Source organism: Erinaceus europaeus, chromosome 13, assembly GCF_950295315.1.
Source record: "Erinaceus europaeus chromosome 13, mEriEur2.1, whole genome shotgun sequence".
NCBI classification, from domain to species: domain Eukaryota; kingdom Metazoa; phylum Chordata; class Mammalia; order Eulipotyphla; family Erinaceidae; genus Erinaceus; species Erinaceus europaeus.
In genome coordinates, this window is record NC_080174.1 from 35,271,278 (window position 1) to 35,343,366 (window position 72,089).

Genomic DNA, 72,089 nt, shown 5'->3' on the forward strand with positions numbered 1-72,089 from the left:
AGTATAAACCTATGGGACTACATCAAATTAAAAAGCTTCTTCACAGCAAAAGAAACCACTACCCAAACCAAGAGACCCCTCACAGAATGGGAGAAGATCTTTACATGCCATACATCAGATAAGAGTTTAATAACCAATATATATCAAGAGCTTGCCAGACTCAACAACAAGACAACAAATAACCCCATCCAAAAATGGGGGGAGGACTTGGACAGAATATTCACCACAGAAGAGATCCAAAAGGCAGAGAAACACATGAAAAAATGCTCCAAGTCTCTGATTGTCAGAGAAATGCAAATCAAGACAACAATGAGATATCACTTCACTCCTGTGAGAATGTCATATATCAGAAAAGGTAACAGCAGCAAATGCTGGAGAGGGTGTGGGGTCAAAGGAACCCTCCTGCACTGCTGGTGGGAATGTCAATTGGTCCAACCTCTGTGGAGAGCAGCCTGGAGAACTCTCAGAAGGCTAGAAATGGACCTACCATATGACCCTGCAATTCCCCTCCTGGGGATATATCCTAAGGAACCCAACACATCCATCCAAAAAGATCTGTGTACACATATGTTCTTGGCAGCACAATTTGTAATAGCCAAAACCTGGAAGCAACCCAGGTGTCCAACAACAGATGAGTGGCTGAGCAAGTTGTGGTATATATACACAATGGAATACTACTCAGCTGTAAAAAATGGTGACTTCACCGTTTTCAGCCGATCTTGGATGGACCTTGAAAAAATCATGTTGAGTGAAATAAGTCAGAAACAGAAGGATGAATATGGGATGATCTCACTCTCAGGCCGAAGTTGAAAAACAAGATTAGAAAAGAAAACACAAGTCGAACCTGAAATGGAATTGGAGTATTACACCAAAGTAAAAGACTCTGGGGTGGGTGGGTAGGTGGGTGGGGAGAATACAGATCCATGAAAAATGATGAATGAAATAGTGGGGGTTGTATTGTTAAATGGGAATCTGGGGAATGTTATGCATGTACAAACTATTGTATTTACTGTTGAATGTAAAGCATTAATTCCCCAATAAAGAAATAAATTATTTTTTTTAAAAAAAAGAAAGTGAGGGAGGGGGGAGGGGAGAGAAAGAGCCTCAGAGACTAAAGCACTATTCAGCGCTGGCATATGATTCTTCTTCTAGCGTTTGCCCTTCTTCCGTAGCCAGTCAACAGCGTCAGGTTGAGCCTGATGTAAAGTTTCGAGACGTCCTTTGAATCTGGAGAGGTGGCAGTCGTTGACTATGTGGGTCATAGTCTGTCTGGAGCCGCAGGGGCAGTTTGGGTAGTCTCTGGCTCCCCAGCGATGGAACATAGCGGCGCACCGGCCATGGCCTGTTGAATAGTGATTGAGGAGGGCCCAATCATAACGTGCTAGGTCAAAGCCGGTTGATGCTTGCAGGGGTCTGTGATGAGGTGTTTGTTCTTTACCTCAGCTGACTTCCAACTCTGTTTCCAAGAGTCTGGAACAGAGAAGTTCAGTGTAGGCGTAGGGGACCAGATTGGGTGACGTCAAGCGTTGGATGGGGTGGGCGAAGATATCCGCGTATATTGGCAGGTCTGGTCAAGCCTAGACGTGGGAAATGAACTTAGATGATGCCGCATCCCGACGAATATCTGGCTGGGCGATGTTGCTAAGAACTGGCAGCCATGGAACCGGGGTGGAACGGATGGTTCCAGAAATTATCCTCATGGAGGAATATAATTTGGAATCGACCATTGGATCGACCTTCCCGTGGTGCATCTCGTGAGTACCCATTCATTGGGGAAACTGACGATCCTTCCTAGCCGACTGAATCCACATGGATCCCAGTCACTTTCAAAGCCAGCAACAAGATGGCATATGATGATATTGGGGATTGAACTTGGTGCTTTACAGCTGTGTCTCTCCCCCCATCCTTAATGTCACTAGAAAGTCTGTAAACAGTATCTACAAATCATATGATTCTGTGATAGTTAAATCATTTAAAGTACAGAAATCTCTTAAAAGGGAGGTTTACACTAAAGAAGTACTAGCAGTCATTGTAAGAAAAAAAAAATCTTATAGGTGCTGAGCAGTGGCACACCATCTGAGTGCTCAGGTTATCATAATTAAGGACCTGGGTTTGAGTCCTGGCCTTCACCTACGTGGGAGAAGCTTTGCAAGTGATGAAGCAGAACTACAAGTGTTTCTTTTTCTCTCTCCCTCTCTTTCTCTGCTTTCTCTCTCAATTTGTCTCTTTACTATCAAATAATTAATTAATAATTGTCCCCCTCTTATCTAGTGAACTTGCTGATTATAATGAAATCAATAAAAATAATAAATAAAAATAAATGTAAATAAATAAATAATAATAAAATAAAAATCTCACAAAGAGAGGAAGAAGTATTATGTCAGGTAGGGTGGCTAGTATGTGTGTGTGCATGTGTTGATTGTATTTGAAAAAGTTATTTCTCTTTAAGACAAAATTTCAACCACAGGTGTATTAGGCAGTTTTAATTTTTTTTTCTTTTGGACAGAGAATTGAGAAGGAATAGAGAGAAATAATGGAAAGAGAGAGACACCTGCAGCACTATTTATCTGCTTGTGAAGTTTCCTCGCTACAGGTGGAGAGGACCAGGGGCTTGAACCCAGGTCCTTGAACATTGTAATGTGTGCACCTAACCAGGTGTGCCACCTCCCAGCCAGCCCCTTATGGAGCAGTTTCAAAGGCTGTTTTCCTCTAGAGATAAGGATTATTGTTTCATTGTAACCTCAATAGGTTTTATGACTTAATTAAGGCTAGGAATGATGTAAAAAATCAATAAGGTGAGGCAGTATGATATGGAGGTGCCAGTGGAACTACACTCTGACCTCGTATTTTTATGTTCTTGTTGAGACATACTTTACAATTATGGTGAGAAAAATGACCAAGGAGCACATCACAGTAGCAGCACCAAGGGGTGACTTTGGGATAAGCTTATATTTATCATACTTCTCTAATATATGTATGAGGCAGTGTGACTGTCCACGAGGTCGAAGTGGTACAGTGGATAAAGGTGAGTCTCTGGTTTGAGGTCCCAAGTTCGATCCCCAGCATCACATTTTGTCCTGTTTCATATCTTATTGCCTTTCATCCACCAAGTTCTATTATGATTCCATCCTGACCTCCCTAAGCAGATAACCTCACCAGCATGTCCTCGGGAAACATCAGTGCTGCTGTTGCTAAAACTTTACTATTATGTTGAAATGATGACAAGGCTAAATTGGTGGAGCCACAGGATATGAGTGAAGTATTAAAGTCAGGTGGCAATTTCTGTGACAGTGAGTGGGAAATGTTTGCTGAGTATCTGCTTTTAGCTCCCAGAGAGAACTATGATGGGGTTGTTATCCTGAGAGGTAAGCGGAGCCCCTAAAAGGGAAATTATTCCCTCCTTCTGCATTAATGTTATCTTTCACACAGAACATCAATGCGAAGGATTACTTCCAAATTCAGTCTCAACAATGCGTAGTATATAACGACTACTCAAACAACAGAGGATTCCAGGCAGGCCAGTGTCACTTTTCTTACCTGTATGTATGAGCGCCATCTGCTGTCAAAATAGGATCCTACAGTTAAATGTTTCTTTTTTTCCCCACCCCCTTCCCAACTATCTCAATCCTGGCACAGACAGTAGTTCTAAGACACTTAAGACTCTGCAGACGTTGGGGGAGGGGGAAGGAGGGGCATGATGGTGGAAAAGGATTTGTTAGTAATGAAAATGTTCTGTAGATGAGATGAGAAACTGTACCCATGTGTCACAACTGTACTATAACCATTAATTCCCTCCCTTCTTTTCTCTTCCCTGTCTCTATCTTCCTTTCCTACTCCTGTCTTTCTCACCTTCACTTTCACTTAGTCATGGACAATGCTACTTATTATTGCTCAGCTCTGTGGAAGGTTTACCTCACAGGAAACATTTAAAAATAAGACTGGTGGAACAAGGATAGCAAGGGAGAGCACAAAGTAAAACTCAGACTAGGTTTGGTGCATTGCAAAGGACTCTGAGGAAACGGGAAGGGAGAGGGAAGGACCGAGGATGGCTTTGGGACCGTGGTGCACAATAGTAGAAAAGGACCTCAGTTGGCGTGAGAGTATTTTGTAGGAATCTATCACAGGGAAATGAGAAATTATACCCTTCTGTCAGTAATTATACTATCCTCAATTAACAGTCCTCCCCATAAAATAAACAGACAAATAAAAGGACTGGAGCATATTGTTGCAGAAGAATGATTTGCCGGATCTCTATTTTTTTTAATTTTAATTTATTTATAAAAAGGAAACATTGACAAAACCATAGGATAAGAGGGGTACAACTCCACACAATTCCCACCACCAGAACTCCGTATCCCATCCCCTCCCCTGATAGCTTTCCTGTTCTTTAACACTCTGGGAGTATGGACCCAAGGTCATTCTGGGATGCAGAAGGTGGAAGGTCTGGCTTCTGTAATTGCTTGCCTGCTGAACATGGACTTTGACAGGTCAATCCATACTCCCAGCCTGCCTCTCTCTTTCCCTAGTGGGGCAGGGTTCTGGGGAATCCAGGACACATTGGTGGGGTTGTCTGTCCAGGGAAGTCTGGTTGGCATCTTGCTTATTTGCTGAATCTTTAAACTGAACCAAATCCCTGGACTGGGCCAAAGCAACAATATTCCAGTATGCTAGCAATGAGGATATCCAGTTTGAAGGAACAGATAAAAGTGAATTTTTACCATTTCCCTGGGTTTGACAGTGTGCTGTTATTATTTTTAAAAGTTAATTAATTAATTAATGAGAGTGCTAGGAGGAGGCAGAAAGGATGAGACATCACTCTGGTACATGTGCTACGGGGATGGAACCCAGGACCTCATTCTTGAAAGTCCAACCCTTTATCCACACCACCACCTTCCAGATCACTTGTTATTGTTTATGAACCATCATCTCTGCCTACTCTGATATGGCTCTGTAGTCCTCACCAACTTATCACACTGACAGACATAGAGGCCTTCCACACTGTCAAATAAATGATCAAAGCTATGACTACCAGCCAAAATTCCCTTTCATAGATCAGAAAAAAAAATCAGAATTTAAAATTGTCATTTTGTTTGAAAGTAAAATCACTTTCCTTATTCAAAGCAGCAGACATAACTTCAGCATTTGTGTCATGATAATTTTTATGCTACTACTAGGTGTTTGCCTAAGATCATAGCTTTGGGGAAAAAGTTTTGAAAAATCTGCCATAGGCACCTACTCAAGCGTTGTAATCAAGTAAAAACTGAGCAGACTTGGCTATGAATCTGATGCTGACCTTTAAGATCACTTTCAGTTTTGCAAAACTATTACATGAACTCAAGACTGGCTTTACTTTTAAATTTCATTAATCCAGGAAACACTCTGAATAACTAACTCATTTCTCCACAGTGGGTCATAAAATGTGACATTAACTTCCTGGAAAAAATTACTTTTAAATCTATCTATAATTGAAATAGAAAAAGGTTGATTGTTTCCTTTTTAGATAATTCTCTCTTTCAAGGAAAGGAATAGCAGTTTATATAATCATTTACCTTAAAATATCATTGGCGCTTTATCACAACTTAAGACATTAATGTTCTCAAGTTTCTGACAAGGTGACATCATAACAGACTAATAGTCTTCTGAGAGATGAATATCACTTATGAAGAAAAAGTGGTTTATTTTTGGCTCAGACTTCTAAGCAACGTAGGAAATTAATATCATTAAAACTGAAAGCCATTTCTTCTAAATGCTATTGTTCTTTCCCCCTTTCCAGGTTCAGAAATTTCCCCTCCAGTCCAGGTTTTTTCATGATGCCTTCTAAATATTTTATTTTTCATTTTAATTGGGGGAGTTAATAGTTTACAGTAAACACAATTATTGATATATATGTGAAATTTCTCAATTTTCTGCAAAACACTCTCACCCCCAGCCTAGATCCTTTTCCACCATCATGCACCAGGACCCGAAAGCCTCTTACACAGGGGTTGGCTCAATTTACATCCCCACCAGCAGTGTAGAAGAGTCTCTCCACCTCCAACATCCCCCCCCCAATACTGAATTCTGGTTTATGTTGGTGATGGGGATTGAATCTAGGACCTCTTGTGTGTCCAGCATGAAAGTCTGTTGTGTAAACCACTGTGCTCATTCCCCAACACTAGTAAATTTGCTTTTAATAGTTTATAATACTTTACAAAACAATCCTTTTTCTCATGTAGGACCATGTTCGTTCAACAGAAAATAAATGCATATGGTGGCAAAAAAATTCCAACTTGAATTTATGAATAGTAGGGAGCAGCAAAGCAAGCAAAGTAGCCTTGCTCTGGGTTACAGATGGAAGCATGTACATGTGTGTCCACGGTGAAGAAGAATGACATCTTTCCTGTCTTCTCAGTAATCCTCTCCCTCGGCAGAGGTGGCTGTGTTCTCCACAGCACCCCTAGTGACGTTTAAGAGGGAATGCAAACACTTCTGAAATGGTGCCCTGATGAGCTCCTTTGAGATAATTGTGTGGTTGGGGTGGGGGTAGGGGGAAGAACTCTTCTACGCTGCTGGTGGGAATGTCAATTGGTCCAAACCCTGTGTAAAATAGTCTGGAGGTTTCTTAGAACACTTGAAATGAATGTTCCCTATGACTCAACAATTTCCTTCCTGGAGGGTTATCCAATGGAAGTAAAAACACATATCCAAAGAGATCTATGTACATCTATTAATATACTAATATTAGCTTAATTTTTAATATTCAAAAGCTTGGAAGCAATTCAGGTGCCCAATGACAGGTGGAAGGTTAAGAAACTTGGAGTATACCTGGAACACCATGGTGGAGGAGGACTTAGGTAGGGAGTTAGATTGTTATTTGGAAAACTGAGAAATGTTACACATGTATAAACCACTAAATCTTACAGTCAACTGTAAACCATTAATCCTCCTAATAAAGAAAAAAAAGTCTAAAAAAATCTTGTAGTATATACACACAATGGAATACTTCTTAGCTGTTAAAAATGATGAAGTCCTGAAAGGAAATCATCTGGGACCGCAACAAAGCAAGACTAGAACGACTTCAGGAACCCACCAAATCACTGCTACCAAGTTGCAGATGCTACCATGATGCCATCCTGACTTCCCTGGGCAGATGACCTCACCAATATGTCCTGGAGACTCTCCTCTGCAGAATCCTAACTAACTAGGGAAATACAGAAACTGGCTGAGGGTACAAATAGATCTGTCAATGTCCATGTTCAGTGGAGAAGCAATTACAAAAACCATACCTTTCACCATCTGTACCCCATAAAGAATTTTTGTCTCTGTATATGTGTGTTCACAGCTGCACAATCTGTAATAGTCTAAACGTGGAAGCAACCAGATGTCCCAAAACATGAATGGCTAAGAAAGCTATGATATATATATACACAATGAAATACTATTTGGCTGTTAAAAGTAATGAAGTTGGAGCTGGTAGTAGCACTGCGAGTTAAAAGCACATGGCATGAAGCACAAGGACCAGTGTAAGGATCCCAGTTAGAGCCCCTGGCTCCCCACCTGCATGGGGATCGCTTCACAGGTGGTGAAGCAGGTCTGCAGGTGTCTATCTTTCTCTTCACCTCTCTATCTTCCCCTCCTCTCTCAATTTCTCTCTGTCCTATCCAACAACAAGCAATGACAACAACAATAATAATGACAACAACAAGGGCAACAAAATGGGAAAAATGGCTTCCAGGAGTAGTGGATTCATAGTGCAGGCATGGAGCCCCAGCAATAACCCTGGAGGCAAAAAATAAAATAAAATAAAATAAAACACATAAATAAATAAAAAACTTAAAAAATAATGAAAGTCACAACCTTTGTATTGTCTTGAATAGAACTTGAAGGAACCATTTTAGTGAAGCAAATAAAAAAGAGAAGGACAAATACCCAATGATCTTGCTTTCAGATAAAACTAAGAAACAAGGACAGAAAGGGAAAACACAAGGTGAAACTTGGACAGGGTGTGGTATATTGAGCCAAAGCAAAGGAGGGGAAGAGAGAGAAATGGGGGTTGGGAGGTGGGGAGGAGCCATAGTGCATGGTGGTGTAAGAGGACCTAAGCTCGTGGTCAGAATGTTTTGCAGGTGGTTGTCATAGGGAGATGAAAAACTGTACCCATGTGTCAACAACTGTACTATAAACCATTACCCTCCCAATAAATGATATGTGAAATAAACTAAAAAAAATTATGAAGTCCTCTTATTCACTTCACCTTAGATGGAGCTTGAAAGAATATTATTGGGGCTGGGTGGTAGTGCAGCAGCTTAAGCGCACGTGGCGCAAAGCACAATGGCCATAGTAAGAATCCTGGTTCGAGCCCTCAGCTCCCCACCTGTGAAGTGACTCCCCTGCAGGTGGGGAGCCGGGGCCTCAAACCGGGATTCTTACTCTGGTCCTTGAGCTTTATGCCACATGCACTTAACCTGCTGTGCTACCGCCGACTTCCACATCAATTTTTAAATGTAATGTGTTTTTATGGTTCAAAATGTCAAGGTTTAAGCTAATATACAGTGAAAACTCAAACTCATTTAACACTTGACCCCTAGTTATTCAGTTATCTCCCAGAGATAACCAAAATAACAGTTTTTGCACATATGTTTGGAAAAGAGGTGTGTTATACATATACAAACAAGTGAAGGTATAGTTATAACAATCAATTATTATTTGGGTTTCTTATATTATAATTGAGGGAGACCAGAGCACTGCTCTATCACATGCTGTGCTAGGGTTCAAACTCAGAGTCCCACGATCCAAGTCCTTTGTTTTGCCCACTGAGCAACGACTCTATCTCTAAGATCTCTTTATTGCCTTTTCTCTCTGTTTATACAAATAATGACATATTCCTACATATAGCCTAAATATCATATAAAAATGCAATAATTAGTCATTTTTTATTTTTTATTTTTATTAGTGACTTAATGATGATTAACAAGATTGTAAAGTAACAGGGGTACAATTCCACACAGTTCCCACCACCAGTGTTCTGTGTCCCATCCCCTCCATTGGAAGCGTCCCTATTCTTTATATCTCTGGGAGTATGGACCAAAATTCTTTTTTTTTTTTTTTTTGCATGGAACACACAGGAAATATTTTATTAGTTCCCAGATGGAGAAAAGGGCTGAGTGAAAATATTTCAATAGAAATCCACAGCTCTCCTCAAAGAGCCCACCCGGGCACTCACGGCCCCCCAGTCGTGGTAGCGCCTGTAGTCCCCCGGCCTCAGCAGGTACTGGCGACCCCGGTAGTTGGGCATCTCATAGAGGATCCAGGAGCCCTCGAGCACGTTGAAGGAGTGGATGTCGCTGAAGTGGAAGCGGTCCTGGAGCGAGGAGCAGTCCTCAGTGATCTCCACCATCTGGCCTCGGAAGTCCTCTCGTTCGTAGATCCCGATCCTGTGGGAGCCGGTGTGGGGGATGAGGCGGCAGGAACGAATGGAGTCACTGAGCCCCATTCACTGCTGGTAGTCAGGGTAGTCCCCGCGCCTCAGGAAGTACTGGCAGCCCGAGTAGTTGGGCTGCTCATACAGCATCCAGCAGCCGCTGTCCACACGCACAGAGTTGCAGCGGCTGAGGTAGGGCTGCAGGTTGGAGTGGTCACTGCTACACTCATAGTGGCGGCCCTGGAAGCCATGCTCCTCATAGAAGGTGATCTTCCCCATAGCTGGTGGCTGGTAGCTGGTGGCTGGAGTTGTGGAGGGGCGGGTAGTGCGCTTTTTTCTTTTCACTCCTGTCTTCCTTCCTTCCTTCCTTCCTTCCTTCCTTCTTTTTCTTTCCCTTTCTCTTCTTCTTCTGTTCTATTTTTATTTGATAGAACAGAGAGAAAATGGGAGGGAATGGGGGACAAAGAGAGGGAAAAAGATACCTGAAGACCTGCTTCACTGCTTGTGGAATGTAACTCCCTGCAGGTGGGGAGTGGAGGCTCGAACCCAGGTCCTTGTACATGGTAATGTGTGCACTCAAATGTATGCTCACCTGGGTGCCATGGCCTGGCCCCCAGGGAAAATCTTCTTTAGTCTTTATTTAAAAATATGTTTTACTTACTTATTTTGGATCGAGGCAGAGAGAAAATGAGAGAGAAGGGAGACACTTGCTATATGGAGACACTTGCACAACCTCTTCCTCTCAGGTATGTGTGGGGGCTTGAACCTGGGTCCCTGCACACCACGATGTGTATGTTGTACCCCGTATGCCACCGCCCAGTCCCTGTAGTCACTACTCTTAATGCTTCGTTACTTCATGCTGTAGTGCATTCTGACTTCTTTGTTTCTGCCCTGAAGTGTTTCTCACTTTAAATATATATATTTAAAGCTAAATAAGAGTGCCCCCTGCAGGCTTTCAAAAAGTAGGGACGCAGAGTTGGCCGTTGTGTGCTGGTGGTGGCAGCTGCTTGCAGGTGCCAGAAACCTGCTTTGCTCTCAGCTGGCTTTTCAGTTGTGTTTCAGCGTTGTGGTGGGGCTTGGGGCTGGAGATACTAGGGAGTTTTTCGGTGTTATCTCCTTTGCAGAATCGTCATCTCTCCAGTGCCTCAGTTGGATTTCTTCCCGCATATGCTTTCTCACCTAGTCGCAACTTTGCCAATAGACTGGACTGGTTTTGGTTTTCACAGCCCCTCGACACTTGACAGTTGGAGGCATTGTGGGCTGTGAGTGAAGAGGTGGTCCATCTGTGATCGCCAGCAGTTTTGATGGACTATGAAGCTTACTATGCTAACTTTGCTAACTATGAAGCTTACTGTCTCCACGTCTTACAAATGAAAAATAAAACTAACGTTTTTTTCACCGCTTTCTTCTAGACCATCATAATGAGTGTGTGGTTTCAACAGTTTTAAATAATACAAACTGGGTCGATGCTTAAACATCATTATGATTCTGAGACTTGTTTCACTGCTGCTCTGAGAAGTCAGAGAAACTAAGAACTAGATGCATGTTATCCTACTATAGTTAGCAAAGCAAACAAACTCTTTATACTGAACAAGTAAATTTCACTATGGAATGTTGGCATCTTACCTCACCTCTACTGTGCACACAAGTCTGAGGTCTAAAAAAATGCCTTAATTGTTTTCCTAATAGTCACATATCACTTTCATTAAAATGCTTAATGTTTCATTTAATGCTTAAAGTTCAGCTTCACTGGGGGGGGGAGAATGGGATGGGACACAGTCTTTTGGTGGTGGAAATGGTGTTTATGTACACTCCTATTAACTTGTAGTCATAAAAAATGTTTAATGAATTGTGAGCCCCTCCCCACTTTCATTTGCTATTTCTAATTTTATTTATTTATTTTTAGTGATCCCAAATACTCTTCTGGTTTCAATTAAACTACAATTTGTTAGATAATAGAAGCAGTGACATTCACAGAATGCTAGTGTATCTGTTTTGCTATGTTTGCTATATAAGAAATTATACTTTCCCATTTTAATTGTATTGCTGGTAGGGTTATTTTTTTTTCCTTGAAAACAATTCTATTTTCAGCACACTGAGTACTAACAATGTAATCAGTACTCAGACAAAAGGCATTCTTTTTTTTTAAACATCAGATAAATAAAATATTCACTTTTCAAGTATATGCTTGTTTAAGTGCCTTTGCTTAGTTCCAGTTTTCTAAATAAGCTTCATTTAAAGTCCTGAGAGGCAAGTGGAAAGAATTTAACCAGGGTCATCAGTTGGAAAGTTCTGGAGAGTCTGAGAAGAAACATACAATAATGCCTCTGCCCCGCCCCAAAGTCACTGTATAGAAGACAGAGGGAATCTGTGGGCCCCTTTTGTGTGGTTCTTGCCAACGCAGCAGCCCTCCCACTATATAGCCCAGCGCACTACCCGCCCCTCCACAACTCCGGACCAAAATTCTTTAAGGGGTGCAGAAGGTGGACAGTCTGGCGTCTATAATTGCTTCTCTGCTGAACATGGACATTGGCAGGTCAATCCATAACCCCAGCCTGTTTCTAACTTTCATCTCTGAAAAGGTAAGGTTCCAGGACATATTGGTGAGGTTGTCTGCCCAGGGAATTCAGGATACTACACTGTAGCATCTGCAACTTGGTGGATAAAAGGCAGTAAGATATAAAGCAGGACAAAATGTTTAATAAACAGGAACCCAAAGGTAGCAATAGAACAGATGAAATTAGGGGTTTTTGTGTGGGAAAAAACTAGGAAGTCTATTTTAAGTATGTTCCAAGGGGCCAGTGACTTTATTAGTTTTTTCCTGAGCCTGATAGCTAATATGAAGGTGGGCTAAAAGTACTGTCTAGGGAGATGGTGTCAGAGTTGAGAACTGGGCTAGAAAGCTGGATCAGGATAAAGACTAGCCCTCCAAATTTGAGGAAAAGTATATAATATATTGTAGGGGCTGGTTCTCCTCTGTGCATCTGCAGGCAACCACAGAGGAGAGGAGGAGATGGGCCACCCAGGGGTTCTGGGGACCCTGCTGAAGAGGGCTAGTGTGCTGAGAGGAATCATGCATGACCTCCTCCGGGAGAAGCTTCAGAGAGACAGCTTCAGAGAGACAACTCGTTTATTGGGGGATACAAGCAGGTAGATATACCCAAGGGTTAGAAAAAAGTTAAGGTAATCATTAAGCCACACACACAATACAGGGTTAAGTCTTGACCTATCAGGTGTTTATTCATTACTGGGAAGTTACCATATAAGGTGTGGTCATGAGCTCACCATGCATAGGTAGGCTTCTCTCTAAAGATAAATCACAAGCACCTCAGGGCAGGAAGGAAGGGGGCAGTTAAGCAAAACCAGGATTTTTGCAGTGGGTTTCAGTTGGCCATATATGGTAACTTACGGCCTTTGTTCAAAAGAAATGAGGAAGTATGTGCAAGAAAGTTCCCGGTCTGGAAAAGTCCATCCATCTTAAGGTCATGGGGTAAGTAGGGATCTGCCTCCTGTGAGGAGGGGGCTTTGGGTTGACCCTCTCAGACTCTCATGGAGATAATGGCCTGGATTTCCCAGACAGTGTGCCTTTTCCCACAATATATAATAAAGTATATATAGATACCCAATTTAAAAACCATTTATCTGACAAAGGACTCATATAAGTTCATATTTAGCATAGGAGCCTGTATAGTCTGTATAACTTCTGAGTCTCTGTTTGTCTGACCTCACAGTCCATGGTCACAGTTGGGGACATTTTGGGCTGCACCTCATTTCAGGACCAGTCTTCCCTGAGTGGCAGAGTAGTTTGTCCCAGCCTCCCTTTGGAGAGTGGGGCAGACCCTACCATTGCTGCTCTACAGTGAGGGCAAGGTCCTGGAGAGGCCCACAGGAGGGCTTATGATGAGGTTCCTAATGGAAATGACCAGTGATGGTGGAGATAGGGATCTATGAGAGGTCTAGGCCCATCCTATATTTCTGGAATTCAAAGATTCCCTGGCTGGAGCCCCAGATGATGGGGTGGCCTGATAGTGACCCAAAAGACCATCATTAAAGTGTTCCAGTCTCTTACCCTTTTCCAGCTTTTGCTAAGCTAACATTTGTCTTATTCTTGAACTTCCTTCAAGCTTTTGCCTGACTCTTGCCTGGACACACTTTATTATTATTATTATTACTTCCAGGGTTATTGCTGGGACTCAGTGCCTGTACCATGAATCCACTGTTCCTGGAGGCCATTTTCCCCCTTTTTGTTGCCCTTGTTGTTGTAGCTTTGTTGTGGTTATTACTGTTATTGTTGATGTCGTTTGTCGTTGGACAGGACAGAAATAATTGGATAGAAAAGGGGAAGACAGAGAGGGGGAGAGAAAGATAGACACCTGCAGACTTGCTTCACCGCCTGTGAAGTGACTCCCTGCAGGTGAAGAGCTGGGGGCTCTAACCCGGATCCTTATGCAGGTCCTTGAGCCCAGCGCCACGTGCGCTTAACCCGCTGCACCTGACCCCCTACACTATTTTATTATTATCCCCTATTTCATCTGACTAGGTTAGTCTTAAAGTGATTGAGGGCATTGAAGTAGGGGGTAGGAATGAAGGGTTTCCAGGCCTAAGTAGTAAATATTTTATTAGGTACTTAAAAATTATATTTATTTATTTTCCCTTTTGTTGCCCTTGTTTTTTATTGTTGTTATAGTTATTATTGTTGTTATTGATGTCATTGTTGGATAGGAGAGAGGAAGATAGAGAAGAGGAGAGAAAGAAAGACACTTGCAGATCTGCTTCACGCTTGTGAAGCGACTCCCCTGCCAGGACACGGGTCTGTGGGCTTAACCTGCTGCGCAACCACGAGACTCCCTGATTAGGTACTTTTTGCTGTCTTCTTTAGTAGACTTTTTTTAATTAAAAAAAAAGATTTCTTTATTGTAAAAGCTAAGGAAGACAGACATTAGACATACTTTTGACTATAAAAAATTAATCCCCCATTAAAGAAATAAAAAAAAGATATTAGACAAATAGCACTGCTCAATTCTGGCATAGTTGGTGCTGAGAATTGAACCTGTGACCTTTACAGTTTCAGGCTTGCAAGTTAGCATGCTAACTGGTTGAGTTATCTCTCGGCTCTCACTTTTTGGAAAGATTTATTTTTATTTCTATGAGAGAGAAGGAGATCAGAGTTCTGCTCAGTTCTGGTATATGTAGTACTGGGATTGGACCTGGGACCTCATGCAATCATGTCCTGTACTCTCTCCAGCCAACTGGTCATTTGATGTTTAATAAAATATCAAATTCAACACATTCAGGCCTAAATTTTGAACTTTTCTGTGAACAAGCTTCACCTGCAGCTTTCCCACTCCCTCCACAGCAACTCCAGACGTCAAGTGGCTCAATCTTCATTGATTCCTATCTCTATACCCTATGTATGTCTTACTTATCAGGAAAACATGTGACTACTTTGAATTTGATCTCTGCTCACCAATTCCTCTGCTATCACCTGGGTCCCAGCCACCAGCATCACCATCCACACCCCTGCTGTACATGGCCACCTAGTACTGCCACCTTTGTCTCCCATTCTGTGCTTCTTAGAGCACTCAACAGGGTTTTTTAAGTTGCAAGTCATAAAATATCATTCTGTGCTTTTCTGGCAGCATTCACAGGAACAGCTGAATAGAAAAAGAAGGGGTTATTGACTTGAAAATAAGTTGAGAGATACATCCTGACAATATATGTGGTAGATCAAACTTCGTAAAAAAGAAGTGGGGTGTCTGGTTTTTATGCCAAGTAGAGTTAGGATGATGTAACAGTCTATACAGATGCAGAAGTTTTCCAGGAAAGAAGAAACATGCATATTTCTGAGGAGCGGAGGAGGACATGTGCTATTGAGGAACATCGTGATCCTGCATCATGATGTAGAGAAAACGTCGATTAATCTTCGTCAAAGGCATATTTTTAGTAAGGTAATAAGGCACTGTGTAGCTTCCACTGATAAATACGACACAACTTGAGGTCTGAGGTCATTCTCAGCAGAAGTAAAGTGTAAGGCTTTCTCTTGGTGACAATGATTGCTTCTAGGGTAGGGTTGTCACACAGTACAAAACACAAGCTTAGGTCAGTTGTCTTTTTTTTTTTTTTTTGTATGTTTGCTTGCTTTTTTGCCTTTTCAAGTCTAGAGATTCTGTCTCAGCTGTAAAGGAGCAGGGTTTCACTATGTTTGGATTATTTGATTACAGGCTCAAAATCTTGAGATGATCCTCTATCACCAAAAGAACATAAAATCTCTGCAAGGTTCTACATTGATCTTCTTCCCATTATTTCCCTTTCCTGCCTCTTAGGGTTCTTTCCAACGCTTTATCGACTTAGTCTCGTTGACTTCACTGCTGTACCCAGCATTCAGTAGACACATTCCCACCTTTGGGCCTTTAATTCTGGCTCTCTCTGTCTGGAAGCTTCCCCCCTACAAGTGTGGACCAGGGGCTTGAACCTTGATCCTTGTGCACTGGAACATGTATGTTCAACAGAATGTATCACCACCCAGCCCCTGATTCACCTGACTTCTATAGAGTTGCTGATATATTTTTTATAAATTCATAGGAATTCTCTATATTTTATCATATTTATTTTAGAGACAGAGAGAACTTTAGCAAGAAGTAGAGATAGAGAGAGACAGAGATTGAGATAGATAGATAGAGAGACAGATGGCGAGAGAGACTTGCAGCATGGCTTCACTGCTCATGACACCATGCAGGTGAGACACGGGAACTTTGAATCTGGGCCTTTATGCTTTGTAATATGTATGCTTTGCCAGATGCACCACCACCTTGCCCTTCCTAGAAGTTTTTTTTTTTTTTAATTTCTTTATTGAAGGAATAATGGCTTATAGTTGGCAGTAAAATGCAATAGTTTGTATATGCATAACATGTCCCAGTTTTCCACATAACAATTCAACCCCTACTAGGTCCTCCTCTGCCATCATGTTCCAGGACCTGAACCCTTCCCCTCCAAAGTCTTTTACTTTGGTGCAATACACAAAATAAGTTCTTTGTATAGGAGACAAATTAACCCTTTATCTGATAAAGTGTATATAAATATTTTTCTCTGCTTTGTGATTTTTTAGATCAATATATTTTTGTTTGATAGGACAGAGAGAAATTGAGAGGAAAAGGGTAGATAGAGTCACCAGCAACTCTGCTTCATCACTCATGAAGCTTTCCCCCTGCAGATGGGAGTGGAGGACCCAGGTCTTTTTGCACTTAATAATGTGTGTGTTCAACTGGGTGTACCACAGTCTGGCCCTGTAATCTGTTTTTAACTGTATTGATAATATTTGGCCAACAGAATTAAAAGATTATAAGAATGAAATAACTTTTATTAATATCTTTCTCTTCAGGATTTAGTGTTAAATATAGAATTTCAACCTGAATTATTTATAGATTCTCAAATGTTTTTCTATACTTTTTCAGTTTTATTCTTACTTTTTAAACTTTTCATATACTTGGAATACACTTTGATGTTTTGTGAGATAGAATTAAATAATTTCTGGCCTCAGTGACTACCTTCTTGACTACATACCATTTATATATTTTCTTCAAGTTTGGGAGCTACTTTCTGCCCTAATCCAGCTTTCTAGTCCTATTCTTAACTTTGACACCATCTTCTCAGACAGTATTTTTGTCCACCCCTTCCCTTGATAATGAAGCATGCAGGGCACCTGATGAAGGTTACATGTTGCCAAGCTCAAGGACTAGGCTTCAAGTACTGTGTCCCCATCTGCAGGGGGAAAAGCTTCACAAGTGATGAAGCAGTGCTGCAGGTCTCTCTCTCTCTCTCTCTCTCTCTCTCTCTCCCTCTCTGTCTCCCCTTTCCCTTTCAAATTCTTTCTGTCTCTAGCTAAAACAAACAAACAAACAAACAAATAAATAAGAAATAGAATATCAGAAGGCTAATAATTGACTTGTGAGATTGACTACATAAGACAACCTCAGGAAGTTACTTCCACATCCATCCCTCCTTAATGGGGAGAAGTGGGGGGCTAGAGTTCTCTGGCAGGAAGAAGAAAAGCAAAGGTGAGAAATACCAAAGGAAGAGGTCAGCTGTAGAATCTGGGTCTCAGCCTTTCTCCTCCCCAGGATCTAAAAGAAACCGAGAGAAGAAGACAGGATGATTTGAGAGGCAAAGAAATCCTATAACACTACTAAATAAAGTTTCTCCCCTTCACACGAAAGGTTGCAGAATAGAGTCTGGATTTCTCAGATACACTGCGCAGAAACAAACAACAAACAGACTAGTTTAACAGAATTCTCTGTGATCATTCTTATGATATGAGGGATGGCTAGCATCTTGAGGGAAGGACAAGGAGTTATTTGGTGGTGCTGATTACCAGGCTGGGATCAGGACAGTAACATATCTCTAACTCTCCTCTTCTCAGAAAGTATCAGTTGCTCAATAAACTATAAGAAAGTTGCTGGTTGGAACAGTGGTAATAAACAAATAAAACTCTCAAAACATGGCAGACCAGTGGGTGGTTTGTGGTTAAAACTTTGGATTTACAAACATAAAGTCCCAAGTTTTATTCCCAGCACTACAGGTGCCAGAGTGCAGCTCTAATTTTTTTCTCTCCCAGTTTCTATTTTTGTCTCATGAAATAAATAAACTAAAATTTTAAAATGTTGAAAATACTAATAATTTAATTTCTTTTGGTCTCATTGACTAATGATAAGCTAGATTCCTTCTTTCAAACCAAAAATGAACTGTCTTCTTTCTTTTCATGTTACCACTATAATGATGTCAAAGGAGAGATGCTTAACTGTGATCAAGAAGTAAATATGGCTTCCTTCTGTTTCCGGATTTGAATCTGGATGACTCCAAGAACTCAAATACCACAATCCTAGATGCAACTTCCTTTGATTTCTAGATGAGACAAAATGATAGAGTACAGGCCACTTTTTTAATCCTTGTTGCAGAACTCATGAAGACATACATTTTGCTGTCAATAAACCAGGAACTAACACCTTGTAAAATAAAGTTAGGGGTAAAGGGGATGGAATTCAAGTTTCTTAGGAACCTTAGGTCTTAGAAATGCAAATAAACTTTTTTTTTTCTGACCTAGGAAAATTTGTAAAAACAACTTCTCTCTTCCCCTTTCCTGGTAGAAGGAAATACTTCTGAGTATTCTTCCCAGACTAGAGAGGTCTCTTAAAAATGAGATACCAAGTAGGACTTTTGATCATTAATTTGCATTTCCTCTAATATAGCATGTATTTTGTTCCCAAAGAAATAATTTATAAGAAATTCATGGGTGTGAGTCATTCAGGAAATATTCATATATTATCTCACCAAGAGGTTACCATATACCCTCACAGACAAGTGTCTTGCTAATTTTAATTTTTGGTATGATGTGAATTTCTTCTCTTATAGTACATATCAGTAGACCAACATGGTCTACTTAATGATCTTGATGATCCCTATCTCAGTGGGTCCGGGAAAGCAGCTGGTGCTTCTGGGCTCCTGTCCTCCCTACTCCCTTATGCCCCCATCACTCTTTAACACCAATTCTGAAATTAAAGTTTATTTTTATCCTATGCAACTATTTTATTTAAGTTGACAATATCAGTAATAACAGTGTGTAACATATATAAATAAATTAATGTAAAGCTGAGTGAGAGCCTCCTGCTTGATGATGCAGAAAGCCATGTGCTATAATACTTACTTTTGCATGAGAAGAAAAAATGCTCATCTGAGCTACTCAAGTTATGTTCAACTTTTTTTTGTCATTACCTGGGTTTTACCATTTCTGGTTGACTTTCAAAAGACAGTGAAACAGCTTTGCCCAGAGGTCAGGCTCAAACCTTGGTTGTGCATATGGCAAAACAGGTTCTCTCCCAGGTTTGCTAAAACTAAATTTGGAAAATAAAACAATAGTGAAGCCAGGAAGTGGTGTACCTGGCATTAAAGTGCATAAGAACACACATTAAAGCCCCTGGTCCCCACCTTCAGGAGAAAAATTTACAAGTAATGAAGCAGGGCTGCAAACGTCTCTTTGGCTCTTTCTCTATCTCCTCCCTCCTGTCTCAATTTCTGTCTCTATCCAATAATAAATTTTAAAAATTTAAAGAAAATAAAAGAACCGTACTCTAGACACCCCCACTCAGTTCCTGCTGGGTTGTTTATTTATTTATTTACCAGAGCAATTCTCAGCTCTGGCTTATGGTGGTGTGGGAATTGAATCTGGGACCTTTGCAGGATGCAGAGGTCTTTAAGCAAAACTACTATACTATCTCCCCAGCCACTCTCTTAGGATAATCTAAGACTTATCATAGGCCTAGTTCTAGGAGAAAACTCAGGAGTGCCTACCACAGTTTGAGAAGTGAGAAGCTTAAAGACCACAGATCCCTTCCTGCTTGCCTCTATATCCAGTTCCTGGTTTTCCAGCCCCTTCATATCTACCTGTATAAATATTCTCTCTCTTTAGAGGAAAAAAAATAAAGGCTGGCTTGAGTAATAACTTCAGCCTCCATTGAAGTATTTGAATCAAGGTTAAACAAGCGCTTTTTCTTTCCTGAAGAAAACAATGTTTGGCTTTCTGTAGCATTGGGCAGTGGGTTCTCATTCATGTACAAGTGCATATGAGCTTCATTTTATCATCTATGACAAATGGGATAACCTATCCTTTCCTACCTATTACACAGGTTGCTGAGAGACTAATGTACATGAAAAAGCACTAGATAAGCACTATTACTTCCTACCCATACACAGCCAATGAGTATGGATTGCAGCAGGAAACAGAGAATGTAGCCTGTCACACAGTTTTCAGCAAATTGCTACTTTCTCATATTAGAAAATCTTAGACTGATCAAAACAAACAAACCCATCTAAGGCTTACTAGCAGTACAAAAAAAAAGCAGTATATTTCAGAGTTGGAAAGATATTTTGTCATGTGAATAAATTTGGCCCTCACTCCACTGAGGAAGCTTCAAGGCTGGGTATCTTTCTGTTTCCCTTTCTGAAAAAAGTTCACTCTATGCAGTGAAGACCTGGTTATGACTATGTATGTCTGTAGGTATGTATAGTGTACTTTAGTTAGCAGAAAACTATTCTCTTAAATTTTTCCTTTTAATGCCATCAATATAGGTTGGTGGTTCATTTTTGAAGTGGTGGCTAGATTTTTGAAGTCTTTAATGCCTGAGGGTTCTTTCCAGTTTAATTTAGAAAGTGTGCCTTATGTTGGTTCTGAGCTGTGTAGTACTTAAGAGTTCTGCATTTTTACCCAGACTTGATCCAAGCACTCCCAGGCTTGAGTGTGAACACAAGAATATGACCTCTAAAGATATTATATTTCTTTCCACATTTGAAAAACATAAATGAAATTATTTGATATTGGGTTCCAGAATTTATTGTTTATAATACTCACTTTGAGAGGAATTGTTTCTCCCTCCCTGACAATGCCATTATAGTTCCCTGAATCATAATTTCTGTTGAGGCAGGTTAGCTAGACACATGGCGAACACAGAAGGGTTATGCTATTACACATATCAATATATGACTATCTATAAGCCAGAAGTAAAAGTCATGTGTAAGGAATCTTATCTTTTATCCTTTATCCTTCAAGTGAAACATCACACAGCAGGAGCCATCTGCTTCAAAGAAGCCTGTCAATGGTCCAGTGGTGGTGCCAGCAGGATATGGGGTGTGTGTGGTGGGTGTGGGTGTAGAGGTAAATATGAGGAGTTATCACATAAACATCTTGCTTTCCTCTAAATGCAAAATGCCCCTAATGTTGCATTTGCAAAAAATCCATGCAACTTGGAAAAACTAGGTTATTTTTCCATACCCAGTGTGGCCTGCCTGTGTGCATATTAGCAGCTGGAGAAAGAAGAGAGTTCAGGGGCTGGGTGTTGGGGCAACTGGTTGAATGTACATGTTGCAATGTGCAAGGAGCCAAGTTTAAACCCCCAGTCCCTACCCATGGGGAGAAAGTAATAGTAAAGCAGTGCTGCGAGTGCCTGTCTTTCTCCCTATCTTGCCCTTCTCTCTTGATTTCTCTCTGTCTCTATCAAACAAGTAAATAACTATTTTTTAAAAGAAGAGAGTTCAAGAGCTGGAGGCATCACACTCCCAGATATCAAATTGTATTATAGGGCCATTGTCATCAAAACTGCTTGGTACTGGAATATGAATAGACACACTGACCAGTGGAATAGAATTTAGAGCCCAGAAGTAAGCCCCCACACCTATGGACATCTAATCTTTGAAAAAGGTGCACAGACTATTAAATGGGGAAAACAGAGTCTCTTCAACAAATGGTGTTGGAAAAAATGGGTTGAAACATGCAAAAGAATGAAACTGAACCACTATATTTCACCAAATACAAAAGTAAATTCCAAGTGGATCAAGGACTTGGATGTCAGACCAGAAACTATCAGATACTTAGAGGAAAATATTGGCAGAATTCTTTTCCGCATAAATTTTAAAGACATCTTTTGAAGATGTCAATGAAATGAATCCAATTACAAAGAAGACTAAGGCAAGCATAAACCTATGGGACTACATAAAATTAAAATGCTTCTGCATAGCAAAAGAAACCAAGAGACCCCTCACAAAATGGGAGAAGATCTAATCAGACAAGATTATAACCAAAATATAAAAAGAGCTTGCCAAACTCAACCACAAGAAAACAAATAACCCCATCCAAAAATGGGGGGAGAACATGGACAAAATATTCACCACAGAAGAGATCCAAAAGGCTGAGAAACACATGAAAAAATGCTCCAAGTCTCTGATTGTCAGAGAAATGCAAATAAAGACAACAATGATACCACTTCACTCCTGTGAGAATGTCATACATCAGAGAAGGTAACAGCAGCAGATGCTGGAGAGGGTGTGGGGTCAAAGGAACCCTCCTGCACTGCTGGTGGGAATGTGAATTGGTCCAACCTCTGTGGAGAACAGTCTGGAGAACTCTCAGAAGGCTATAAATAGATGGACCTACCCTATGACCCTGCAATTCCTCTCCTGGGGATATATCCTAAGGAACCTAACACACCCATCCAAAAAGATTTGTGTACACATATGTTCTTAGCAGCACAATTTGTAATAGCCAAAATCTGGAAGCAACCCAGGTGTCCAACAACAGATGAGTGGCTGAGCAAGCTGGAATACTACTCAGTTATTAAAAAAATGGTGACTTCACTGTTTTCAGCTGATCTTGGATGGACCTTGAAAAATTCATGTTAAGTGAAGTAAGTCAGAAACAGAAGGATGAATATGGAATAATTTCACTCTCAGGCAGAAGTTGTAAAACAAGATCAGAAGAGGAAACACAAGTAGAAGCTGAACTGGAGTTGTCTTACACCAAAGTAAAAGACTCTGGGGGTGGGTAGGGGGGATAATATAGGTCCAAAAAGGATGACAGAAGACTTAGTGGGGATTGTATTGTTACATGGAAAACTGAGAAATGTTATGCATGTAGAAACTATTGTATTTACTGTTGAATGTAAAACATTAATTCCTCAATAAAAAATTTAAAAAAAAGAAGAGAGTTCAAAGAAATCAGCTTTTCTAAATTCCCCTTTAAGTCCACCTGAGATATGGGCCCAGTGCTATTCTTTACTAATGGAAGCAGATGATTCACTGTTTTTTCCACCTAATCTGTCCTGCCAATAAATGCATTCATTACATCTCATGTCTGGAAATTATTATTTCATTTCACAAGAAGAACCCATGGCTCAATAGCAACTCGACACTGGGAGTTCATTCCACAATGGGGGCAGCCTAGGAACATATCCTTTTTTTTTTCACTGTTAAAATTGTTTATGTATTTCCTTTTTTCATTTTGATATAATCAGAATATTTATGGCATGTCGATTTTTTCCTGAATTATCTGATATATAAATATCTTTTTAAAAGTTAACTTATAAAATGGAAATATTGACAAAACCATAGGATAAGAGAGGTACAATTCTCAACACCAGAATTCCATATCCCATCTCTTCCCCTGAAAGCTTTCCTATTCTTTATTTCTCTGGGAGCAGGGACCCAGGATCATTATGGGATGCAGAAGGTGGAAGGTCTGGCTTTTGTAATTGCTTCTCCACTGAAGACGGGTGTTGGCAGGTTTATCCATACTCCCAGCCTGTTTTTCTCTTTCCCTAGTGGGGCAGAGCTCTGAGAAGGTGGGCCTCCAGGACACATTGGTAGAATCATCAGCCCAGGGAAGTCAGGTTGGGCGTCATGCTAGCATCTGGAACCTGATGGCTGAAAAATCATTAAATATAAAGCAGAACAAATTGTTAAAACAGTCAGGAACCTAAAGACAAGAATACTGCAGATGAAGATTTGGGGTCTCCACTTTGGAAAAAGCTAGTATGTCTATTTTAGGTATATTCCAACGGGCCCATGACTTTACTAGTTTTTTGCATGAATCTGACAACTAATATGCTGGTGAACCCAAGGTATTGTCTAGGGAGATTTTTTTTTTTTCCATAGTTGGAAAAAGGACTAGAAAGCTGGATCAGGGAAGAGAGTAGCTCCCAAATATGGGAAAAGTATATAAATATTGTTAACTATAAACCCCATCGATTTGATCTGGGGCCCATATTCAGCACAAGAACTTGTGTAACCTCTGCATCCCTATAGATCTGAGCTCACATTCTGTGATCATAGCTAGGAACATTCTTTTTTTTTTTTTTTTTCCTTCAGGGTTATTGCTGGGCTCGGTGCCTGCACCATGAATCCACCGCTCCTGGAGACCATTTTCCTCCCCCTTTGTTGCCCTTGTTGTTGTAGCCTCGTTGTGGTTATTATTATTGCCATTGTTGATGTTGTTCATTGTTGGATAGGACAGAGAGAAATGGAGAAAGGAGGGGAAGACAGAGAGGGGGAGAGAAAGATAGACACTTGCAGACCTGCTCCACCGCCTGTGAAGCGACTCCCCTGCAGGTGGGGAACCGGGGGTCTCGAACCGGGATCCTTACGCTGGTCCCTGCGCTTTGCACCACATGTGCTTAACCCGTGCTTAACTGCGCCACCACCTGACCCCCAGCTAGGAACATTCTAAGCTGCACTCATTTCAGGACCTGCCTTTCTCTAGTGGTAGACTATGTTGATCCAGTCTCCCAGAGAAACCAGAAACAATTAGTCTTGTCAGCATATAAACTACAATTATTTGTAAATACCATTAAATGACATGTCTTGGTAATGTCTTGTATGGTACAGTAAATCCTAACCATAGCATTTTCAAAGTAAACCAAATTCCCAAATAACTTGGTTAAAACAATATCTATTGCGTTCTTAAACTCTAAGACAGCAAGGAATCTTCCCCATTCTTTATAAAACCCAAATTTTCCCACTTCTGGAACCTCTGGGGCATGGCTCATTTTTCTCATGCTTCTCTCTGTTCATAGCATTTGATACTGCATCTGCTGATCTCAACCAAATCAATGCAACCAGTACTTCAACATGTTTTACTTCAGACGGTGTCCAGAGACACCAGACATGGGATGTCAACTTTTTAGTTTCATTACTGTGGTGAGACCTTTCCTAGATCATAGGACTCCTTAATTCCATTTTGGGTAATGCACTTCCTAACAAAGCCACAGAACATAGATATAGTAGACCAGTGCCCATGAGACAGAGCACATGTGCACATTTATCAGTAGTTCGGGGAAAATATATACCTTGAAGTAAAAGTGCACAATAGTTTGCAGTGACTAAATAAGTGCATCAAGTCAGTAGAAAGACCTAAAAAAAAAAAAAAAAGACCCCATAAAGTACTTAATCAAATAGTTTCTACTTAGACCTAGATACCCTCCTCATCTACTTCCTATTTCACTTCCCTCAATCACTCTAAGGCTAACCTTGTCAGATAAAGTAAAGACTACAAAGCTGGATAAGGGCAAGAGACTGGCATACTTTAATGATAGCTCTTTTGATTACTACCAGGCCACCCCATCATGTGGGCCCCTAGTCAGGGAATCCTGGGATTTCCAGAAATATATGATGGGCCTTGACCTCTAACAGATACCTCTCTCCACCATATCACTGATCACTTCCATCAGGAACAATATCGTGGACTCTCCCTTGGGCCTCTACAGGACCTTGCTCTCATTGTGGAAGAACAATGGAAGCTTTTATTCTTCTAATAAGTTTTAACCTTTCTTCCTCAGTTTGGGTTTGACTTTACTAAAGACTGGAATGTACATCTGATTTTCTTTTTTTCCCACCAAGATGCTCACAGCCCCAATAGTACACTGCATATAATCAGGAAATCAATAAATGGTTTCTGAAGTTGAAAAATAAGAACAAAAGGGAAAACACATAGCAGAATTTGGACTGGAGTTGGTGTATTGCACCAAAGTAAAAGACTCTGGGGTGGGGTGGGGGGAGGGTTCAGGTCCTGGAATATGATGGCAGAGGAGGACCTAGGGGGAGTTAGATTGTTATGTAAAAAACTGAGAAATGTTACTTATGAACAAACTACTGCATTTTACTGTCAACTGTAAACCATTAACCCCCTCTCAAAATAAAGAAAAATAAAGGTTTCTGAGTGAGTTTATTCAGTCTTTGGAACAATGTCTTTTGTAGTGAACTTTCAACTGAAGACTAGCTGACAGTTGTTTTGTTCTCCAGGATAAGATTGGATGGTGTTCGCTTTCTTTCTGGCAAAATGAAATCTGCATGTCCTGGTGAAAGCTTGGGAAATGTGTAATTGATGTATTTTTGAAATGCCTCCCTTGTTTCCTGCAGCTCCTCCTCCAGGAAATCTTTCCAGTTTGTCATATTTCCCAGTTGTTTCTCTACGGACAGCAGCTCCCCTTGAGTGTCAGCCAACTGATTCATCACGTTTCCAAGTGAAGTTTGATGTGTTTTCTCTACCTCTTGAAGTACTTCTTGAGCCTCTTCTTGCTTTCTCCTCTGAGCCATGCAATAGTAGATGTTTATTTCACGTTCTTTTTGCTTTAGCAATTGGCTTATATTCTTTTCATCCTTATGAAGATGCAGATTGGTATTGATGAGTCCTTCCATCATTATTCTACAAAAGATAATATGAATGATATGAATTCATAATTTAGATGGGTTAAGCAACTAAAAAGATAATTTATCTTTAACCACAGAAGTATGGGAAATTATTGCCTTATTTCGGTGGCCACTAATCTGAAAAGAATTGGTAGAGATGACCTCTTGGATTGTCCTCTAGCTATTAATAATCAAAACAATTTTTAAAATTATTTTTGGCTAAGTTCACTAGCTCAGTCTAATGGTAATTTGAGCAACCTGAATGCACTTTACTCAGAAAAATATGAATGCACTGTGACTAAAAAGAAACAGTCATATTCAAACCCCTAGAGAAAATGTTTCTGTATATCAATCCAACCACTTACATGTTGCCCTGATTTTGACTTTATCTGAGTAATGCACTATGGCAACACCTCAAACAGTTTGTGTTCAAGCCCTTTTGCTCTTAAAAATCGCCATGGAACTTTTGCTTATATGGGTTATATTCATTTAAATTAATGGCATTAGAATCTAAAATGAGACATTTGGGGGCTGGGGGTTTGGTAAACCTAGTAGAGTGCACCTGTTACAATATGCAAGAACCCACCTGAGACATTTGGGGGGGGGGTTTTGGTAAACCTAGTAGAGTGCACCTGTTACAATATGCAAGAACCCAGGTTCAAGCCTCCAGTCCCCACCTGCAGAAGGAAAGGTTCACATGAGGTAAAGCAGTGTTGCAGGTGTCTATTTTTCCCTACCTCACCTTCCTTCTCAATTTTCCTCTATCTCTAAAAATATTTTAAAAGTGCCAATAAATTCATAAAGTAATAATAAAAAATTTTACTTTATGAAAATATAGTTTCCAAATTAAAAAATTGGAGTGTGAAAAGTGGGATAATGTAATTTTTTTTTAAATGTAATTTTATATGTTTTATAAAATTTTGTTGGCTTACCAGAAAACCCAGTTTTCATATTGTCTCAACTTCTTAATATCACACATTATAAAACTCTAGAAAATGACACTTGTATTCATGAGAAAAACAGTGTAAAAGCAAATGACATTTTAATATTACTAGGAAAACAGCTTTAATCCCATGAACCCCCCCCAAAGGGTCTTCAGAGCCTTTTAAGGGTCCTGGAACCACACTTTTGAGAACCACTTTTGACTACCAGGCTACAATAAATGTAAGGGAAAGAAAGTCAGTATCAGAAGCCATTTCCTGATCCTTAGCCTAAATCACCAGAGAATGGAGGTTCCATTTCTAGATAAAAGTGATTGTGTGGACAGAGTTGAGAGTATATATCTATACACATCCTTAGGATTTGGCCTGATGTCTTCTAGCATCTTCATGATGTTGGTGAGATTGTGAAGAAGTTTGGGCCTCTGGGACAAGGAACTGGAGTGTCCTTGAACCAACCCCTAGTCCTCTAGGTGGAAGCTGAGCTCCTCCCTCTATAGCTACAGAGCTAGAGTCTAGGCAGGTGTGAGCTTCCTGTCAGATCTGCCTGACCTTGAGGTGGGCATGGTTAGAAGGCTCCATTGGTAAGACTGTTCAAATAAAGTAATTTGCAATGACTTTTTCAATTCCATCATCAGAGCCATTTATTAAGGACTTGAAGGCATAGCTCTGATTATAACCTAATAACCTTTTAAAATATTTTTTTATTTATTAATTAATGAGAGGTGTTGTTGTGCCAGATGTTGTTGAGCGCGGGCCGCGGAGATGAAAGAGAGGAGGTCCGGAGCAAAGAGGAAACACAAATCTTTATTTGCGTTGGCACCTCAGAGTTGGGTGCTAGAGAAGCAGGTTGGGCCATGTGGAGGTAGCGAAAATGGCTGCCTCACGTAGTAACCTTTCCTGCGTCTGAACACCGGAGTGAAGCGCTGGCAAGAGAGAGAGCTGTGGAAAACGAAGGGTTTTTATAGGAGTAGCTTTCACGAGAATGGGAAGGGAGAGGAGTAACCATAGCACTCCAGGATAGGATGATAACTCTCGTGAGAATGGGAGGGGGGAGGAGTAACCAAAGCACTCCAGATATCGCAGGGATACAATGTCCTGAGGGCATAACATGGCAGAACAGGCACTCCGAGAATGTCCCAACTCTCGCGGGAACTAGCAGTAGCCTGAGGGGACAACATGGCAGATGTGACTGCATCGGCACAATTTCCCAGCATTTCATGCAGCATTTCATCCCCTGCCATTTCTCCCCCTAGTCACCTACTTTGGACTGAGACTTTTATCGGACTTGCTGGTATACCCTTTGGACACTTTAGACAATTTTACAGCAGCTTCCTTCCCTTCACGTTGCTGGTTTTTCATAGACTGACCCTGAGTAGTTCAGAGACTTTACACACTGTTGCCCTGGGCATTAGATAAAAGGAAAGGGGGAGATGCTGGGAAACTGTGCCAATGTAGTCACATCTGCCATGTTGTCCCCTCAGGCTACTGCTAGTTCCCGCAAGAATTGGGACATTCTCGGAGTGCCTGTTCTGCCATGTTATGCCCTCAGGACATTGTATCCCTGCGATATCTGGAGTGCTTTGGTTACTCCTCCCCCCTCCCATTCTCACGAGAGTTATCATCCTATCCTGGAGTGCTATGGTTACTCCTCCCCCTTCCCATTCTCGTGAAAGCTACTCCTATAAAAACCCTTCGTTTTCCACAGCTCTCTTGCCAGCGCTTCACTCCGGTGTTCAGACGCAGGAAAGGTTACTGCGTGAGGCGGCCATTTTCGCTACCTCCACGTGTTCAGACTCAGGAAAGGTTACTGCGTGAGGCGGCCATTTTCGCTACCTCCACGTGGCCCAACCTGCTTCTCTAGCACCCAACTCTGAGGTGCCAACGCAAATAAAGATTTGTGTTTCCCCTTCGCTCAGGACCTCCTCTCTCTCATCTCCACGGCCCGTGCTCAACAATATCTGGCACAACAACAGAGAGGGATAGGAGGAGAGAGAGAGGAAGAACCAGACATCCCTCTGGTGCATATGATGCTGAGGACTGAACTTGGGAACTCATGCTTGAGAGTCCAACACTTTATCTACTGTGTCACCTGCCTAATAGTCTTCACAAAAATATCAATACAATAAAATTAAGCAAGATTTTAAAAAAGTCCTAAATCCAATTTGACTGGCACTTTGAAATTCTAAATGCTTTAGTTGTTCACAACACAAATACTATAGAAACCAGTATGGCAATGATCATTAGTATTTGTAAAATGTCTTTGTATACGTAAAATTCCAATGTTCTTTCTTTACCACAAACTCTTCATAGAGTCTTATGTCAAACTTATAAAAATAAACCCTATCAAATTGGAGTTGATAAGAACTAAAATAATGCCACCTAAATTAACAGTTAAATTGTTAGAATCCCCAATGTTTCTCATCATGCTTTTAATAGCTGCTGAAATACAGAACTCATAGTTTAATCACCCCAGTACATGAATATTGTTAAGTAAGCTCACTATTCTATAACCCAAATTCACAATGATAAGGATGCAAACTAATGTCTTCTTAATTTCCAATATCAATTTGACAAAATCAGTAAACTTTGCATTTTTATATTCACCACACAAATAAAAAGAAAAAAAAAAGCCCTACATACTTTTTCAAGCATTCCCAAGAAAACAGTTAACTGCAATTGATAGATTCTTAATATATCTTTCCAAGAACAGGCAGATAAATATTGTATAAAATAAAAGCGCAGCAGGTTAAGCGCACATGGTGCAAAGCGCAAGGACCCGCATAAGGATCTCGGTTTGCGCCCGGGCTCCCCACCTGCAGGGGAGTCGCTTCACAGGAGGTGAAGCAGGTCTGCAGGTGTCTTTCTCTCTCTCTCTGTCTTCCCCTCTTCTCTCCTATTTCTCTCAGTCCTATCCAACAACGATGACATCAATAACAACAACAATAAAACAAGGGCAACAAAAGGGAATAAATATTTAAAAAATAAAAAAATACCCATCTCTCACTTTTCCCTCCTTCTACAGTAATAAATATATCTATATCTCCTCTGTGAGAACTACCCACAATTGCTGCCATTATTATTTATGTGAAAAAAAAGAATCCTACAGCATTGTCCTTCTCCTCCCAAGACATCTTTCTTTCTTTCTCTCTCTCTCTTTTTTTCTAAAAATATTTATTTTCACTTTTGTTGTCTTTGTTGTTTTTCGTTGTTGTTGTAGTTATTATTGTTGTTGTTAGATAGGACAGAGAGAAATGGAGAGAGGAGGGGAAGACAGAGAGGGGGAGAGGAAGATAGACACCTTCAGACCTGCTTCACCTCCTGTGAAGCGACTCCCCTGCAGGTGGAGAGCCGGGGGCTCGAACCGGGATCCTTATGCCGGTCTTTGCACTTTGCACCACCTGGCTTAACCTGCTGCGCTACTGCCCAACTCCCCTTCTCTCTTTTTCTTTTTCTTTTTTTAGAGAGAGGCATAAAAAAGAGTGAAAGAGACTGTAGCACCTAAGTTTCCTTCAATATGGTGACTCAACCTGGCCTGCACATATGGCAAAGTAGCACACTATGCAAGTGAGCTATTTTACCAGCTTCCTATGTGATTATTGAGTCTGTTATAAAAAATTATTCTAACAAAGAAGAATTTACTTGTTAAATATATGCAAACAGATCTCTTGGCTAACTGAATCAGAGAAGAAAAAGGGACAGATGCTAGACTAGGATGTCAAACAGAAATTTCCTTTACCTAAAAAGGTGAAACCTCAGTAATGACAAAAAATTTGTTCTCTCTCCCTCTCTCTCTCTCTTACACACACACACACACACACACACACACACACACACACACACACACACACACACACCTGTATATCAACCAAAAAGGCGTGCAAGGATACAGTCATTACTTGATTGTATCATTGTGTCTGGGAGACAGGGTAAGAATAGGCATTTTTGGGAGCCGGGCTGTAGCACAGCGGGTTAAGCGCAGGTGGCGCAAAGCACAAGGACCGGCATAAGGATCCCGGTTCGAACCCCGGCTCCCCACCTGCAGGGGAGTCGCTTCACAGGTGGTGAAGCAGGTCTGCAGGTGTCTGTCTCTCCCCCTCTCTGTCTTCCCCTCCTCTCTCCATTTCTCTCTGTCCTATCCAACAACAATGATAACAACAACAATAATAACTACAACAATAAAACAACAAGGGCAACAAAAGGGAATAAATAAATAAAATAAATATTAAAAAAAGAAAAACTAGAATAAAAAAAAAAAAAGAATAGGCATTTTTACTCTCAGAATTTCTGTAAAGTTAGCTTCATTTTCAGCACAACTCACTAGTATAATAAGAAAGAGATTAAAAAACAACACATATATAATAGTTTATGACACAGGTTAGGGAATGAAAAGATGTCTCTATATTTATAGCAAAGTACTTTCTGATTCTTCTCATTCTCTTAAAATCAGACATGCAGAAAAAAATGCACACCATATTTAAGATAGTAGCTATCTCCTGAGAGTGAGAAAAGGAAGGAAATGTGACTGAAAAAGAACTTATGAGAGCTTTAGCAATGTTAGAAATTTCAGTTCATTTGGATGGGTGGGAGTTTTTTAAGTACTCATCTCTATTCTCCTTTTTAAAAAGCACCTACATACACAAATATTAGTATCCAAGTCCACTTTATATATTGCTCTCTATATTTACTATGCTCAACAATAAAAACATAAAACCACAAAAACTGGGAAATATCTACATATGTACTTCAACCATATCCTTTTCTTTTTTTTAAATTATTTTAAAATACTTATTTATTCCCTTCTGTTGTCCTGTTTTATTGTTGTAGTTATTATTGTTGTCGGATAGGACAGAGAGAAATCGAGAGAGGAAGGGGAGACAGAGAGGGGAAGAGAAAGATAGACAGCTGCAGACCTGCTTCACCACCTGTGAAGTGACTCCCCTACAGGTGGGGAGTCGGGGGCTCGAACCGGGATTCTTATGCCGGTCCTTGCACTTTGCACCACATGCACTTAACTCACTGCGCTATAGCTAGACTTCCCCATATCCTTTTCTTTAAGTTCAACTGGGTAGAGTAAGATATTGGTTGTAAATGTGTCCTCTGGAATACCTTTTCTCATCTTCAATTGTTCTCAGAGCCTTTGCTCTTTCTTCAGTCCTAGCTTTTTCCACAGCCAGGATCTTCTCCTCCTGGCACTCCATCAAAATCCTTTGGATTCTGTGGACCATGCGTTGTTCTGAAGCCAAGTGTTCCCTCTTCAGTTCATCCTTCATGTTTTCACGAACCTCCTTTTTGGTTTTCAATTCCATTTCCTTAAACAATGATAAAGCTAGACTTTAATGCTATTACTTTGTTTAGAAATGCACCCTAAGTGGGATAGAGAGATAGCAAAGAGGTAATAGGCCAGACATTCATGCATGAGGCCCCTGAAGTTATAGATCTGATTCCCAGCACCACCATATACCAGAGCTGAACACTGTTCTGGTATCTCTCTCATGAAAATAAATACTTTTAAAAATACAACCTAGGACAAGTGAGCTAGCATACCCAAGGCTTCAGAGGTTCCAGGTTTAATCTCTAGTGCTACCATAAATAAACCAGAGGTAAACAATACTTGGGTTTCCCTACTCTTTTTCTGTATCTCATAAGAAATAAATCTAAAAAAACTATTTTATTTATTGAATAGAAAGAAATCAAGTGGAAATGGAGAAAAAAGAGGTAGAGAGAGAGAGAGAGAGATACCTGCAGTACTGCTTTATTGCTCATGAAACATTCCCCCTGCAGATAGAAGTTGGAGACTTGAACCACGGTCCTTCTGCAATGTAATAAGTGTTCTCTACTGTGTGTGCCACCACCTGGCACCCAATAAGTCTTTTTTTTAATGCACCCCAAGAGGTTATTAAATCATAGTTGATCAACCTGGTGGAATATGCACCTATCAGTACTGATTTAAATGAAGACTGGGAACAACATGTAAAGCTTTCATTTACATGATGTTATGTAAAAGCAGAAGTGCCCAAGCTATATAGTATAAGTGTATATATATATATAGATAATATTTAAGAAGGAACATGCAAAAAAAGGAACATTGTTGGTTTACAGGAGTAGGGTTTATGGCTCCTTTCCCCTCTCCATTGTCCAAATATTACAAAGTATCATATTGATTTCACACATTATTAAAAACTTACATATGTTTCTACTATAATAAATTAGCCTTGGGAAATGGAAAAAACAATGATTATACCTCCTGGGCAGGAGGGAACCTGAGGCCTAGGCAGAAGGTAGTTACACATTACTTCAATCAGTGAAAGCTGCCTGCCAGTCCCCACTTGTCGTTAAGGTTCGGGGGTGCCAGCAGGCCGGGCTAGCATCGCAGCGGTAGACAGAGACAGAGACTCGGGGACACACGGCTGGGCTGAGAAGCTGCAGTTTAATCTTTATTCAGGAACAGGCACATTACCACACCATGTGCTTCCCCATCATTCTCCCCTGCGGCTGCTGCTGGGACTCTGGACGTCCTTAGCATAGGGGGCGGGGAGAAAGCAGGCGCGAAACTAGCAAGGGCCAAACCAATTCTCTCAGAGTTGGGGGGTAAGGGAGCAAACCAATATGAAACATACCAACACCCACTGTCATTGTAAGTGCATTCTTCCAACCAAAAAGATGAAGTATTCAGTCAAGCAGGAAGGAAAATTGTCACCATTTTACAAATGCCTAGTAACTCTGCTTTACCAAACCCTCTGTGAGGTCCAGATGTTATAAACACAAGAAGAATTCATTGCCTAGTGGAGGAGACCAACAACCTAATGAATGTTTTAACAGGATTATATATAGGACAGGCATTTTGAAACTTTGATTTGGAGGTAAAACTATATCTCTACGGTAGGACTAACAAGAGACTGTAAGTAAATCATGGTGTTTCATATTAGTGAATCAGTGGAAGGACTAACACAAGCAAGCAAAAGTTTACTGTCAGTTTCTTTGGATGTTATGCTGGAGTCTTTCAAGAGCTTCACGAATCTATTTCCACACCAGTAACTCTGTCTTATAAAATACTGCAGTATGTTTCCTTCCTTCCTCTTTTTAATTCTTTTGGTAATATAAGTAGAGTTGCTTCTTTAAATAAAATGATACACAGAAAGAAATAAAATCACTAACAGATTTCTAGGGTGAAGGTTGCTCACTCTCCCCTTTTGCCCTCTCTGGTGGGTGCTTTACCCTCTGTGGGGTGTTTTACCCTCTGTGGGGGTGTTTGAGGGAGGTGGTTTCATTTAAAATAAATTCAGAGAGGAAGATCTGAGGAAGATGGGTCCTGAAATTAGTGCAGCCTGGAATGTTCCTAGCCATGACCACAGAATGCAAGCTCAGACCTACAGGAATGTAGAGGTTACTAGGCTCCTGTGCTGAATATGGTCCCCAGATCAAATCGATGGATTTACAGTTAACAATATTTATATAGTTTTCCCATATTTGGGAGCTATTTTCTTAGTAGATTTGTAGTCCTTTTTCCAACTATGACACCATCTCTCCAGACAATAACCTGGGTTCACCTACATAATAGATGTCAGGTGCAGGCAAAAACTAGTAAAGTTATGGGCCCCTTGGAATATACCTAAAATAGACCTACTAGCTTTTTCCAAAATGGAAACCCCAAATCTTCTTGCCTTTAGGTTCATGGTTAGCAACCAATGTCTTCTGTTCGTATCTTAACTCTTTTTCAGTCACCAGGTTCCAGATGCCAACCTGATTTCCCTGGCTCCATCAATGTGTCCTAGAGCTCTGCCTCCCCAGATCTCTCCCCTCCACCTAGAGAAAGAGAGAGACAACCTGGGAGTATGGATTGACCTGCTAATGCCCATGTTTAGTGGGGAGGCAATTACAGAAGTCAGACCTTCCACCTTCTTCACCCCACAATGATCCTGGGTCCATACTCCCAGAGAGATAAAGAATAGGGAAGCTATCAATGGTGGGGAATGGATACAGTTCTGGGGGTGGGAATTGTGTGGAACTGTACCCCTCTTATCCCATAGTCTTGTCAATATTTCCATTTTGTAAATTTTTAAAAAAATATCTATAGAATTCTACAACTGAAGCTGAGAGAAAGTGAAAAAAGGTTAGGTTAGAAAATGGAAATAGAATTTCAACTGAAATTAGTTTTTTTTAAACTGAAATTAGTTTTTGTAGAAAGGTATCTTAGCAATTAAAATATTTGTTTAGTAAACTTCTGCTTATCAAGTTTTTTTGGCTACCCCAAAAGAGAAAAAATTAAAATAATAAAAGCCTCAGTGGAAATTAACTTTAAGGACCTCCCTCAGTTTTATGTATTTTGGAGAGACCAATGACTGTTTAAGAATACTAGCAGCATTTTCTATTATGCAGAGCTCTTATTTTCCAAAGCACTAAATCTTTTTGATAAGAAGATATCATGGTGAGCCCCCACACCTATGGACATCTGATCTTTGACAAAGGGGCTCAGACTATTAAATGGGAAAAGCAGAGTCTCTTCAACAAATGGTGTTGGAAACAATGAGTTGAAACATGCAGAAGAATGAAACTGAACCACTGTATTTCACCAAATACAAAAGTAAATTCCAAGTGGATCAAGGTCTTGGGTGTTAGACCACAAACTATCAGATACTTAGAGGAAAATATTGGCAGAACTCTTTTCTGCATAAATTTTAAAGACATCTTCAATGAAACAAATCCACTTACAAAGAAGACTAAGGCAAGCATAAACCTATGGGACTACATCAAATTAAAAAGTTTTTGCACAGCAAAAGAAACCACTACCCAAACCAAGAGACCTCTCACAGAATGGGAGAAAATCTTTACATGCCATACATCAGACAAGAGTTTAATAACCAACATATATAAAGAGCTTGCCAAACTCACCAACAATACAACAAATAACCCATCCAAAAATGGGGGGAGGACTTGGACAGAATATTCACGACTGAAGAGATCCAAAAGGCTGAGAAACACATGAAAAAATGCTCCAAGTCTCTGATTGTCAGAGAAATGCAAATAAAGACGAGATACCACTTCACTCCTGTGAGAATGTCATACATCAGAAAAGGTAACAGCAGCAAATGCTGGAGAGGGTGTGGGGTCAAAGGAACCCTCCTGCACTGCTGGTGGGAATGTCAATTGGTCCAACCTCTGTGGAGAGCAGCCTGGAGAACTCTCAGAAGGCTAGAAATGGACCTACCCTATGACCCTGCAATTCCTCTCCTGGGGATATATCCTAAGGAACCCAACACATCCATCCAAAAAGATCTGTGTACACATATGTTCTTGGCAGCACAATTTGTAATAGCCAAAACCTGGAAGCAACCCAGGTGTCCAACAACAGATGAGTGGCTGAGCAAGTTGTGGTATATACACACAATGGAATACTACTCAGCTGTAAAAAATGGTGACTTCACTGTTTTCAGCCAATCTTGGATGGGCCTTGAAAAAATCATGTTGAGTGAAATAAGTCCGAAGCAGAAGGATGAATATGGGATGATCTCACTCTCAGGCCAAAGTTGAAAAACAACGTCAGAAAAGAAAACAGAAGTAGAACCTGAAATGGAATTGGTGTATTGCACCAAAGTAAAAGACTCTGGGGTGGGTGAGTGGGGAGAATATAGGTCCAAGAAGGATTCAGCGGACCTAGTGCGGGTTGCATTGTTATATGGGAAACTGGGGAATGTTATGCATGTACAAACTATTGTACTTACTGTTGAATGTAAAACATTAATTCCCCAATTAAAAAAAAAGAAGAAGATATCATGGTAGAAATAGCTGTAAATCTGTGTGACATTAAAAAGACAAATGATCATATGTGAACATTTTCTGATGATCCAGGCTAAGTAGATAAAGATGAATTAAGCTAAAAATTTTATGTTATACTTAATAATTGTGTTAATTTCATAAGGATATCTATTTTTCTCATAGATGACCTCAGATGGCTTTGATCTTTGGTATCTGATTTCTGTATTTTTTTCTTGTTCTTCCTATGTCATAGGACTTTTTGTTATTGTAAGTTTCTGATATTTAATTTATTTTGAATTTGTAAAATCTATCAAGTGTCTGTTTGGGGTTTAGGCTGTCAAATTGGTAGAAATGAAGACTGAGTGGGGTAATGAAGAAATTCTACCATGGGTAGTGAGTCTGAGTCCCTATCTTATAGTTAAAAGTCTTTATTTAACTTTTTGGTATATTTTAAATTATTTCTGGGTTTTCAAGTATATTCTCAGCAGTTGTGACTGCCAAATGATCAAACTTTAGATAGATAAGGTGTTACCATAACTCATTTCTATTTGCATGATAAAACTAAAAAATGGCATTACAACCCATTATTTTGCCTGAATTCTCAACTAGAACTCAGAGAGTTCAAATGAGCTTTTTAAATTATTTTTAATATTTATTTATTTATTTTCCCTTTTGTTGCCCTTGTTGTCTTTTATTGTTGTTGTTATTGGTGTCGTTGTTGTTGGATAGGACAGAGAGAAATGGAGAGAGGAGGGGAGATAGAGAAGGACAGAAAAGATAGACACCTGCAGACCTGCTTCACCGCCTGTGAAGCGACTCCCCTGCAGGTGGGGAGCCAGGGGCCAAATGAGCTCTTTTATGTAATGATCTAGTAAAACCAAAATAATTTTAGTGTTTCACATTGTAGCTGTACTATATATGCACTTATAGCTACAAAAATACTTCAATGATTCATTATTTTATAGTGTTCTTTATTCAATGGAAAAGTTTTTAAAATTTTTTATTTATAAAAAGGAAACACTGACAAAACCATAGGATAAGAGGGGTACAACTTCGCACAGTTCCCACCACCAGACCTCCGTATCCCATCCCCTCCCCTGATTCTGAACTTCTATGCCTCAGAACCCATCAAAAGGGCAGTGAGAAGAGGAAAGAAAGCCAGGGACAAGAGATGTGATGGGTCAGGCAGGCAGGGATGAGTCCTTCAGGCTTTGGAAGTCCATAAAGATTAGGGTTCATTATGCCAAGTGCTGCCATAGAGCTCAACATTTATGCCATGAAACTCCTCAACTTTTCAACCTACCTCCATTAACCACCCAATCTACATATTGGATATTAATGTTTATAGTATTGTACATATTTTGCTTTTCTCTAACTTCTTTGCCATAGTTTTGCTAAATTAGGTCTTAGACAACAAATAAGCTACTATAAAAACCTTTAAGTGCTTTTCATGTTCCTCTTGCAGAATTTGAATTCTGATTTTGTGTCTGCTATTTGCTTCTTCAAGTGCTTTCTCCACTGCTTGTTTTTGGCGTTCATCAGCCTTTGGAAGAAAGAGTTTAACTATTAATAGATCAGGTTTCTATGTTTAGTGAAAATAGGCAACTACTGTAGAGTCCCTGTCTGCTCCATTCCCATCTCAAACCTCCTGTAGCAAACCAGCTGCCTCTGCCAGAGGTGCCCTAACACATTTAAGCCTGTTGCTGGCACCATGTTTGAGAAACTGCTAAAAAGAACTTTACTATAAGCTGTTGGGTTGTCTTTTTTAAAAATATACTTATCTATTTACAGCCAGAAATCGAGAGGGGAGGGTGTGGTAGAGAGGGAGAGAGACAGAGAGACAGAGAGATGTCTGCAACACTGCTTCACCACTTGTAAAGTTTCCCTCCTGCAGGTGAGGACTGGGGGCTTAAGCCCAGGTCCTTGCACATTTTAACATGTATGCTCAACCAGGTGTGCTATCATCTGCCACCCCACTTTTTTTTTAATTAGGTACTTTATCACTTGCTTCATTGTTTATCGAAGTCATGTATGTTCATTGCAAAAAAATTAGAAATATTTGGAGAAGTAGAAAATGCACAAAGCTAGAAAGAAGTAAGAAGGAAGACTGAATGCAATCCCACCTCCCCTGCATCTGGTCTTCAGAAAAATGTTTTATACTTTATCTGAAGAGAATGATCAGCGACCAGGCAGTGATGCACCTGGTTAAGTGCTCACATTACAGTGTGCAAGGCAAGGACTAGGGTTCAAGCCTGAAGGGGAAAAGTTTCATAAGTGGTTTCATAAGTTTCATAAGCAGAATTGCAGGTGTCTCTCCCTATCTCCCCCTTTCCTGTCAGTTTCTTTCTCTATCCAATAATAAATAACATAAACTTATTTTAAAAATTTAAAAAAGAGAATGACCAGAAAATTAGCCATATATATTCAAATTGTAGATTATTCACAAAGAATTTGCTTTTACTGAGGTGTTTAACTAACCCAGGCACTGGAGCAATTTAGGAAGAAGGGAATTTCTGACAATTGTTTTTTACTAAGCATAGATATGTCCAAGAAACATTAGTTCACTGACATTTCTCATGAATCCTGGCGTGCTTTATTGCTCCTTTTTGTATTTAGAGAAGTCAATACCATGAAGATAAAGTACTTGTCTAAGATGTCACAGGTAACCAGGAATAATTTTTGTCAGAGTATACTGATTTTAAAAAAATTAAAGGAATTATGATACATTCCAATTGATTTCCAGCTTATTTTACCTGAGCCCATATCTCAGCTTCTGCTTTCGCAATAAGTTCTTTGATGAAAGACTCTTGAAATTGCACTTCTCCATGTAAAATATTTTCTCCGATACCTGTATATTTAAGAAGAAACAATAACAGACTGCTTCTTGGCTTGGATTTACTTTTTACTATTACATAGTTATTAATTATTTAAAGATGTAGTATGGGCAGGAGTAGATAGCATAATGGTTATGCAAAAGACTCTCATGTCTGAGGTTCAATCCCTTGCACCACCATAAACCAGAGCTGCTCAGTACTCTGGTAAAAATAAAGGTGTAGTATATTAAGAGATATGGATCTTTAAAGACACCAATAAGAGCAGGCTAAATAGCTCACTTGGACAGTGCATTGCTTTGCCATGTGTAAAATCCAGGTTTGAGCCTGGTCCCCAATTGCACTAAAGGGTGTTATGATGCTGTGGTTTCTTTACTCCCCTCTGTCTTTGCCTCAGTCTTTATGTTTGGAAAAATTTAGTTTGGAGTGGTGAAATTCTAAAGACAACAATAAAAAATTAATTCTTTAAATGGTATTAAATTTTAAGAGTCCAATGATAGGGTCAAGTTTCCCCCTAAGTTGCTAGAAGGGAACTCAGAACACTGTTAGGTGTTAGTCATTTGTTACCAGTTCAAGTGGACAAGTGGCAAAAAGTCACAAATTTTATATCCCTAACATAAAACGATAAAATGAATCTTTCAGCAAGAGCAGCACAGTTATACCTCCTATCTTCACATTCCTACTGACTGGTATAAAATTATAGCAGACTCATTTTTATTGTTTTCATTGTCATCACTGGGACTTCACTGATGCAAGCTAATTTTTTCAGCTATGAAGACGAGACAGACAAAGAAAGACACCACATCACTGAAGCATCTCAGTGTGGTGGGGGCCAGGCCTGAACCTGGGTCAGTTCTATGACAAAGCAAGTGCAGATGAGCTATCTTGCCAGTCCTGGGTTGCCTTCTTTAGTATGGTGTGTAATTTACCTTAGTGTGTAGGTTTATGGGGCCTTATTTGCTTCAGTGGGGTGAGTAAACAGGTGGTAGTTAAGCATTTTTGCCAATGATATCATTTAAGTTATAAATAATAAAATCCCATGATAATGCCCTCTCTGCTCAGACAAGAACGTACAGTCTTAAAGAAGGTAGAGTGAAATACAATGTAATATAGGTAGGAAGAGAGCTGGATCAGAAACTATATATAATCTGGGCATAGCGTTTCGGTTGTTTTTTTTTTTTTTTTCTTTTCCTGTCAGCATGGGTTGTCAAAGTTGGCTCGTGCTCTGCATCAGAGTGACAGATGAAACTTTTGAGTCCTGAAATCCTGAAAATCTCTCTCTCCCTCTCTCTCTCTCTCTCTCTCTCACACACACACACACACACACATTTCTATCCAATCCAAGCTCTTATTCTTTGGCATTTTATTCATTTATTCTTTAGTTCATTCATCTCTTAGATTCGAGCTTATGATTTTTCATGTGTTTATGTCTTAGTAGCCAATGTCCTAAAATCGCAATGCACATATTATACTGCAGCATATGTGTTATGGTGTTTAGCTTGGTATTCGGATAGACACTGTGGCCATGTGAATTTATTTGACTCCTCTCTCTCTCTCTGGTATATTTCTCTCACAAACTTTCATCTCACTCCAGGTATTCTAGTGGAACTGTTACTTGCAGTAACTACCTGCTTGCCATCTTCTTTAAACCTGTGGGCTCAGAATAGCACATATGTCAAGTATGAAGATTCTTCTTTAGGATTTTAAGTTTGTAAGGAACATGTGTCTCTTCTCCTTCTAGAGCTTCTAGGCTGGAGATTAGACACTAAATTGTTTGGAAGCACTTATTTTCCTTTCCTAGCTGCTGGAGTAAATTTGGCTATAGAAGTGGAAAAAAATTAGGTCAGCTCACTAAATGGGTAAGCACAACTCAACTGGAATCCCTGATACCAGGTCCTCATTGAATTTCTCTACTAAAAAAGGCCAAGAAATCCCATTTTGGCATAGTCTAGTCTGAGCCGTGTTTCTATCACCTGCAACTGAAAATATGTTAAGAGTCTTTGCTACTAGACTGTCAGTGAGTCTAAAAACACTGTCCAGTGAGCATTATGACAGAGATGGGCACATACTTCACAGGCTAAACATTATATATCTATACTTAAGAAAGATCTAGGAAAAATAAGTATGGCATATGACAAACTACAGAACATGATACAACTGTGGCTTATTACCCCACTTTAAACTATATCCCATTACTTTATATCTTATCTGTTTTTAATCTTGAGTATACAATAGATTTCTGAAATGCATGTGCAGAAAGGACAAACTAGAAAATCCTGGATGGACTTCAAGAGCATTGCACTAAGTCAAAAAGAGTCAATTTTATTTTTTTCTTAGTGATTTAATATTGATTTACAAAATTATGAAAATGGTATAATTCCACATAGTTCCCACCACCCGAGTTCTGTGTCCCTATTCCTTCCACTGGAAACTGCAGTAGTTCTCCCAAGGTCTCAGACATAGGTTGACTAGTATTTCTATTACTATCTATATTTATATATATTTGCCTCCCCCCCTTTTTTTTACTGTCTTGAATCCAATGCTCCTGGAGGCCATTTTCCCCATTTTGTTGCCCTTGCTGTCATTATTGTTATTGTTGCCATTGCTGTTGTTGTTGGATACGACAGAAATTGAGAGAGGAGGGGAAGACAGAGAGGGGCAGAGGACAGAAACCTGCAGGCCTGCTTTACCACTTGTGAAGCAACCCCCCTGCAGGTGGGGAGCCAGGGGCTCAAACTGGGCTCTTTTTACGCCAGTCCTTGCGCTTTGCACCATGTGCACTTAAACCACTGCACTACCACCCAACCTCACTCCCCTTCCTTTCTAAGTCATACCTTCCCTATTGTTATTTCTGAATGCCCTTACTTTTCTCCTCTTCTATCTCTGGGTCTTAGGGTCTTGATGGAATTGGAATTGAGAGCCCTCTGGTCATTTTTTCCCTGACATTTCTCCTCCTCTGGGGTATGGGCTATAATTCTTTTTGGGGTGCAGAAGGTGGAAGTTCTGGCTTCTATAAATGCTTCCTCTCTGGACATGGATGTTGGCAGGTCAATCCATATCCCCAGCCTGTTTCTATCTTTCTTTAGTAGGGTAGGATTCTCGGTGAAGTTCTAGCTTATTTTTAAATACCAGGAGTGAAACTAAAGCCCCACTAGTTCACCATGATAAAGGAAGACAGAAAAGAAGTATTTAGAGAGATCTCAGGAAAACATTTCTAAGGCTCAGTTAGACGAAAACTGGAAAGAAACCTGTAATCATAACTGACCTGTTTCTTAGAAGTGAATACATATACGTATTCACATATGTATCTCATGTTATCTATATGGATTTACTTTGATAGTGCCAATTACTAACAGAGGCTATAATTTCTTTCAACCATTTGTTAAGCTGTTTTCTAGAGATTATTTTCCCTCTTACACATCACATTAGGGAGGTACCCATTTATGGGAAATGACAAAACAAAAACAAACCAAAAAACCCCTCCCATTTACTCTTATGTAAAAATAGGTACTTTTTTTTAATATAGACTTTAAAATAGGTACAGATTTCATTACATGTTCATAGTAACCAACAAAATAAATACTAACACTCTTATTCACACACACACACAAAAAAGGTAACAGACTAAGAAACTAAGCATCCTGATCAAGGTACAGAAGTGCTAAGAAGCTGGATTCACATGGTATTTTGCTAAACAGACACCTAATACTGAAAGTAACTTTGAGGAGAGAGGAGGTAATAAAAATCTATACAACAAGATTGGTATACATTATGAAACAAAGTCACTTACCTAGTATATCTTTGTGAGTGTAAAAGCGTGTCTTAAATGGCTTGTATTCATGGATCCGTTTGAAAGTTTTCCCAAAGGGGGCTGGTGGAATTATTTTATTACAAACAGCACAACAAACAAATTCGGTATACTCCTGATTTTCAATCATAATTACATTTAAGATGTCTCTGAGTTAAAATAGTCTTAGGATCAGAAAGAGTAGTTTAGGAAAATCTAGAAATTCAAGAAATCTGGAAGAAGCTCAGAGTTCCTTAGGACCAGTGCTAGAGGCTGGTAAGAATTAAATGAACTGCCATAATTAGAGAGTGGCTATGTCTTAATTTAGAAGCACAGTTGTGAACGCCCCTGCCACATAGGGTATATGCACTGGATCTGGGAGGATTTCCACACTAGCCCCCTTTTAAACTCTAGCATGACATTATCAACTTACTTAGCAACTGTTGCTATGGAAGACAGCTTTGCTCATAAAAGCAACTAGAAATGCTAACAAAAGGGAACATAGTACAGCTGACCATTTCCCAGATACTGTCTGTATTACTTTCCCTTTGCTGCTGCAATAAGTTACTACATATTTAGTGGCTCAAAATAATACAAACATTCTCTTGTAGTCAAGATCAGAAGTCCAAAGTGGGTGTAGTGTGACTTCAATATGTTTTAGAGAGAATCTATTCTTGTTTTTTTCCAATAAGAGGTTCCTATCTTTAATAAGAGGTTTAATAAGAGGTTTAATAAGAGGTTTAATAAGAGGTTCCTATCTCCACATTGCTTGGCATAAGACCCAGCATCTTAAAGCCTTTCCTCCCTGTTTACATGGTGAAATGGCTCTTCACCGAATTGTCTATCTGCCTCTTAAATGCATGCTTGTAATTACAGTATCCAGAAAGTAAAGTGTAATCTCCCTGTTTCAAAATCTTATCTATGGTTGCCAAGTCCCTGTATTTTTCTACAATAGGAATGTATTCACAGATCCTAGGAATGAAGGGTAAGGAGAGAGGAGCATTCTCCTCCAGTCTATCACTCCTTTAAAAAGATGAGAGAGAACACAATCGAGAGTTTCACTCTGCCACATGTGGAGTCAGGGATCAAACATGGATTAAGGTCCTAAACCTAGCATTTAAATCCTGCTTAACATTGTGGGCTGCCTATCACAACTTTATTTATTCCCTTTTGTTGCCCTTGTTTTATTGTTGTTGTTATTGATGTCGTAGTTTGATAGGACAGAGAGAAATGGAGAGAGGAGATGATGACAGAGAGGGGGAGAGAAAGATAGATACCTGCAGACCTGCTTTACTGCTTGTGAAGCAACTCCCCTACAGGTGGGAAGCCGGGGGCTAGAACCAGGATCCTTAGGCTGGTCCTTGCGTGGTCACCTGCGCTTAACCCGCTGAGCTACCACCTGACTCCCTCTTTATTTATTTATTTCTAAAGAAGCTGTTTATTCTCTGTCAATCTGTGGAATAACAGTTGAAGACCACCCAGTGGTTGTCAATCTGAGACACTGAGGGCAACTCAGATTCAAACCCACCAGTGCCTTCAGGGCTAGTAGCAGTAAATTTTTATTCACCCTGAAACTCCTGCATGTTCTCAGTGCCCTCAGAAGTGATGACTTCTTCCTTTTCTTCTTCTTCCTCCTCCTCCTTCTTGTCATTTTATTGGGATGTTAACAGTTTACTACTAGTAGTTAGCATCTGGGTAGAATTTCTCATTTCCCCATGATAGGTAACTACAAAACAGTCACACCCCCAACTTAGGTCCTTAACCACCAACATGTTATCAGGGCCCCAAGTATTCCACCCCCTGCCACAGAATCATTTGCTTTGGTGCAATACACCAATCCCAGTCCAAATTTTGCTTTGTGTTTTATGTTTCTGTCCTATTCATTTATTTGTTTATAAAAAAGGAAGCACTGACAAAACCATAGGATAAGAGGGGTACAACTCCACATAATTCCCACCACCAGAACTCTGTATCCCCTCCCCTCTCGATAGCTTTCCTATTCTTTATCCCTCTGGGAGTATGAAGGTCTGGCTTCTGTAACTGCTTCCCCGCTGAACATGGGCATTGACAGGTCGATCCATACTCCCAGCCTGTCTCTCTCTTTCCCTAGTGGATTGGGGATGTAGGGAAGCAGGACTTCGGGACACACTGGTGGGGTTTTCTGTCCAGGTAAGTCTGGTTGGCATCCTGCTAGCATCTGGAACCTGGTGGCTGAAAAGAGAGTTAATGTACAAAGCCAAACAGGTTGTTGATTAATCATGAACCTAAAGGCTGGAGTAGTGCAGATGAAGTTTGGGGGGGTGGGGTCCTCTGTTTTGTAGATAGCTAGTAGGCATATTTTAGTTATATTCAAAAGAGACTGTGGTTATACTAGTTTTTTTTAAATTATCTTTATTTATTTATTGGATAGAGACAGATAGAAATTGAGAGGGAATGTGGTGATAGAGAGGGAGAGACACCCACAGTCCTGCTTCACCACTTGTGAAGCTTTCCCCCTTCAGGTAGGGACCAGGGGATCGAACCTGGGTCCTTGCGCATTGTAACATGTGCGCTCAGCCAGGTGCGCCACCACCCTGCCTCCTGCTATACTAGTTTTTTGTTGTTGTTGTTTTTCCCTGAGCCTGAAATCTGATATGCAGGTGGATCCAAGTTATTGTCTGGGAAGAAGATGTTATGGCTGGAAAAAGGACCAGAAAGTTGGACCAGAAACAGGGAAGAGAGTAGCTCCCAAATATGGGAAAGTTGTATAAATATTGTTAACTGCAAAGCCCATCGATTTGATCTGCTCTGGGGCCCATAATCAGCTTAGGAGCCTATGTGACCTCTGCATCCCTGCAGATCTGAGCTCACATTCTGTGGTCATGAGTAGGAACGCTCCAAGCTGCCCCAATATCAGGACCCATTTTCCTCAGGTGTAGCATAGAGTATGCTGTCCAGCCTCCCTTCAGAGGATGGAACATTTTCTACTGTTGTTGATCCAAGTTGAGGGCAAAGTTCTATGGGAGCCCACAAAGGGGTCTATTGTGTTGTTCCTGATAGAGATGACCAGTAACAATGGAGAGAGGGATTTATTTGAGGTTGAGGCCCATCATGTCTGTTTGGGAATCTCAAGACTCCCCGAATAGGGCCTTAGCTGATGGGGTGGCCTGAGAATGACTAAAGAGTCATTGTTAAAGTGTGCCAGTCTCTTGCCCTTATTCAGCTTTTGAAGTCCTTGCTTCGATAAGGATAGCTTTGGAGTGAGTGAGGGAAGTGTAGTAAAGTAGGTGAGGAGGGTATCTTGTGAGGGCAACTGTTACTCTATATTGTCTAAGGCAGCCAAGAAAAACCTCATAATCCAACTGTTGCAGTACAGCTGCACTTTACCCTTGAAAAACCAGTCTCAACGTTTCTACCTATCAGCAGTGGTTCTGTAAACAGAGGTCATGATAGCCCTGAAACCCAAAATTTGCTTAACTGACAAAAACTGCCAGGGACTGTGGTCAAAGATTCCCTGATAAACAGGTCTGAACTTTAAGTGACCCCCTAAGTCTCCCCCCCCCCAAGTTCTCCCTCCTGATGTGGATAAAAAGAATCTGTCTGTGTCTCACACACCACTATTAGGAAGTGCATGTAGCCCCTGCTTAAGCTTGATTCAATAAAGGCTCTTTGCTTTTACATGTGATTCTGGCCTCCACTTTGTGGGAATGGGATCTGAAATCTGGGCATAACAATTTAAGTCTAAGTAGACACTATTTCATTATGAACTTTATACTGACTCACTGCAGACTATTGTGTACTTTTGTTTTCAGGTATACATTTTGCCCTAATTTGTGGATACATGTGAACATATGCTCTATCTCATGGGACCTCGTCTTCATCTAGGTTTTGAGACTTTGTTAGGAGGTGAACCTCCTGGAATGGAATTGGAGGATACTATGAAAGGTAAGGTCTCACCTAAGTAATGAGGCTGAAGGGTTGACATTCCATGCCTGTCTATTCATGTTTTTAAAAGTTTCTCCTATGAGTGAGATGATATAGTATTCATCCTTTTTTAGGCTTATCTCACTTAACGTGATTCCTTCAAGCTCCATCCAAGATGATGCTAAAGAGATGACTTTCATCATGCCATCAGCTGAGTTACACACACACTAACACCACCACCACCATCACTTCTTCCTTTTTAATCTCTTCAGGATCTTTGTATAAGCAGATATCAGGCCATCTCTCCCACAGGGCTCATGATGTACAGGTACCACATATATGCAGGACTTTCTGAGGCTGAATTCACCATGTGAAGCCCATGGAGTGAACTCCTTTCTTATTGTATAGTGAGGGTAGGAAAACTTTTTTTCTGCTGAACTCTATTTGGATATTTATAATGTGGACCACACAAAATTATCAACTTAAAAACTAGCATATTATACTTTTACAAAAAAAGCTCCATTTGCATTGGCAGGGCCAGATCAAATAATTTTGGAAGACCTTCTACGCCCTGAGGTGGACCTTCCTTGTCCCTTATGCAAGATGGTAACATAGAGGGGAGTCTGTGTTACACACTGAATTAGTAAGCAGGTTAACCTAAGATGCCTCTGTGAGATTCTGGTGGTTAGTCCTGGGATTAGTAACCACCCAGAATCTCAGATCCTAGAAGGCTGATCAGATCTGACTAGACGTCCCAGGAACGAAGTGGCCCACAACAGAAGTGATAGGAGCAAAGGCTAGCATAGTTCAGTGACTAAATATCACACTGGTATAAGCCAGGTTGTCAGAGGCAACAAAGGCATAAGCCATAAGCAGAAATTTCTCCCAGCTTCTTTTTAGATACATGATGCTGATGTCATTATTTTGCCTTTTGTAGATATTCTGTTCTATTTGAAAATTAAGGTGGGTGCCATGTAAGCAGATTCCTGCAGGGAGGCTAGAGACATCCTTCTTGTCACATATAGGACATCATTGACTCAGAACAAAAGGAAAGTTTCCATTTAAGTTATACTGGGAACTCACAATACCATACAAACTTTTCTCTGGGTATTCAGAAAGGCCCTCAATCTCTTCAAAGTGGGTTATTTAAAAAAATGTATATCATGCCAGCAAAGGATGGAATTTTAACTTTTTTCCAGGTTATCTATGAAGCTAATGTTCTGGTACCATAGCAATAAAAGTGGGAATTATCACAGTATTTTAGGGGAAAATGAATTTCATTGAGTCAAAATTCCTAAGCCTGGTTTGCAAATTACATAGTCAACTGATTTATTTACTTACTTAATTATTCATTTATTTTAATAGAAAGTTCTGCAGCCCAAGAACTGGCTCAATGCCTACATACTAGAACAGATTGGTCACTCTATGAAAGATAAGGCTAAAAGACAATAAATGAATTCAATATTTGCTTGAGGACATGTTTAGAAGCCAATTAGTAAATTGAACAGCTTGTTCCTGTAGGCAAATAACTCTTCTGTCAGAATAGATTACTTCTCTGGGCAAAAAGATCACTTGCTACTTACCAATAGTTCACTTCTAAAAATTGACTTCAAGAGTTCATTATGTTGCTGAGTTTTGTCCAATCTCAACTGCATCCCCCGACACTGAAAGGTTGTATGTGTGTATGTTTATTTTTTTTTTTCCCAACAGGGTTATCACTGGGGCTCAGTGCCTGTATGAGGAATCCACCACTCCCAGTGGCCATTTTTTCCCCATTTATTTACTTATTTTTTGATAGAACAGAGAGAAATTGAGAGGGGAGGAGAGGACATATAGAAAGGAAGAGAGACACCTGCAGACTTGCTTCACTGCTTGTGAAGTTTTGCTCCCTGCAGGGGGGACAATAGGTTTGAACCTGGGTCTTTGTGCACGGTAACATGTGCAGTCAACCAAGTGTGCCACTGACTGGCCCCTACACTGAAAGATCTTAAATAACTTGAACCCAGGCTCCAAGATACTATGAATATCTTGCCTTGACCAATGTTTCCGCAGATGAAGCTGACTGTCAAAGTGGCAATTTCCCTTAGAGAATGAAAGAGGCCGCAAAATAGCTCACTTTGGGTAGTGTGTTGCTTTGCCATGTGTGCAACCCAAGTTTGAGCCTGGTCCCCACAGCATTGAAGGAAGCTTTGGTGCTGTAATCTCTTTTACTCTCTCTCTGTGTGTGTGTGTGTGTGTGTGTGTGTGTGTGTGTGTGTGTGTATGTGAGAGAGAGAGAGAGAGAGAGAAAGAACATTAAGACACAGCCAGGCAGGAGAGAGAGAGAGAGAGAGAGAGAACATTAAGACACAGCCAGGCAGTTTTGAGCACTGCATACACAGAATGCACTAAAACATACAGCCACTCTATAACAAAATATTATGTTAATAGGCACGTGTGCCTAAAGTTTAAATAGAATCTTCTCACATTTAAAAATCTGAACTACTACAAACTACTATAAAGTAAACACAGAGCTTTCTTTTAAACTTGAGTAGACCAGGTTTTTAAATTGACTAGAACATTTGGGGGGGCAATTTGGATTTATATTAATGTCACTGCAGTTATTACTATTATATATTATTACTAGTAACAGTAGTATTAATATAATATTAGCCCTGGCTAATAGGAATTGAGCCTGGGACTTCTGGTATAAAAATATGTTGCATAAACCACTGTACTATTTCCTGGTCCACTACAACAATAATTTATTAAAACTAAGAGAGGTAACATTTAGTTGTAGTCAAGTAACATTTTAGCTCAATATAATATACTTTATTTTTAAAGAAAAACTCCAATTTGGGTAATTTCAACATTTGTTTTTATTTTTTATAGTTGAGTGGGAACAGTGTTTTCAATGAAAATAAAATTATGAACCCAAAACAGCTAAGATGGAAAGCCAAAATATCTGAATCATGGGCCGTCTGTATCTCCCCACATACTATTTGACTTTAATACTGACTGCGGACTTTACCTCACAAATAGAAGTGGCCCTATGACAGGTAGAAAAGGCTAACAGCAAAACTAAACAGTATCCTCACAACAGTTGCAAATGCACAATTCACCTTAAAACTTCCAAATACCATACAAATTTAACACAGTAGGCACTTATATGATATGGTAACTAACAAAAAATAACTTCTATTCTAATGGCACTTTTATAAAAGGGTCTTAATAAATGAAAATATCAAGAAGCTCTTTCTGTGGACAAGAGAATGAGATGACCACTGCAGCTTCAGATAAAAGCACCATTTACTTTAGCAGTTTGGTTGCAACTGTTCTTCCTTCAATAACACATTCTATAGGAAATGTGTTGTACTTACAAAGTCTTTCATTTGAAAACTTAGGGCCCTTAAGAAAGAGCCATCTTCAGGAACCAGGACTGTCACTCCCACTTAGATGTTCTCCTCCTCATATAACTGTTTCCCTCACTATCAATAGCTTCATAGAGGTCCTTTTTATTCTCTTGTGTTGCATGTAGATAACCAATATAAGCCACACAAAGTGAAAGGGTTACCAATCCGAAAGCCATTACAGGTTTGTTCTGTTAAAGAAAAAAAAAATTATAAAGCCATATTAAGACTAATAACTTGAGATCCAAATATTTGTGGCACTTTCCTCCTAACAATCCAAGTTTTTACTGTCATTTTATTGGTGGTGGGGGTGTGTTAATGGTTTATAGTACAGTTGTTGACACATGGTTCCAACTTTTCATCTCTCCATAATAGGTGTCTGCAAAACACTCTCATTCCCAACCCCAGGTACTTTTCCATCATCAGACACTAGGACCCCTAGGAACCTTCTCCTGGAAGCTCCTTCTCATTCTCCCTCTCCAGAGGTACAATACACCAAACCCAGTTTTACTTTCTGTTTTCCCTTTCTGTCATTTCTAAAGTTCTGCCTAAGAGGGAGATCATTCCATATTCACACTTTTCTTTTCAGTTTATCTCACTGAGCATGCTTCCTTTAATCTCCATCTCAGCTGAGTAGTATTCCATCATATATATATTTGCTTCCTTTGGATATATCCCTAGGACAGGAATTGCAGGGTCAGAGGGCAGGCCCATCTCTAGCATTCTGAGCAATCCACTTCTTTATGAACACACTAAGAAAAATGAAGACTTGCCTAGTTCTTTATCCAATGTCAGCTCCTGATCATTTAGTGATCACAAAAGACTTTTGCTTCTCCTCTCTATAGTCTTTCTCCCGTTTACAATCTGGACACTGCAGACCTCTTTTGAGAAGATGACATTTGGAAGAACATGGGAGTGAGACAAAATCAGCATGAAAACTGGTTCAGTGCAGTTTTCATTGCTGTCTGTGTGATATAAAGGACTTGCCTGACTACTCTAGAACCAATTTCCCCAACTGCAAGCCTTAAATTTATTTTTCTATGAGGAAATGAGGAATAAAATGTATGTGTTATTCTTCTAGCCTAAGTTCATGGATAACTGGTAAAACCCTACAAAAGGTAGTATTTATACTCCTCCCTGGGAAATCATCCAATTACCTCAAGAAATGTATTGACTCAAACTGATACTATGCTGTTATTATAACTTAGATTTACTGGAGGAATATCCAGCTCTCTAAAAGGAAAGCAATGAAGCTTTGAATTTTTAAAAAAGTTGTAAAATATCTGAAAAAATGAAAGGAGTATTTTGTATACTACAACTTAGAGCCTCCTTTTCACAGGTTCACCCTGAATAAATTGGGCTTCGTTAGGTCAGAGTGAGTATAGAGTTGTCATAAAAGTTATCATTTTAAAATAAATAAATAACTGTAGTAAACAAACAAACAAAAAGTTATCATTTTTATTTCCTGTTTTGTCACCATATTTGCTACATTATCATCATCTTAAGTCTTAATCATCCACAAAACAAAGGTGAAACCTTTTCATTTGGAATTTATATGTAAGAAAGGTCATAAACTTAAGAGTAGCTCAAATTTGCATTTTTTGACTCACATATGGCAATTAAAAGAAGAGATTAGCTCAAAGATTTAAAAGCATACTATCTTCACTTAATGGTTGCTAGAGTGATCTATTTAATTTCAAAACAACTTACATTGGCAACTATGTTATTAAAATTCTAATCATATTCAACACATTTATTTTTTCATATTCAATACATTTAATGTTTTCATTTATATTTATTTTAAACCAAAATCTATTTAAAAATAAAACTTAATGCATTCAATAAACTATAATAAGAATATAAATGACTAGCTAACATCCAACAACAAGTGGACACTGAAATTTTTCACAAATTATTTCTAAGGGGGCCTAGAAGTGGCACACCTGATTAAGTGCTCATGTTACCATGTGCAAGGACCTGGCTTCGAGCATCAGATCCCCATCTACATATAGGAGGGAAGCTTCACAAGTTATGAAGCAAGTACTACAGGTGTCTCTCTGTCTCTCTCTCCTCATCTCCCCTCTCCCCTCTCAATTTCTCTGTCCTATCCAAAAAAGAAGAGAGGAAAAAAAAAGGCTGTTAGGAGTGGTGCAGACACCAAGACCCAATGACAAGCAATTAAAAGAAAAAAAATGTTTTGAATACCTCTTAAGTAAAATATTGTTAATTAAGGCTGAAATTATAAGTCTATAAAAATAAGTCAAATTTTTATCTTCCTTTCAATGGAAGGTTTTACTAAGAGGACATAATTCAGTAATTTAAAAGTTCTCCAAATAATGCAACTTTTAAAGTAAAAATTTAAATAGCTGAGAAGTTTAAATCCATCAGAGCACACCCATTTTTCATTAGCATTCTCAAATGCATAAAATAGTTTTCTTTGTATGTTTAGTGAAATAACATTTGAGATTTCCCTTCTATCTACTTTTATTCAGTGGTCTCTGCGGTGAACATAAAATTCTCTAGAGAGAGTCAAATGTTACAGTAAAGTAAGAAATTTCCATTTCCTATGCCCTAATTAAACATAAAGTTTATCCTGAATGTATTCCTTACAGGTTTAATGAACAGCTCTGGATTCACAGCTCGAAATAAGGTTGTTGTGCGAACTCCTCTGAGTCCAGGGTTTCGAAAGTCTTTCTCTTTGGGATTTTCCTTTTCAAGTCTTGGAGGTTCAGATGCTGAAGACATCCTGACTTTTGATGGCTTATTACCTAGAAAAAAAATAATAACCTCTTAATTAACACTACATTCTTTTTTTAAAAAAATGATTGAAATACTCTTAATTTCAGCCAAGGGTGGTAATATAATATGTATATATGTGTATATATATTCCATATTTTGTTTATTAGAAATAAAACATTTGTAACACTACACTTTTATGAATGTATATGTTCATCTACAATTATTTCTTTTAAAAACTATCATATATTCATTCTTTTTAAAAAAATATTTATTTATTCCCATTTGTTGCTCTTGTTGTCTTATTGATGTCGTCGTTGTTGGATAGGACAGAAAGAAATGGAGAGAGGAGGGGAAGATAGAGTGAAGCAAGCTGGGGGCTCAAACTGGGATCCTTAGCCTGGTCCTTGTGCTTTGCGCCACATGTGCATAACCTGCTGCGCTACCACCCGACTCCCTATTCTATATTTTGATTAAGGGTGCAGACCACTGAGCATCCCACCACCCAGAAAGTCCCCTTTACGCTCTCATACAGCACAAGGATAAAACCCAGTACCTGACGCACTATAATGCATACATTCTACCCATGGAGTTACCTCCCAAGTCCCTACATTGTCCTTTGAACAAACTTTACAAAAGGTACATATATATATTTTTTTTTTACAATTTTCTTAATTATAGATATAATTAAGAAGGGCTAGGTGGTGGTGCACCTGGTTAAGCACTCACATTACCTATTCACATGGACCTCCTACCTGCACGGGGAAAGCTTCATGAGTGGTGAAGCAGGGCTGCAGGTGTCTCTCTGTTCTTCTTCTAGCGTTTGCCCTTCTTCCGTAGCCAGTCAACAGCGTCAGGTTGAGCCTGATGTAAAGTTTCGAGACGTCCTTTGAATCTGGAGAGGTGGCAGTCGTTGACTATGTGGGTCATAGTCTGTCTGGAGCCGCAGGGGCAGTTTGGGTCGTCTCTGGCTCCCCAGCGATGGAACATAGCAGCACACCGGCCATGGCCTGTTCGATAGCGATTGAGGAGGACCCAATCATACCGTGCTAGGTCAAAGCCGAGTTGACGCTTACAGGGGTCTGTGATTAGGTGTTTGTTCTTTACTTCAGCTGACTGCCAACTCTGTTTCCAAGAGTCTGGAACAGAGAAGTTCAGTGTAGGCGTAGGGGACCAGATTGGATGACGAGATGTCAAGCGTTGGACAGGGTGGGCGAAGATATCCGCGTATATTGGCAGATCCGGTCGAGCGTAGACATGGGAAATGAACTTAGATGATGCCGCATCCCGACGAATATCTGGCGGGGCGATGTTGCTAAGAACTGGCAGCCATGGAACCGGGGTGGAATGGATGGTTCCAGAAATTATCCTCATGGAGGAATATAATTTGGAATCGACCAAGTGGACATGGGGGCTACGGAACCATACTGGGGCACAGTATTCTGCAGTGGAATAGCATAATGCCAAGATGATGATCGTAGTGTGGAAGCACTCGCACCGCATGAGGAACTGGCCAGTCTTGCAATGATGTTATTCCTCGCGCCCACCTTTGCTGCAGTTTTTATGAGATGTTCGTGAAATGACAGAGTGCGATCGAGAGTAATGCCAAGATAGACTGGCTGGGCTTCATGCCAGATTCTCAAATCGCCAAGCTGCACATTAAGCTCACGCGAGGCCGAGGCATGGTGTAGATGGAAAACAGATGATACCGTTTTTGCAGTGCTAGGGATTAGTCGCCATTTTTTTACAGTAATCAGATATCAGAGACATGTCTTTCGTGAGTGTCTCTCTGTCTCTCTCCCTATCTCCCTTTCCCATCTCAATTTCTCTGTCTCTATCCAATAATAAATAAATAAATATATTAAAAAATAAATATAATTAAGAATTCATTTTTTTCAAAAGTATTTTTTGAAATATGAGTATTTAAAATTTAAAATTTAAAATTTTTTGAAAAATGAGTACCATACTCTGAGTACCATACTCATTTTGAAAAATGAGTACCATACTCTGAGTACCATACTCATTTTGAAAAATGAGTACCATACTCATTTTTCAAAAAATTTTAAATTTTAAATTTTAAATAATCATATTTCAAAAAATACTTTTGAAAAAAATGAATTCTTAATTATATTTATTTTTTAATATATTTATTTATTTATTATTGGATAGAGACAGAGAAATTGAGATGGGAAAGGGAGATAGGGAGAGAGACAGAGAGACACTCACGAAAGACATGTCTCTGATATCTGATTACTGTAAAAAAATGGCGACTCTAAACCACTCAGACATCTCTTTGGTAACACCTGCTTTTAAAAGAAAAGGATTTTCAGGGCCAGGCAATGGTGTAGTTGGTTAAGCGCGCACATTACAGTGTGCAAGGGTCCAGGTTCAAGTCCCTGGTCCCCATCCTCAGGGGAAAGTTTCACGAGTGGTGAAGCAGGGATGTAGGTGTCTCTCTGTCTCTCTCCCTCTCTATCTTCCCCTCTCAATTTCTCTCTGTCTCTATACAATAATAAATAAAACATTAAAATTTTTTTTAAAAGTTAGCACAAAGCAATAATATGCTGGCGATGATGGGCCTAGGCCTTGAATAAATACTCTTTCCGTTGTTACTGGCCATCTCTATCAGGAACAACACAGTAGATCCCTTTGGGGACCCACATAGGACCTTGCCCTCAACTTGGATCAACAATGGTAGAAAATGTTCCATCCTCCGAAGGGAGGCTGGACAACATACTCTATGATACACCTGAGGAACATGGATCCTGATAGTGGGGCAGCTTGGAACATTCCTACTCATGACCACAGAATGTGAGCTCAGATCTACAGGGATGCAGAGGTCACAAAGCTCCTAAGTTGATTATGGGTCCCAGATCACATCAAATCGATGGGGTTTACAATCAACAATATTTATATACCTTTCCCATATTTGGGAGCTACTCTCTTCCCTGATCCAGCTTTCTGGTCCTTTTTCCAGCCATGACATCATCTCCCCAGACAATAACTTGGGTCCACCTGCATATCAGATGTCAGGCTCAGAAAAACAAAACAAAACAAAACAAAAAAACACTAGTCTAGTCATGGGCACTTTGGAATATAACTAAAATAGGCCTACTAACTATCTACAAAATGGAGACCCCCCCCCCAAATCTTCATCTGAACTTTAGGTTCTAGCCTTTAGGTTCATGATTAGTCAACAATTTGTTTAGCTTTATACGTTAACTCTTCTTTCAGCCACCAGGTTCCAGATGCTACTGTGATGCCAATGGGACTTCCCTGAACAGACACCCCCCCCCCCAATTTGTCCTGGAGCTCCGATTCCCCAGAGCCCTGCCCCACTAGGGAAAGAGAGAGGCAGGCTGGATTGACTAGTCAATGTCCAAGTTCAGCAAGGAAGCAATTACAGAAGTCAGACCTTCCACCTTCTGCACCCCACAATGATCTTGGGTCCATACTCCCAGAGGGATAAAGAACAGGAAAGCTATCAGGGGAGGGGATGGGATACGGAGTTCTGGTGGTGAGAATTGTGTGGAGCTGTACCCCTCTTATTCTGTCAGTGTTTCCTTTTTATAAATAAAAATTAAAAAGGAAAAGGAAAGGATTCTCAACGCTGCACACAACTAAAATCTTCCAAAAGGTTTGTTGTTGGCCATCCATTCCATCACTTGTTCCCTGTGGGTGTTCTGGCTATCACTGTCAACATCAGATCAACATCACTGTCCGGTTCTTTTTTAATACTGGCTAGCTCTCCTATAGCAATGATAGGGTTTTCTAGTTTCTGAAGAATCATTAAATTGTTATCTGTATTCATGAAATCTTCAAATGAAATATATTTAGGTGGTGGGAGTGAAGTAAAACTATACCCTACTATAGTTCTACTAAGCCTATTAAGCCACTAATAAAAAAGAAAATTTAAAATACATATGTTTTACATTAAGACTAACATTTAAAAAATCTTTATTGGGGGATTAATGGTTTACAGTCGACAGTTAAATACAATAGTATGTACATGCATAGCAATTCCCAATTTTCCACATATCAAGTCAACCTCCACCAGTTCCTCCTCTGCCATCATGATCCAGGACCTGAACCCTCCCCAACACCCGTCTTTTACTTTGGTGCAATACACCAACTCCAGTCCAAGTTCTACTTTGTTCTTGTTTTTCAACTTCTAAGACAAAGATTCTAATTTTTATTTCAAATATATTTATTTATTATTGGATAGAGACAGAGAAATTGAGGGGGAGGAAGAGCTAGAAAGGAGAAGGGACAGAGAGTCATCTGCGGACCTGCTTAACCGCTCATGAAGCTTCCCCCCTGCAGGTGTGGACCCAGGACTGGAACTCAGGTCCCTGTGCACTGTACTGTGTGCGCTGAAGAACCAGGTGCGCCACCGCCTGGCCCCATGACCAACATTTTTAAAGCTCAAGGGACCAACTTTAAGTTTCCCAAAACCTGCAATAACTTATAAATGCAGAGCCTTTCTCTTGAATTTACGTGAAAGCTAATGGTTTTGGCAATGGCTGCTGCAGGCAATCTTGAGCACTGGCAAGTATTCTCGGGGTCTCCCTTTTCCCCACAGATCATGCCCCCCCATTCCTCAGGCTACTGAAGGCTGATGTAAAGATCGATGCATCCCAAATCTCCAGTAAAAGAAACTGAATTCTGATGTCAGTATGTTGGGCGTGGGGTGGCGGTGGAGTGGGCATAACTGTTAAAAGGTGCAGTTAAAATAACACAACAGCAAAGTGGTATCTCAAGAAAAGAACGATCCTAAAAGCGCTACTTCCATTAACAGGAGAGCTTGGAGCGCTGGGACACCAGGAAACTCACCAGAAGATGGAGGGTACTTGGAGCTGGGTTGTCCAGGGAGGAGGCACGGTTTCGGGATCTGGGGCGTCCTCAAGGTGAACTCCGTGGGGCCGGGGGTAGGGTCTGGGTTGTCCACTTAGTGGGAGGACTCAGGGTGTGCGGGAGCACCGCACGGGAGGTCCACCAAGCTCAGGCGGGAGGGCAGTGAAGCTAACTACCACCCGTTCCCTGCCAACGGGCCCGCCAAGTCGCGCTTTCTCGGTCTCGGTCCCCCGTAGCCGGTACCCGCCAAAACTCACCTGACCGGGGTCAGCTCCGTTCCGTACGGGCTAATTTCTGCGCACTCTCCACCTGCGGGAGAGAGAGGCTCAGCGTACTCGACTTGCCTGGCGCGCAGCGACGCCTACGGTCCGGAGGATGCAGCGCAGGCGCGTGAGACTTGGCTACGAATAAAAGGACACTCCTCTCAAGACTGTGCAAGTATATTTAATAAAAATGGAGAGTAACAGTTACTTTGCTCAAAGACCTGGGTTCAGACCATGGTCCTCTCCTGCAGGAAGGAAGCAACCTAACAGTGAGTCAGGTCTTCAATCCTCTCTTTCTCTTCCCCCTCTTAACCTCCCTCTTCCCTTTCAGTTTCCTTCTGTCTCTATGAAAAAACACAAATTAAAAGAAAATATTAAAAAATAACAGCAACAAATCACATTTAAATAAAAGTGAAAAAGCATTCTGATTTGAGAAAGATGAATTGAATCTGATCTCCTGTCTCATTTCAGTAGCCCAGTTATACAGTTACCACTAACCGTTATGTTATCCCTTTGACATTCTAAGACACAAAATGTGTATAGTTATTGTTGAAATAAGAATGCATGCCAGTTTTCATATAGTTTGTTAGGAACCTAGTCATATCAAAGCAAGCAAATTGTTAAAATAGCAGGCACTCATGTTTTGTCATGGAATTATATAAAGCTCTGGCAAGTGGATTTTGAATTAAAATTTGTCTCAATTCATAATAATTTTATATTTAATTTGAGACTCAACTTTTTATTTAATATCCACCAGGACTATTGTTGGGGTTTGGTGCCTGCATGACAAATCCATTGCTCCACGTGGCCTTTTTCCCCCTTTTATTTATTCTTCCTCTTCCTATTCTTCTTTCAGTTCCTTCTCCTCCTTCTCTTAAAATAAGATAGATAGAAAGAAATAGGGCAAGAGAGGGGGAAGATAGAGAGAAAAAGAGACATCTGCAACACTGTTCAATGCTCATGAAGTTTCCCCTTGAAAGTACAAGGGGCTCGAACCCTGATCCTGATTTGATGTATTTAATAAAAATAATGCCTTAATTTACTGTTTTTTGACATTGTTCTTATAAAATAAATTAAGTTTTCCCTAGCATCAAGTCATATTAAATGATAAATTTTATATAGGTGAAGAGTATAGCTGACTCTATTAAGTGATCTATAAGTAGCCAAAATGGAAAATTCATGATGTTGTGGCAGATTGCAAGAACAGCAGTAATTCTTCATCTCCCATGTTTACTTTCTTCTTCCATGTCTACACTCTCATCCATACCCTTCCACTCTAACTCTAGGAATGATCTCATAATTTAAGTTAATATGATGCTGCAAATAAACAGAAGCTGGAAAAGTGTTTGAAGTGGTGAATGTATCTCAGCTAGCCTTCTAGAGCTGAAAAACACCCAGAATCAAACCAAATATTCTGAGTCACTGCACCTGAGAGTACCCTGGATTGGCTATCACTTAGCCAACATTAGCATCATTTTGTAGAAATTAATAGGCAGAGAAAACCTTTCTTGGGAGTCGGGCTGTAGCGCAGCGGGTTAAACGCAGGTGGCGCAAAGCACAAGGACCAGCGTAAGGATCCGTTCTAGCTCCCAGCTCCCCACCAGCAGGGCAGTCGCTTCACAAGCGGTGAGGCAGGTCTGCAGGTGTTTTTCTCTCTCCCTCTCTGTCTTCCCCCTCCTCTCTCCATTTCTCTGTGTCCTATCCAACAACAAGCACCATTTCAAGGATATAGAAGAAAGAATCCTGGTTCGAGCCCCTGGTTCTCCACCTGCAGGGAGGTTGCTTCACAAGTGGCGAAGCAGGTCTGCAGGTGTCTATTTTTCTCTCTCCCTCTCTGTCTCCCCTCCTTTCTCAATTTCCCTCTGTCCTATCCACTAAAAAGGGAAGAAAATGGCCACCAGAAGCAGCAGAGTCACAGTGCTGGCAAGAAGAAGGAAGAGGAGGAGAAATGGAAAGGAATTATTTCTTTTTTGTTGGCTAAGACACACACACACACACACACACACACACACACACACTCTGATTCTCTTTTTTTAATTGCTCGCATTTTATTTAGCAATGTGCTAATAAAAAGTTCATTTCACTCAGAAATTAGCATAGATCATATGCTGCCTCTCTGAAGAGCAAAGCAGGTCACTGATTGGGAGACAGTACAACCCTGTCTCCCAAGTACAGCATTTTTATGCAGTGGTTTGGTGGGTTCCTGAAGTTGTTCTAGTCCTGCCTTGTTCAGTCCTAGGTGGTATCCTTTGGTATTCCTAGTTGACCCAGGAGAGGAGAGAAACACAGCTGCTGCTGCTCCGTAGCCCCATCTCCCACAATCTGATTCTCTTAAAGGAATAATGGACAGAATTTGAGGGGCATTTCTTTAAATAAAAGATTATGGGGGACTCAACAGAAAGAACTGCCATTTCACTTATGAACTGTAACTAACTCAAGTGCAAACAGCTCTAAATATAGAGAGATAACTGGATTTGGGGACAGTATGATATAAGATATACAAGTATGTTAAGAGGGCACCCTTGTGTTGTCTCTCTACTGATTCTCAGATATAGTTATTCCAGTTTCAGGCTTCAAATATGTTAAAGTAAGCCCAAGTTTGAGAGGAAAATCTTTTCCAATCATTGATATATCACATTTCATTGAAGGACCTTTTGGGGGGGGGTGTCTTGTGTTTTCTTCAAGCCATATTTCTGTGGGCATAAGTAAAGGATACCATGATTGGCCATTTCTGATTCAAGGTTATATTATCATCGCTGTAGGGCACCTGGGTTTTGGGATGGGATAGAGATGTTTAGAAGAGAAAATCAACAGATGTGAACTCCCAGGTAGACCTGCTGAAGATGAAGACTCCTGAGAATAGAAGCCAAATGGAAAAGAGGAACTACAGAAATGCCCTTTCCTACTAACTGGTGTTGTTGTTGCATGTTGATGAAGAGATGTCTCCTACTAATGGTAGTTTACTGGTCATCAGTTGGAAATAAATAAGTTTGATGCTGAATGCACATGAGAGACACTTGAGGAACTTGAAGACTATGTTACCATTGCCTGCAATCATAAAAATGTGTTGACTGATTGACATTCTTTTCCAGTAAGATAGAAATTTCATGAAAGCATGGATATACATGAAAGCTCCATGAATACTCCATGTACTGGTCATAACTATATTTCCAGGCACATTGGAGGGCTTCAGAAATGTTCACTGAAAGAATATTGAGTGGGCTGGGGAAATCTTAAAGAGGAGGTACCAGGATGAAGGGATTCCACCCACTGCACTCTTCTGGACCAATGGATCATGAGGAACACTTGCAGAATGGCAATGGGTGCAAGATATTGTCAAAGAGGGTCTAGAAGAGGTGTGTGAACTTAATAGGATGGGCATTCAGTCCACACCTCAGTAAATTATGTAACTGTTTCCAAATGCACCCAGACCTACAGAAATAATGAACCTACCTATGTATCTGATGCACAATATTTTATTCCTTTGTAAACTTACTCCCATCACTGAATAAAAACAAAAGTAAACCCCAACCTGCTTTTCCCCTTACTCTTCAATTGCTTCTTCCAATAACAACTTTAAATTTCCACTAAACTAAATATCCAGTAAAATTCAATTATTTCCCTAGTATAGTTGTCCCCAAACTGCTTTTCCTTGCTAGTAATATTTTTTTTCTGATTACTACCTGCTAATAGTATATAAACTGGAAGTCATGGTCAGTTTGAAGAAAGTTCCCATTGAATAGTTTCATGTTTTAAAGAATTTTCCAGGAGGGCCGAGTGGTGACACACCTCATTGAGTGCACATGGTACAGTGCACAAGGTTCAACCCCCTGCCCTCCCCATAGGGGGAAAGCTTTGTAAGTAGTAAAGCAGTGCTGCAGGTGTATCTCACTGTCTTTCTTCCTTGATATCCTCCCCATCCTTCTCCACTTCTGTCTCTACCCACAAATAAATATTGAAAATAATTTTACAGTCTACAATTCATATTGGCAAATTTCAAGCCTCATTTCTCCTCCATAGTCCACATTGTGATATGCCCAATGCTTCAGTCTCTTCACTTTTGTTTATGACAATGAGAGAGTGGGCACAATGGATAACAGGATTCTTGAAAACCAGCTGTACAACAGAATGCCTCGTAATTAATGAACTCTAAAAAGAAGGGAGAACCATACAACTATTTCTCACCAAAACAAACTTAAGCCCCAAACGGTCTTCCTTCAGCTATAATCTCTAAATGCCATGGCCACTCCAACTCTATCTAATAGGAGCACAACAAGGAGAGATTATAGTAGAAAGAGAAGACTCAACTTATTATCTTAGGACTTGAGTTAAAATATTACATAATAAGATGTTTAAGCTAAGGATAAGGTATTTAAAATGAGTTCATATATCTTATTTCAGTAAACATATCTTATATTTGCAAAAAATTTTTAGAAACAGGAGTAAAGGAACACACTGGTAGGTGCTTTTCTGGGGACTTGGAAAGGATTCTATAAGTGAGGGGTTTTGTAACTTAAACTTAGCTATTTGTATTTATTTATATATTTAACCAAAGAGCACTGCCCAGCTCTGGCTTGCTGTAGTGCTGGAGATTGAACCTGGGGCCTCTGGTGCCTCAGTCATGATGTTATCTACACAGCCCTATAGTTTGTATTTAAATACTGAAGTCTCCTCCTAACAACTCAGTAAATTTCTAATGTGGACTCTGATATAATTATAGACCAATAAAAAGATATATATTGATGCAAGGGCTTCACTGCTTAAAGACTTTTCAAATAGAGATAGAGATAGAGAACTGAGAGCTCAGATTGACAGGGATTCAGAAGTTACACAGGCTCCTATGCTAAATATAAATATATATGGGCCTAATATATAAAATATATATTGGGTTAGGTGGATGGAGTAAACAGTTAATTTTATTAATAGATCTTCTTCAAGTTTGGGAGCCACTCTCTGCCCTTATCTAACTTTCTAGTCCTATTCTCAATTTATCACCATGTCCTTAGACAATATTTTTGTCCAACTCTATGTTAGATATCAAACTCAGGCAAAACTACATAGGCCCCTAAGGAACATACCTAAAATAGACTTCCACATTCCTTTCAATGCTAAGATCCTTGTTTTCATCTGCTCTATTCCTACTTTTTGGTTCCTGTTTATTAATCATGTTTTCCTGCTTTATATTTTGCTGCCTTTCAGCCACCAAGATGCAGATGCTATCATGATTTTATCCTGAATTCCCTAGGCAGATGACTCCACCAATGTGTCCTGGAACCTTGCTTCTCCAGAGCCCTAACCCACTTAGGGAAAACAGAAACAGACTGGGGATCGACCTGCCAATGCACATGTTGAGTGGAGAAGCAATTACAGAAGCCAGAAACCTTCTATACCCCAAACAGAATTTTGGTCCATACTCCCAGTGGGGGAGAAATGATAGGGGAAAGATGACCACAGGTGTAGGTTTTAGTTTCTTTTTCTTTTTCTCACATGCCATATTTGTATTTACTTCTGCTCAAGTTGCTGAACATTCTCCTAGAGGCAGGATGTGACAAGGAAACAATGTTTCTGGGCATTATCAAATCAGTTTTATATACAAATTGTCCCTAATGTACAGTGGTTTAAAGTATGATTGTTTTGACTTTATGATGGTGCAAAAGTGATACACATTTAGTAGAAATTGTGACTCGAATTTTTAACCTATTCTGGTTGAGTGATACTTAGTGTGGTATTCTCTTGTGATACTGAACATGTCCCAGTCAGATCCTGATAAGTAAAAAATCAGCACTCTACATTAGATTGTGCTGCCAGATTCCCTTTTTTTGTTTTATACCTCTGTTTTCAGATTCTGTTAAATCTACCAAACTCCACCCATCTGTTTCTGATGGGAAGTGAAAGGCAATTTACCCTTACATTGAAACTGGAGATAACTGTTTAACTGTATGGTATTGTAAGTGCTGCGAGCATGGTGAAGGTATAGCATGGCTAAGCAATGGTATTTGATAAGTTAGGTGTATTAAATGCATCTTCAACCTGCAATTTTCTCTATAGTTTATGTGGATGTCTGTAATCCCTTAGAAAATCGAGGCACATTTGTCCAATCATATGAAGGCTCTTTGCAATTTTACTGTGCTTATTAACCACAAGGAACAAAAGGTAAACATATTTGGGTATCAGAATTTAGACGAATGAATGGTTATTTTGTTTACTCAACATAATGTCACCTGCTGAGCTGTTATGGTAACATGTGGAGAGGCATAATCTATAGGCTTTTAGACCTGAACAGGAGAAGTATTTGCTTCTCATCAGAACCACACACAAAAAAGATGTTTAAAGGGGTCAGGCAGTAGTGCAGCAGGTTAAGCACACATAGCTCAAAGCTCAAGGACTGGAGTAAGGGTCCTGGTTTGAGGCCTTGGTTCCCCACCTGCAGGGGGGGGTCTCTTCACCAGTGGCCCTTCTCTGTCTTCCCCTCCTCTCTCACTTTCTCTCTGTCCTACCCAACAATGATAACAATAACAGCAATAATAATAACAACAACAAGGGCAACAAAAGGGAAAAAGTGGCCTCCAGGAGCAGTGGATTCGTAGTGCAGGCACCAAGCCCCAGCAATAACCCTGGAGACAAAAATAAAAAAGATGTCTAAGTACATTTGTTTTTTTACTCTGGGACTTTTTTAGTTTAGTCACACACTAGGGAAGTATCTGAATTACTTCATCTTTTACAATTATGAGTTAATATTTTTATTTATTTATCTCATTGGAATAAAAATTGACCCAAATAAACAACACTCATACTCATAACATATTGAGACCCCTTTCATACAGAGATCTCAAATTCATTCATTAACCATGATCTTGCCTTTCAACTTCAAAGTGAATCAAGTTATTAAATGCCTGTGATATACTAGACAATACCACCCAATCCTTTCTCATTATTGCCAGATCATTACAGCTAACAATTCTTGAGCATGTTTCAGAAAGGTGGATTTTTTTTTTATTGACATCAAGGTTATCACTGGGGCTCAGTGCCTGCATGATGAATCTACAACTCGAGGGGAGCCTTTTTTCTTGTCTTTCTTTTCTTTTATTTTTTCCCCCTTTCCTTTTTTTTTTTTTAATAGAGACAGAGAAATAGAGGTGGGTGGGGAAGAGATAGGGAGAGGAGGAAGACACCAGCCGCATTGCTTTACTGATGTGAAATGTTCCCTCTGCAGGTGGGTATAGAAGTGTAATTTTGGGTCTTCATACAAGGTAACACGCGTTCTTTTAATTTTTTTATTTTACATTTTCTTTCTTTATATTTATTTATTTATTTATTTATTTAAGAAAGGAGACATTAACAAAACCATAGGGTAGGAGGGGTACAACTCCACACATTTCCCACCACCCGGTCTCCATATCCCATCCCCTCCCCTGATAGCTTTCCCATTCTCTATCCCTCTGGGAGTATGGACACAGGGTCCTTGTAGATTGCAGAAGGTGGAAGGTCTGGCTTCTGTAATTGCTTCCCTGCTGAACATGGGTGTTGACTGGTCGATCCATACTCCCAGTCTGCCTCTCTCTTTCCCTAGTAGGGTGGGGCTCTGGGGAATCAGGGCTCCAGGACACATTCATTGGTGGGGTCTTCAGTCCAGGGAAGTCTGGTCGGCATCATGCTGGTATCTGGAACCTGGTGGCTGAAAAGAGAGTTAGCATACAAAGCCAAACAAATTGTTCAACAATCATGCACCTAAAGGCTGGAATAGTGCAGATGAAGTGTTGGGGGGGGTACTCTCTGCAGACTTTTGTGTACTTCTGCTTTCAGGTATATATTTTTCCCTGGTTTATGGACATGTGTGAACATATGCTCTATCTCAGGGGACCTGGTCTATATCTAGGTTTGGGGACTTTATTGGGGAGTGCAACACCTGGAATGGAATTAGAGAATACCATGAAAGGAACGGTCTCACCTGAGTGATGAAGCTGAAGGGTTGTCATTGCACACCTGAAGTCTCTGGACACAGTCTGAAGTGAAGCATGCTGGGGTGGCACTCATTGCATTGATTAGGTTGCAATTGGCAGGTGCAATATTATTTGATATGAATTGAGAGAAGCATGCAGGAAAGTGTGCCCCACCCTAAGGTTCCAGGACTGGGGGAAATATAGGCTCTATAGTGGAAATGTGATGTTCTTGCTGTCAGGGTTCAAGAAGACAACGGATAGTTGTTGTTATCATCACATTATTTGGTAATTGGGTTAACTTTGAAAAGTCCCTTTTTTTAGGGTTTGCTGTATAATACCCAGCATCTTGTATATAGCGGTGCCACCGGTTGCTTCTGTTCTCCCTGGTCTAGGCTTTTGAGAGTCTACATATCAAAGACTCAGCCTATGTATTAAAAAGACTCAGACTGTGTTTTAAAAAGTTCTAGACATATGATCAATTTTCCCCTTTCATATTAATTGAATAGTGGTTTATATGACTACACTTTAATAGGAGTGTACATAAACACCATTCCCACCACCAAAAGACTGTGTCCCATCCCACCCTTATCTCTCTCATCTGTTATATACATAGAAAGTATCTGTTAGTAGCTTCCTGGATTTGGGGATGTGGTTGCTTTTATGTTATTTTTATGTCATTTCCCTTTGGATTTCTAAGAATGGGCCATGAAGTAAAGTTATAAATAAGCTCATCAAAGGTACTTTCATTTGAATTGCTCTTTTGTATTGTAGTTTTTTTGTAGGTAGCCTTTGATAAATTACCTTGGAAAATCATCTAAGGGATGAAACACTCTCATTGTTATAACTTCTTTGTTAGATGACAAAAGGTTTTTTTTTTTTTTTTTTTTTGGTATTTTTTAAGGGAGTTTAATGAACTATGTATATGTGAGTGACACTGAATTTTTGTTTCAGTTTCAATTCTATTTATATATATTATAAACAGCAGAGAGAAGAGAATCTCATCTAGTTATGAGCCAAAACAAATGATCAGGTTACACCTGTTTGGCTTATACTACCTTGGAAACCACTAGACTCTGTGTTCCTGAGTTTAAAGCACCACCTCCCTCTCAGGGAAATAATACAATCAGTACATGATTGTTTTTAATTGAACAAGCAACTAGCTGAATCTTTTCTAAATCTCCACATCTGTGTCTAGAGGTAAGTTAAGTATATTTCTTGTATGATAGGATTTATTTACTTAGTGGGAAAATGTCATTTTTATAAATGGGTCATTATCTCCTTCTGAAGTTTCAGTGAGAAAAGTAATCTTAATTATTATATACTTTGACATACTGCTGTTCAATTTGGTGCTGCTTCATAGATGTCACTTCTGGATATGTTACTTCTAAATGAAGTTGCCTGTTTGGAACATGGGTTTGACTTGAGAGATTTTGGAGGCTTATTCTTGAATAAATAGAATGAGGAGGATGCAGAGGGACAGCCGGGGTCTCTTCAGTGGCCCTTTCTGTGTGACTGTTAGCACATTTGCTAAAAGGGAAGCCCCTAGAAATGACAGTGTCTTTAATAGCATAGGAGACAAACATACCTGGCGCTATACATAAGTATATATATATATATATATATGTATAGGATTCTACTTGGTGTTTCTCATGAACCCTCAGAGTTGAAGGTTTTTTTCTCACTTTAATGGTATTTATTTATTTGCCACTGGGGCATCACCACTCTAAATTTCCATTTTTCAGATAAATAGAAAGACAGAAGGAGAGAGGGCAAGATGCCACAGTGAATCCCTGGCTGGGCTCAAACCTGAATCACATGTGTAACTAGGTGGGTACAGTTTCTTCCAGGTGCGCTATCTTGCCAGCCCAGTGTAGGGCACATGTAACTCCTAAAAATGTGAAGCAAAATGATTGTACATTTACAGGATAACTTTTAGACTCAAGGCTCTTATGCATCTATGTTTACAAAAGAAAAAAATCAAAGTTCTGAATTCTAGAAAATTAAAACAGAACAAAAGATGCTTAAATCACTACTTGCTAAGAAACTAAGATTAGGACTAGGTGGTGGCACACCTGGTAGAGCTGTGCAAAGAGTTGGTAGAGTGTGTAAGGAGCTGGGTTCAAGCCCCTGCTCTCCATCTGCAGGAAGAGAAGCAGTGGAATAATCTGTAAGCCTCTCTCTCTCTCTCTCCTCTCTTCTCCCCATCTCATCTTCCCTCTCAATTCCTCTCTGCTTCTACCTAAAAAAGTAATTAATTTTTTAAATGTATGTTTAAAATTTAAAAAATGAAACTAACTGCAGAAACTCAGACTTTTTCAAGTAGGCTTGTCTTTGCTGTGGGATCATGGGTAATGATGAGTTCTTCCTTCACTTTTTTCCATTCATTATACCAGCAGCTTCATCCATGTTACTCACTCACCATGGTTTTATTCCCATTTCTTTTAAGTGTAGCCCACAATGTATTTTTAAATCATAAAACCAGATAATGAAAATCCTGGTTTCAATATTATTTTATTATTTTTAAAATGTATGTATTTGTTAACTTATTACTGGATAGATACAGAGAAAAACTGAGAGAAGAGGGGGAGATAGAGAGGGAGAGAGACACAGACATCTGCAGCTCATGAAGCTTTTCCCCTACAAGGGCTTGAATCTGAGTTGTGCATTGTAATGTGAGTGCTTAACCAGGTATGCTGCCACCTGGCCTCTAATATGATTTTATTTTAAAAATAACTTTATTACCTATGAGAGAGATTGTCATGAGATAGAGAGGCAGAAGCCAGAGCAGTACTCTGGTATATGCAATATTGGGGGGTTAAACCAGGAAAATCAGAGACACAAGTCTCCTGCTCTACCAGTTGAGCTACTTTTCCAGTGGCTCAATATCATCTTTTTTCTTTATTGCCTCCAGATTTGTCTCTGGGACTTGGTGCCTGCATGATAAATCCACCACTCCTGGCAGTCATTTTTTTCCCTTTCCTTTTATTTGATAGATTAGAGAGAAATTGAAAGGGGAGGAGAGGTAGAGAGGGAGAGAGAAAGAGAGACACATGCAGACCTGCTTCACCACTTGTGAAGCGTCCCCCACAGGCAAGAACTAGAGCCTAGAACCTGGGTCCTTGAGCAATGCAACTTGTGCTCTCTACCAAGTGCACAACCAACTGACCCCTCAATATGATTTTAAATACAATTAAATATCAAGCATCAGCATTTTCTTTTTTTTCTTTTCTCTTCTTTTTTTTCTTACAAAGCAACAGGCAGTAAATATTTAGAGATTTTTGTTTTTCCAGAGTCCAATCCTTAGTATGTACAAGTTCATTGCTCAGGTTGTTTTATTATTATTATTATTCAGGTAGAGAAACAGACTGAATAAGGAAGAAACACCAAAACATCAAAGTTTCCTCTGATGCCAGAGTGTCTCCGTGTTGTACTGGAACTCAAAGTTGAATCTTTGCATGGCAAGACATGTACCCTTAACATCTGAGTTATAGCTCTAGCTGCAATATTTAGAATTTGAAGGTCATACTCTCTCAGATGCAAATATTCTGCTATTCTTGCCTGAGAGCAGTCAAAGTCAATAGCCAATAAATAAGGCTGTATCCACAAAATCTGTGTGGATCTGTTTACAAAACAGGTGGCAAACTGGATTTAGTCTGTAAGTCATGCAGTCTGCCAAACCCTGGAAAATATTAGTGGTGAAACCTTGTGACAAGTTCTTGGTTATGATCTAGTCATAAGCATTGTTTGTTCATTTAAAATGATAAAAAATGCATGCATACATACATTTCATAGATCCTTGACACTATCATAACAGACTCCTAAGGTTTACAAATTGCAGGTTCAGAAACTTTGCATTAGCAATTATTTCAAATAGGCCATCTCTAAAACTGAAGTACCATGTGTTCAAACAAGGGGTTACAGTGCCTGATCAGGGAAGGAGGTTCTTGAGAGAAAATTCTTTTCTGCAGGAGTTAAATTATTTTAATGCAGATTGGGCAGAATTATGAATGAACCAGAAATGCTATACTGAGGGAAAACTAAAGACATGTTATGTAGACCCTGGGTTTTGTGGCTGAATTTTCTACTGATTACTGGGAGTCATGGAGAAGTCTCCTCCTTTTCTGGGTTTCATGTCTTCATCTCTAAATTGAGAGTGACACTAATAGCTTGCCCACCTCAGAGGATAGAGGCAAGGGGTAGATTATGAGATGTTATGAAAATGGCCAAACGTTATCAATATTAGAGTTTTTACTATGAAGTGAAAGGAGATGGTAGAGTTCATACCTTAACCAGTACACGACCCCAGCTTTGAATCCCAGAACCACATGGGAGCACCTTGAATTGTTAAGTGTTACCAAGTATCTGTGAGATCCTAAGTTCATTCCCCAAATGCTACACAAAGAAACACACACATACACACACACACACACACACACACACAGATACAGAGACAAAGAGAGACAGAGACAGGGATTTCAGGGTATCTCTCTCTCCGGCTGGGTGGTCTCCAGGGGAAAGGTAACAGGCTGGTTCTTTCTCGCTCACGACAGGGGTGGCACGAAGTAAAAGACACCAGGGGAGTCTTAGTGTGCCTAGAATCCTTGTCCTAGAATCCCAGAATCCTAGAGTCCGTTTATTAGCAAAGTGGACATGAGTTAAATAGAAAAGCAATGAAGTTAATTATTGTTGAAATATGACAGAAATTACAGGTTTCTTAACGGTCAGCATGCCCCTAAGGTAGGGGGCTGGTATGACAGGCAAGACAGTTATTCTCCATGACACAAGCAACTTAATTATCCAAAGGTATTAGAGAGAAGCATAGGGGTTAAACCCGTAGGGTGAGACAGAAAGAAGATGGATATCAAAAGGCCATATAGTTTGGAATTTCTCTTGTCTGGGGTCTGAGGTGTGTGATGAAGTGTGTGATAAGGTGTGTTCTTCTGTGATCAGAAGGTGACTTTGAATAAGTGAATCTGTGGCCATGTGGCCTGCAGTTAATAGAGGGAAGTACTAGGGTTTCTGTGGGCCTGAGAGTCAAGAAGGAAAGAACCAAGTGTGAGTTTCCCCCCTTATGCTCACCTCGGTTGAGAGAGACTTACCAAGAGGTTATCTTCTCAGACCTCCATCCAAAGATGGGGGTGGTTCTCCCAAAGCTCTATCAGGCTTACACATGTTCCCAACACAGAGAGACATAGAGAAGGAAAGGAAAAGCAAGAAGAAAAAAGAACAGATGAGGGAGGGATGGATAGAGGGAAAGAAAGAAGGAAGGATAGGAGGGAGGGAGGGCGGGC

At 40.0% G+C, this 72,089-nt stretch overlaps 3 protein-coding genes and 1 pseudogene across 3 annotated transcripts in view; 1 reads left to right on the forward strand and 3 right to left on the reverse strand.

The window, feature by feature from the left end:
- Positions 1-8,829: 8,829 nt before the first annotated feature.
- LOC103118491 (gamma-crystallin F-like) lies at positions 8,830-9,725 on the reverse strand (annotated as a pseudogene).
- Positions 9,726-25,920: 16,195 nt separating this feature from the next.
- Positions 25,921-44,104, reverse strand: C13H6orf163 (chromosome 13 C6orf163 homolog). The gene is made up of 5 exons (XM_007528736.3): positions 43,717-44,104; positions 39,849-39,943; positions 38,531-38,638; positions 32,449-32,651; positions 25,921-26,417 (listed from the first exon to the last, which is right to left on the reverse strand). The coding sequence occupies exons 1-5, from the start codon at positions 43,862-43,864 to the stop codon at positions 25,988-25,990; spliced, it is 984 nt and encodes a 327-aa protein (XP_007528798.1). The 5' UTR covers positions 43,865-44,104; the 3' UTR covers positions 25,921-25,987.
- Positions 44,105-50,456: 6,352 nt separating this feature from the next.
- Positions 50,457-58,975, reverse strand: SMIM8 (small integral membrane protein 8). Its single transcript, XM_007528713.3, has 3 exons — positions 58,853-58,975; positions 53,616-53,773; positions 50,457-51,196 (listed from the first exon to the last, which is right to left on the reverse strand). Exons 2-3 carry the CDS (start codon positions 53,748-53,750, stop codon positions 51,038-51,040), a joined length of 294 nt encoding a protein of 97 aa, XP_007528775.1. The 5' UTR covers positions 53,751-53,773; positions 58,853-58,975; the 3' UTR covers positions 50,457-51,037.
- Positions 58,976-67,455: 8,480 nt separating this feature from the next.
- GJB7 (gap junction protein beta 7) overlaps positions 67,456-72,089 on the forward strand; it is a 20,714-nt gene continuing 16,080 nt past the window's right edge. Inside the window, exon 1 of the mRNA XM_007528737.3 lies at positions 67,456-67,995. The gene's annotated coding sequence lies outside the window, so the exon portion shown is untranslated. The remainder of the gene's footprint in view (positions 67,996-72,089) is intronic.

What these genes read in the sequence shown, in the direction of transcription:
- C13H6orf163 (XM_007528736.3), bottom strand. Translation starts at nt 43,864, where the DNA reads ATGATTGAAAATCAGGAGTATACCGAATTTGTTTGTTGTGCTGTTTGT. An exon ending in AACATGAAAAGCACTTAAAG is followed by an intron (nt 32,652 to 38,530) that starts GTTTTTATAGTA and finishes TCATTGTTTAAG; the next exon opens with GAAATGGAATTGAAAACCAA. An exon ending in ACAATTGAAGATGAGAAAAG is followed by an intron (nt 26,418 to 32,448) that starts GTATTCCAGAGG and finishes TATCTTTTGTAG; the next exon opens with AATAATGATGGAAGGACTCA.
- SMIM8 (XM_007528713.3), bottom strand. Translation starts at nt 53,750, where the DNA reads ATGTCTTCAGCATCTGAACCTCCAAGACTTGAAAAGGAAAATCCCAAA. An exon ending in CAGAGCTGTTCATTAAACCT is followed by an intron (nt 51,197 to 53,615) that starts GTAAGGAATACA and finishes TTTCTTTAACAG; the next exon opens with AACAAACCTGTAATGGCTTT.